General features: G+C 39.9%; 1 pseudogene; it reads left to right on the top strand.

Moving 5' to 3' along the window:
• Positions 1-44518: 44518 nt before the first annotated feature.
• On the top strand, positions 44519-45148 carry LOC114892981 (annotated as a pseudogene).
• Positions 45149-58727: the final 13579 nt, after the last annotated feature.

Raw genomic sequence — 58727 nt, 5'->3', positions numbered from 1 at the left:
TATATATATATATATATATATATATACACACACACACACACACACCACATCTTCTTTGTCCATTCATCTGATGATGGACATTTAGGTTGCTTTTTATACCTTGGCTATTGTAAATAATCCTGCTGTGAACTGCAGTCTTAAAATTAGCTCCATATTCCTTCAATAATAGTTCATTTTTAATGTCTTGTTGCCTCATGATATAGGGCCAAGGTGTCTATATTAGGATAACGATTTAAGAGAACTGAGTTTTAGACCCAGCATTGTCTCCACCCAGCTGTTGGATAAAGCCCCTTAACTTCTGTGGCTCTCAGTGTCCAAACATGCTCTGTCAATTGCCAATCTAAAAACATTCCCACTTTGTCGAGGACGGTTGCTCCTGCCTTAGGACGTGCTCTGTAGGAGCCCACGTGACAGTGGGCTTTCTCTAGTCCCACCCCAATTGGGACCCCTCCCCACCACAGAAGGGGCTTGGCCACCAAAGGAAGAGGAGTGTTTCTGAGCCCATCCCTCAGGTTCACCTGTGCAACTTGGGGTAACATCAAGACGCAAGCTGTCCAACAGACCAGCTACTATCCCCACGTGGCTCTTGAACACTTGAAATGTGTGAATTAAGATGTGTTATTAATATAAAAATGCACACTAGATTTCGAAGACTTCTATGAAAATATAGATGTAAAATATCTCATGACTAATTTTTCACTTTGATTCCATCTTGAAATGATAATATTTTGCGTACATCTGGTTAAATAAAATCTATGATTAAAATTAATTTCCCCTGTCCTTTTTTAGGGATGTGTGCTAATGCGGATACTAGAAAATTTTCTATACGTGACTCACGTTCAGACAAAAAAAGATGCAGAGATTTCTGCTTTTCCTGCCTCACTCCTCCATTGGGCATATCTGACTCACCAAGAAAGGGGGCTGTGATCAATTAGAAAAATCTACTGTGAGTGAAGGGTCAGGAGGAACGTGCAAGGCCTATTCTGAGAGCAACTCAGATGAGCACATTTCTTCACACCAGGGAGAGAGGAGAGGCCCAATACCCCCAAAAAAGAGAAAATGGCTCTCAAAGCCAAGTTACATAACTTCTGATGTTTTTTAATTTCTTTGTTAAAAGTTCGACAAATTCACACTGATTTCAGCACCAAGAAAGCTGTCAGTTTGGCAATCCCATGCTGAATTTTCTCTCTGATCTGAGGTACAAAGTTACTGGACTGTGTAAGTTTTCTTTCCTGCTATAGTACTTCTGACCTGCTTGGAGAGGTTACAGCAAAAATGTAAAACTACAGCAATGAGATTGCATTATGATGTAGGACAAAGTTTGTACAAGTGGAAACAAAACAGCACCCAAACAGCCTGACGCTAATGCAAAGAGAGAGAAGAAAATCAATGCAAAGAGAGAGAAGAAAATCAATTGACTTTCACAACCTTGTTTCTCTCTAAGAGGTCTTTTAAACAACTTGCGAAACTCTACAATCATTTGTGTGCTGTAGGATCCTCTTTACTTTCTACATCTTACACCTGACCAGTTCCTCTCTGGCTACCCTCCCTACTAATCTCCCCAGACACAAGCTATGCTGAGCTTTGCTAAGCCGCTCACAGTTTCTCAAGTTACCCCCAATCCCCTCCCTCCACCTAGGAAAAAAAGGTACATATTCTGAGGCCTCCCTAAACATCAGATCAACACCCTACACAAGCTTCAGGTCCCACACACTTAACACCTGAATTGAACGCTGTGCTTATGTGTTTTCCTCCATCTCCAGTTTGCAAGATGCTTCAAGCTATGGACCAAATACAATTCAGGTTTCTGTCGGCAGTGCCTGCATAGTTTCTGGCCCATTATAGGCAGGTAAAAAGTGCTTGTAGAAAAAATAAGTGAGTGAATGAATGAACAAATGAATAGTGGGTTCTGTTGTTTCAGTATAAAAGACTGGAATTATTTTATTAGGCAAACTAAAATGTTACCTTCTCCAGTGCTAAATTGGATTGCCTTCACTTTTGAACTTTGAAGCCTCTGTTAAAATCCGAAAGACATAGAGAGATGATCTATTTCTCCATGATATAATTTAGGCTGAATTCTGTTTATTAGCAAGTGTTCAGGAGGCATCATGAAGAGGCAGTCTGGGCATTTGAGGATAGATAAGCCATCTGGATGCATTATCAGTCAGACCATACGACACATATTTTGACTTCTGGGTCTAGGTATCAATGTAAGGACAGATTCATCCATCTACATTCTGTTATGCAGGCCCCCTGTGATCAGTAAAATGAATTTTGCAAGAGGTTTGGTAGGTGAGAGATTTATTTCTAATAACCATGGAAAACCCGAGTGAAATCAGCTAGCCCAAACCAAAATGGAGGCCATTCCATCCTTACCAAGGTCCAAAACAAAAATCTTTATTCATTCTCTTATTTATTTTATTTAAGGCAAATCATAATATGTGTCAGTAAAGAAAATTGAAAAAATTATTCTTCTGTTTTTACACCTTCTGTGGTAGACTATAATCTTCATGAGGGCAAGGATCTTCTTTATTTTGTTCACTAAGCAGTGACTACCTCCACAGGGAGCACTCCTTAAATATTGTTGACCAGTTAGATGAAAGAATGATACTTACACGTGACATAGAAAAAGATATGCTATAAAATTTTCTCATAACTGCTTGGTGTTAAGAATGGCACATTTTTGGTAAATATGTTCTCTTCTATGAAAAGAACTATGATGCGATGCTACTGTAAGACTATAGCTTTCTCCCCTCACCACTCTTGAAGGTAAAATTAAGAGAAACATGCTTTAGGTCAAGAGGAAGCCAAAGGAAACGATTTTCATTCCAGAAACATCAATAACCGAGCATGGAAAAACATTTTTCTGCAAAGTGACCACATTGGTGGATTCTTCAAAGAGTCCATTAGTTAGGGAAGGAGATGCTGGTACTGAGAGGAAGATAACAATCCATGGGTGCTTGATGCATGACTGCTTCAGTCTCTCTTCCCATTGAGTCAACATAGGCTGGGAAAAGGTTGCACTAAGTTTCTGGGTTTCTAAGTTATCTGAACCTTTCAAAGAATGTTGAAAACAGAACTTGGGAATAAACTTTTTCACAGAATGGAAGGTTACAACCTTAAGGGGACTTGGTGCCAGAGTTAAGACTGGTTAAAAAATTGGTTTGCAAAAAAAAAAAAAAAAAAAAAAAATCGGTTTGCAAAGAACAGTATTTTTTTTTGTCAAAATTAAGTCTACCATTACTGATATTACTCTAAAGGTGGCCTAGTATGGAAGAAAAATAGCAAGAGAAACACATTTTACTCAAGTATGAGTCCCGAGACTAAATTTTTTTCCAGTTCACTAAAATAGCTTTGAAATTTTGAAAAGATTGTTACAAAAGATAAGAAGGGACACTGCATAATGAATAAAGGATCAATCCAAGAAGAAGATGTAACAATTATAAATGTTTATGCACCCAACATAGGAGCACCTCAGTACATAAGGAAAATGCTAACAACCATGAAAGGAGAAAGCGACAGTAACACAATAATAGTAGGGGACTTTAACACCTCACTTACACCAATGGACAGATCATCCAAACAGAAAATAAATAAGGAAACACAAGCTTTAAATGACACAATAGACCAGATACATCTAATTTATATTTATAGAACATTCCATCCAAAAGTAGCAGAATACACTTTCTTCTCAAGTGCACATGGAACATTCTCCAGGATAGATCACATCTTGGGTCACAAATCAAGCCTTGGAAAGTTTAAGAAAATTGAAATCATATCAAGCATCTTTTCTGACCACAACACTATGAGATTGGAAATCAATTACAGTACAAAAACTGTAAAAAAAACAAATACATGGAGGCTAAACAGTGCGCTACTAAATAATCAAGAGTTCACTGAAGAAATCAAAGAAGAAATAAAAAAAAATACATAAAAACAAATGACAAGGAAAACACGACAACCCAAAACCTATGGGATGCAGGAGAAGCAGTTCTAAGAGGGAAGTTTGTAGCAATTCATTCTCACCTCAAGAAATGAGAAAAGTCTCAAACAATCTAACTCTACACTTAAAACAACTAGTGAAAGAAGAACAAAGAAAACCCAAAGTCAGTAGAAGGAAAGAAATCATAAAGATAGAGCAGAAATAAATGAAATAGAAATGAAGAAAACAGTAGCAGAGATAAATAAAACTAAAAGCTGGTTCTCTGAGAAGATAAACAAAATGGATAAACCCTTAGCCAGACTAATCAAGAAAAAAAGGGAGAGGACACAAATCAATAAAATTAGAAATGAAAAAGGGGAAATCACAACTGACACTGCAGAATAAAAAGGATTATAAAAGACTACTACAAACAAGTATATGCCAGTAAAATGGACAACCACGAGGAAATGGACAGATTCTTGGAAATGTACAATTTTCCAAGACTGAACCAGGAAGAATTAGAAAACATAGACCTATCACAAGTAATGAAATTGAAACCATAATTTAAAATCTTCCAACAAACAAAAGTCCAGGACCAGACGGCTTCACAGGCAAATTCTGTCAAACATTTAGAGAAGAGCTAACACCGATCCTTCTCAAACTCTTCCAAAAAATTGCAGAGGGAGAAACACTCCCAAATTTATTCTATGGAGCAACCATCACGCTGATATCAAAACCAGAAAAAGCTATTACAGAAAAAGAAAATTATAGACCAATATCACTGATGAACATAGATGCAAAAATCCTGAACAAAATATGAGCAAACAGAATCCAACAACACATTAAAAGGATCATACATCATGATCAAGTGGGATTTATCCCAGGGATGCAAGGATTCTTCAATATACACAAATGAATCAATGTCATACACCACATAAACAAATTCATGAATAAATACCGTATGATCATCTCAATAGATGCAGAAAAAGCTTTTGACAAAATTCAACACCCATTTATGATTAAAAAAAACTCTCCAGAAAATGGGCATAGAGGGAACCTACGTCAAAATAATAAACTCATATATGACAAACCCACAGCAAACATCATACTCAATGGTGAAAAACTGAAAGCATTTCCTCTAAGATCAGGAACAAGACGAGGCTGTCCACTTCACCACTCATATTCAACATAGTTTTAGAAGTCCTAGCCATGGCAATCAGAGAAGAAAAAGAAATAAAAGAAATACAAATTGGAAAAGAAGAAGTAAAACTGTCAGTTTGCGGATGACACGATACTATACATAGAAAATCCTAAATATGCCACCAGAAAACTACTAGAACTAATCAATGAATTTGGTAAGCTTGCCAGATACAAAATTAAGGCATAGAAATCTCTGGCATTCCTATACAGCAACAACAAAAAATCAGAAACAGAAATTAAGGAAACAATCCCATTTACCATTGCAACAAAAAGAATAAAATACCTCAGAATAAGCCTGCCTAAGGAGGCAAAAGACTTGTACTCAGAAAACAATAAAACACTGATGAAATAAATCAAAGATGACACAAACAGATGGAGAAATATACCACGTTCTTGGGTTGGGGGAATCAATATTGTGAAAATGACTATACTGTCCAAAGCAATCTGTAGATTCAGTGCAATCCCTATCAAACTACCAATGGCATTCTTCACAGAATTAGCACAAAAAATTTTACAATTTGTATGGAACCATAAAAGGCCCCGAATAGCCAAAGCAATCTTGAGAAAGAAAAACGGAGTTGGAGTAATCAGGCTCCCCAACTTCAGATTATACCACAAAGCTACAGTAATCAAGACAGTATGTACTGGTACAAAAACAGAAATATAGATCAATGGTACAGGATAGAATGCCCAGAGATAAATCCATGCACATATGGTCACCTGATTTATGACAAGGGAGGCAAGAACATACAGTGGAGAAAGGACAGCCTCTTCAATAAGTGGTGCTGGGAAAACTGGACAGCTACATGTAAAAGAATGAAATTAGAACACCACCTAACACCATACACAAAAATAAAGTCAAAATGGATTAAAGACCAGACACCATAAAACTCTTAGAGGAAAACATAGGAAAAACACTCTTTGACATAAACCACTGCAAGATCTTTCTTGACCCACATCCTAGAGTAACAGAAATAAAAACAAAAATAAACAAATGGGACTTAATTAAACTTAAAAGCTTTTGCACAGCAATGGAAACCATAAACAAGACAAAAAGGCAACCCTCAGAATGGGAGAAAATATTTGCAAATGCAGCAACAGACAAATGATGAATCTCCAAAATATACAAACAGCTCATGGAGCTCAATATCAAAAGAACAAACAATCCAATTAAAAAATGGGTGGAAGGGCTTCCCTGGTGGCGCAGTGGTTGAGAGTCCACCTGCCGATGCAGGGGACACGGGTTCATGCCCTGGTCCGGGAAGATCCCACATGCCACGGAGTGGCTAGGCCTGTGAGCCAAGGCCGCTGAGCCTGCATGTCCGGAGCCTGTGCTCTGCAATCGGAGAGGCCAGAGAAGTGAGAGGCCTGCGTACCGCAAAAAAAAAAAAAAAAAAAAAAATGGGTGGAAGACCTAAATAGACATTTCACCAAGGAAGACATACAGATGGCCAAGAGGCACATGAAAAGATGCTCAACATCACTAACTATTAGAGAAATGCAAATCAGAACTACAATGAGGTATCACCTCTAGCGAGTCAGAATGGCTATTATCAAAAAATCTACAGACAATAAATGCTGGAAAGGGTGTGGTGAAAAGGAAACCCTCCTGCACTGTTGGTGGCAATGTAAATTGATACAACCACTAAGGAAAATAGTATGGAGGTTTCTTAGAAAGCTAAAAATAGAACCTACCGTATGACCCAGCAGTCCCACTGCTGGGCATATACTGTGAGAAAACCATAATTCAAAAAGAGACATGTACCACAGTGTTCATTGCAGCACTATTTACAATAGCCAGGACATGGAACCAACCTAAATGTCCATTGACAGATGAATGGATAAAGAAGATGTGGCACATGTATACAATGGAATATTATTCAGCCATAAAAAGAAACAAAATTGAGTTATTTGTAGTGAGGTGGATGGACCTAGAGTCTGTCATACAGAGTGAAGTCAGAAAGAGAAAAACAAATACCGTATGCTAACATATATATATGGAATCTAAAAAACAAATGGCTGATGAACCTAGTTGCAGGGCAGGAATAAAGAGGTAGACATAGAGAATGGACTTGAGGACTTGGGGTGGGAGGGGGAAGCTGAGGCAAAGTGAGAGTAGCATCAACATATATACACTACCAAATGTGAAATAGTTCGCTGGTGGGAAGCAGCAGCACAGCACAGGGAGATCGGCTTGGTGCTTTGCGATGACCTAGAGGTGTGGAATAGGGAGAATGGGAGGGAGGCTCAAGAGGGAAGGGACATGGGGACATATGTTTTCATATGGCTGATTCACTTTGGTGTACAACTGAAACTAACAGTATTGTGAAGCAGTTATACTCCAATAAAGATCTGTTTAAAAAAATTGAAGTTAAAAAAAATCTTGAGACAAATGAAAATGAAATACAACATACCAAAACTTATGGGATATAAAGCAAAACAAAACAAATAAAGCAGTTCTTAGAGGGAAGTTCATAGTGATAAATGCCTACATTAAGGGAAAAAAGTCTCAAGTAAACAACACAACTTTATACCTCAAGGAAGTAGAAAAAGAGCAAACTAAGTTAGTAGAAGGAAGGAAATAAGAAAGATCAGACCACATGCATGCCACAACTAAGAATTCACATGCCACGACTAAGAGTCTGCATGCTGCAACTGAGAAGCCTGCATGCTGCAACGAAGATCCTGTGTGCCACAGCTAAGACCCAGCACAGCCATAATAAATAAATAAATATTTTTTTAAAAAAACAACTTACCAAATCCTGAAAATTCTAAAAAGAAAACAAAACAGAAATAAATGAAATAAAGACTAAGAACACAGTTAAAAAGATCTATGAAGCTAAGAGCTGTTTTTTTAAAGCTAAACAAAATAGACAAACCATTAGCTAGATTTACCAAGAAAAAAAGAGAGAGGACTCAAGTAAACAAAATTAGAATTGAAAGAAAAGACATTACAAGTGATGCCACAGAAATACAAAGGATCATAAGAGACTACTATGAACAATTATATGACAACAAATTGAAGAAATAATTAAGTCCCTGTAAACATACAACCTACCAAGACTAAGTCATAAAGAAAGAAAATTTGAATAGCCCAATAATGATTATAGAGACTGAATCGGTAATCAAAAATCTCTCAGTAAAGAAAAGCCCAGGACTAGATAGCTTCACAGGTGAATTCTACCAAACATTTAAATAATTAATACCAATCCTTTTTAAACTCTTCTAAAAAATTGAAGAAGAGTGACAACTTCCAGAACCAGGTTAGCATTACCCTGGTACCAAAGCCTGACAAGAACACTACAAGAAAAAAAAATTACAGTCTAATATCCATAATGAACATTGATGCTAAAATACTCAACAAAATACTAGCGAACTGATTTCAAGAACACATTAGAAGGATAATACACCATGACCAAGTGAGATTTATCACTGCGATTCCAGGACAGTTCAACACATGCAAGTGAATAAATATGGTACACAACATTAACAGAATGAAAGATGAAAATCATATGATCATCTCAATGATGGAGAAAAAGCATTTGACAGAATTTAACATCCTTCCATGATAAAAACTCAACAAATTAGGTATAGAAGGAATGTACCTCAACGTAATAAAAGTCACATATGACAGGCCCACTGTGAACATCATACTCAGTGGTGAAAGCTGAAAGCTTTTTCTCTAAGATCAGGAACAAGAAAGAATGCCCATTCTCACCACTTCTATTCCACATAGTATTAGAAGCCTTAGCCAGAGCAATTAGGCAGGAAAATAAATAAATAAAAGGCATCCAAACCAGAAAAAACAGTAAATTTGTCCCTGTTTGCAGACGACATGATCTTGTATATAGAAAATCCTGGAGACTCTATCAAAAAACTGTTAGAACTAGTAAATGAATTCAGCAAGTTTTCAGGATGCAAGATCAACATACAAGTCAGTTGCATTGTGTGTGTGTGTGTGTGTGTGTGTGTGTTCCAGTAAAATTTTACTTACAAAAAAAAACACATAGAATTTGGCCCACAGACATGGTTTCTCAACTCCTGGTGGTGAAGCATTAAAAAACACCTGTCTATAAGGTTTGTAAGAAATCAGGCTAAATGTTGCCCATGCTTTGGTTGGAAGATTTGCTTTTATTTGAGAAATGCTTTCCTCTTGCATTATCAAGTACCAAGGGGATATGTGAGTCTCAAAGATGCCTCTTCAGGCATACCTATCATCACACCAGATCAACTTCTTCAATTTAATTTTTTCTTTTTTTTTTAACTGAGACGTAATTGACATAAAATTTTATTAATTTCAGGTGTACAACAGGATGATTTGATATAGGTACATATTACAAAAATGACCACCACAGTTCAGTCTAGTTAACATCTATTACCACACATCATTACATATTTTTTTCTTGTGATGAGAACTTTTAAGATCTACTCTCTTAGCAACTTTTAAATATACAATACAGTATTATTAACTATAATCACCATTGCTATACATTACGTCCCCAGGATTTATTTTATTTTATAACTGGAAGTTTGTACCTTTTGACCACCTTCACCTGTTTCACCCACTCCCTAAGCCCCACCTCTGGCAACCACTAATCTGTTCTCTGTATCTATGAGTTCAGGCTTCAGCCTTTCTTGAGTTCATTGTTGTTTTCGTTTTTGTTTATTCCACATATGAATGAGATCACATGGTATTCGTCTTTCTCTATCTGATTTATTTCACTTAGCGTAATGCCCTCAAGGTCCATTCATGTTGTTGCAAATGGCAAGATTTCCTTCCTTTTATGGCTGGATAATATTCCATTGTGGATATATATATCACATTTTTTATCCATTCATCTATTGATGGACACTTAGGTTGTTTCCATGTCTTGACTATCGTAAATAACTCTGCAATGATCCCTGAGGCACAGATATTTTTTTTGACTTAGTGTTTTTTTCTTCAGATAAATACCCACAAGTGGAATTGCTGGATCATATGGTAGTTCTACTTTTAATCTGTTGAGGATCTGCCATGCTGTTGTCCATAGTGACTATACCAATTTATGTTCCCACCTACAGTGCACAAGCGTTCCTTTTCTCCACATCCTGGACAACACTTGTCATCTCTTGTTTTTTTGATGATAGCTGTTCCAACAGGTGTGAGGTGATATCTCATTGTGGCTTTGATTTGCATTTCCCTGATTATTAGTGATGTTGAGCACATTTTCATGTACCTTTTGGCCATCTGTATGTCTTCTTTGGAAAAATGTCTATTCAGATACTCTGCCCGTTTTTTAATCAGATTGGGGTTTTTTTGCTGTTGAGTTGAATGAGTTCTTTATATTTTTTTTATATTAACCCTTTATCAGATATATGATTTGCAAATATGTTCTCCTATTCAGTACGTGGCCTTTTCATTTTGTTGATGGTTTCCTAGCTTTTTAGTGTGATGTAATCCCACTTATTTTTTTATTCTGTTGCCTTTGCTTTTGCTGTCAAGCCCCAAAAATCATCACCAAGACCAAACAAGGAGCCTTCTGTTTGTTTTCCCCAGGGTGCTACCTAGACATGCCTAAGTGTGTGTGCCTTCTCCCAATACCACAGCCAGCTTTCAGGGTTTGCTTGTGAGCTGTCTGCAAAAACTCGCACTCACCTAGTGGTGGGGGAGCACACAGGAACCAGCTATGGTTGGGGGGAGGCACCAGAAAATCGGGGGTGCCTCTGGGCCATTTGGGGAGTCCACAAGCAAGGCTGACCTCCTGATGGAGTCTGTAAAGCCATTAATAGGACCCACAGCCCTCTTTGTTGAGTTCTGAATCCTGGTGGCCATGAGTCCCCACTTCTCTTCCCTGCTCCCAGTCTCTCCCAACCATTTAGCCATGCTGATCCCCTCAGTATTTTGGGTGAGGGAGAAACAAGTGTGCCTCTTGGTTTACATTCCATACAGCTGGAAAGCTGGGCTCTTACTGGCTACACTCTCACTTGCCCCTGTGGGAGAAATTGGGGCTGAGGAGGTCTTTCTTGGCATCAGGCTGTGCCACCTTGGGAGCGGGGTGATGCAGATAAAGTGAAACTCTTCTTCTTACCCTCTTCATTGTGTGTATTCATGGATTATTTTTTTCTCCAGTCATGTGCTGGATTTTCAGACTCCCACAATGGTACTTTCATCCATGGAAGTTGTCAAAATTGATGTTCTGTAGGTGGGATGACAGCTGAAAATTCTGATTCCACCATGTTGCTGATGTCACTCTTCAGTGAAAGCTTGAGAAGACTTTAAAAATTTTGTGTATAAATTTTTTTCTCTCAACATTGTGGTCATCTTCATATCAGTGTGTACAGCCCTAGCTCCTGTATGAGTCATTGGGATGCTATAGCGTAATGGTCCAAAGTGGGGTCTGTTGTCCTATAGAGTCAAGCTAAGTCTTCCATTTATTAGCAGTTTGACGTCAGGTGGGTTATTGAATAACCTCTCTGAGAATGGGAATAATAATAATGTCTATCCACTTCATAGGGTCGATATGAAGGTTGGATAAAACAATGCGTGTAAAGTGCCTGGCACAAGGCAAGCGCTCAAAATCATTGACTTTTGATTATTATCGTCATCATCACAAAAATTAGTAAAATGTGTGGTCATTTGGGACCAGACTGAAGTGTTTACCTTTAACGGACTCTGAAAAAAATCCATCCTGTTAAGAAAAATCATAAAATAAGCAAGGTTGTGAGAGGCAGAGTATACTTCTATAATTTAAAAAATGTTAAGACATCAGCAACGTTAATTTTTACAAAAAACTATTTCCCAGAAATGGTGCATTCACACTAGTTACAAGTGTGCTCGTCTATAATGCTTAGCTTTGAAAAATCTCATTGTATCAACATTTCTGTCAATGTTTCCAGCTTCATCTGTGTCATGAAATATAGTGGAAAGCTATAAGCTATAATTCTCTTAAAAATATTCTAAAACTCAGGTTTTACCCTATTCTGAATTCAAACAAATGAGTTTTGTGAGTATAGAAGGAGGGGAGGAGGAAAGGGAAAGGAGGAAAGAAAAGTCTTTTATAAATTTACTTGTAAAGAAGATATTTGCTAGAAAACAGGTTTACTGTAAAACCGTCTTTGCTCGTGGAAGATGAGTAAGGCCACATCCCTAAGCAACTTTGGAACAGCTGTAAGGACTGACAGATTTTACCCTGTTAACTCAGTCCTTTGTTCCCAGCAGAATATTTCTCAAAACCACAGCAGAGGATGAGGGAGCTTCGAATAAATCATGACCCTTGAGACTAGATGGACTTCCCAGTTATCAAACTCTGAACTGTCCCTTTCAAATTTGATTTGACCCAGTTTAACCTTGTAAAGAGAATTTTAAGGTTATAATACTGAAGTCTTCAACAGGCTCCTCTGAGGCAGCCTCCCCAGTTAAGCTGATATATTTTACTTCTCCTGTATGTCTACCATGGGAGGAGATGTAGGTTCCAGCAGCAGTTTTTTTAACTGTTCAAATATTACAGATTGGATCGGAGAGGCTGTATTTCACAGACGTTCCAAAAGTATTAGATTGCAGACAGTCTGCTTTGGCTTCACTGGCTTGCTTTCTTCGGGGGAGGGTGTTGAATACAGTTCTCCAGTCCCCATTCCAGACATTCGGAAACCACATTTCTGGAGTGGAGGTTGGGGGAAGGACTCGGTATACTAACAGCTCCCAGGTGATTCTTATGTGTAGTCATGTTTAGGAATAGCTGCTATAGGACTCGGACCAAGAAAACCTTACCTGGATGACCTACAAGGACGCTATGGCCCTGTCTTCCACATATGATGTCATAAATCTTAACTAAACGGAAGAATTCTTAGCGGGAAGTGGGGAGGGCAGAGGTCAGGGGACTTCAGGCACCCTGCAAGGCATCCTCTTCACACCTCTGCCTATTCTTTATTTTCAAATAGTATCTGTGTTTGTAAACACAGTTCATTCAGTGTTTATTGAGCACCTACTAGGTATGCTAGATGAGCAACACAGAGCAGCTGATCAGGCGGATGTTAACTAATTCTAACATATGCTGATGCTATTAACAAGTGCAGCGGGAGAGGGCGTTTCAGAGGAGGAAACTCACAAGGTGCACCCCAGAAGCTACTTCACTGCACAGAAAAGTGAGGCAGAGGTGTTCAAAGGCGGTGAGACTGTAGGACGTTTTTTGGTGTTTTCAAGAAATAATGAAAATGTCCTGGACCCTTACTGTTCTCCAACAGAAAATAGGGGTGATAGCTACCTTAGCTGAGAAGGCCTGGGAGCAACTACCTCCCAATGCCTCGATCTCGGTTTCTAATACCATCCTCCAATGAGGGGAACCAGGGCTGCTTGGAGAAATGACAAACCCTAGAACTGGGGCAGGAAATTTACAAGATGAGCCTGTCAAAGGAGCATAGGAGCCACTGAAAGAGCTCCCAGTGGCCCCAGGTGCCGCAATTTGAGGAAGAAGTAAAGTAGTATTGAATTAGAACCCAAAGTAAAAAATAAATACTCATAAGTCCACACTGATATAAATGACGGATGGAATAAATAAATGGGGGCAAAGAACTAATCTGCCATGCAGAAGAATTCCAAATAACTTAAGTAAATATTCTCAAGAAGGAGGGCATCAGTCCCCACCACCAGGTGGGCTGTGCATAGCGACTTCCCTCCAAACAGTGCAGTGTGGAAAAGGAAGGAAAAAGTGTCACTTCACAGGGGAGAAATCTGACAAACACTGAGTGAGCTAGGTGACCAAAGCTCGCATCAAAAGTGATGTCATCTTTTTGTTTAGTGAAGTATAGTTGATTTACAATGTTGTGTTAATTTCAGGTGTACAGCAAAGTGATTCAGTTTTATATTTTTTTTCAGATTATTTTCCATTATAGGTTATTACAAGGTATTGAATACAGTTCCCTGGGCTATATAGTAAATCCTTGGTGCTTATCTATTTTATATATAGTAGTGTGTATCTGTTAATCCCATACTCCTAATTTATCCCTCATCTCTCCCTTTCCCCTTTCGTAACCACAAGTTTGTTTTCTAATGTGTCTATGAGTCTGTTTCTGTTTTGTAAATAGATTCATCTGGATTAGTTTTTTAGATTGCACATATAAGTGATATCATGGAATATTTATTGTCTTTCTCTGTTAGACTTACGTCACTTGGTATGACAATCTCTAGGTCCATCCATGTTGCTGCAAATGGCAAAATTTCATTCCTTTTTAAAGCTGAGTAATATTCCATTGTATATATGTACCACATCTTGAACGTATGCACCCTTAGTACGATGGGATGAGAAAAGTGCTTCTTCTCTGGGGTCTTCCTCCTAAAAATGCATCACCTCAGAATAATCATGAGAAAAAAATTAGAAAAATCCCAACTGAGGGACATTCTACAAAACACCTGATCCGTACTCCTCAAACTGTAAAGGTCATAAAAAACAAGGAAAGTCAGAAAAACTGTCACAGCCAAGAGAAGCCTAAGACATAAGAACTAAATGTAATGTAGTTTCCTGGATGGGATCCTGGACCACAAGAAGGACAGTGAGGAAAAAGTAAGGAAATTTGGAGAAAGTATGGACTTCAGCTAATAGTAATGGATCAATACTGGTTCATAAATGTGTCAAATGTACCACGTTAATGCAAAATATAAATAATAGTGGAAACTGGTTGTGAGGTATTAGGAAGTTTCTGCACTGTCTTTAAACTTTTCTGTAAATCTAAATCTATTATAAAATGAAAAGTTTATTTTAAAAAATAGGGATGCTCACCTGCCTGCCTGCCTGGTATTGTTGTTATGAATATCAAATGGCTTAATGTATGTGAGTGTACTTTCTAAACTCTGCTGCACACCACAGATATGAAAGGGATTTAAGTATGATTTTATTTCAATAAAATTATTTTTATTTAAAAATTTTTTAATTTAACTTACTTTTAAATATTTAAAATTATCCTTGGTGTGAGGCAGGCTGCGAGAAGACCGTGAAGAGCCCCAGAAGATACGTTAAAGAGTGTGGATTTGATTCTGAAAATAATGGATCATTAAAGGTTTCTTAGCAGAAGAGGAGTGCGATTGGATCTGAATTTCAGGACTGGCAAAGGAAGGAGGCTGGAGTCATGGAAAACACAGAAGTCTGGGCAGAGATGCTCAAAACAGGGCGGAGGTGGTACAGGGAGGAACCAAGTGGCATTGGCATCCCTCTGATGGGCATGATTTCCCCCTCTGTACCCCAAACCAGTAACCCTCCAGCCCAGACTTTCCAAGGACAGTGTTAATTTGATATCATTTTAATATTTTCAATAGAAGTGATTCATTATTGAATAAGTGTATGTGAATTTTTATACATTGGTTAAAATTCTTATAAATACATAAATCACGCAGAGATATTTTGTTGTTCCATGGGTCTGATTGGGGTTTGAGAAGGTTTATCCTAATCGTGGCGGCCTAGCACATGTTAGTGGGTCATTACTCAGCCTCAGTTTCCTTCTCTATAATATGGGCATCATTATAGTACCTGCCTCATAGGTTCTTGTGAGGAATAAACAAGATAACCAGTGTAAAAGCACGTAGTTCATTTCCTGGCACGTAGCAAGCCCATGGCAAATGGTAGCTATTATTAATGGTGGTGGTAGAAGAAGTAATGGGCCTCCTTGACATTGCTCAGGAGAATTAATAAATGTAGTAAAATAAATAAATTCCTGCTGCTACTCATCCTGAAGCACTGTATATACTTGCCCTGGTGAGAGCAACTAGACCATTGCTAATAAGTGTCGACAGTTGCGAGCATCTGCTGTCAGTGACTTTCCTCTTGAGGCTCATATATAAAGCCATTGTCTTGGTACTCTGTCTGCTTCATCTTAACACAGAGTAAGCATTCAACAAACGTTAGTTCTTCTTAATAGTATTATTATGCCACGCCATACTTCTCCCAATTGTTGGTCTCACAGACTTGTTCTGTCCAGTTTCAGGTGCCCTGGAGGATAATTGCCCATCTATTTGAAATGCCCTCCTTGGCATCCAGAGTTAATTCTTGTCTACTCCATAGAGCCTACGTTTTATGTCAAGCTATCCCAAACGTACCCTCCAGGTATCATGAAAGTCTATCCAGCTGTTCCCTGGGATGTGATGACAGGCAAACTGACAAACTTAATTTTATGAGCGTAGTTGTGAAGGTTCTCTGTGCCCCGTGCCCTGCTGTTATCTGTGGCTAAGCTTTCATCAGCAGCTTGAGGGCAGGGTCCTGTACCACCCATCCACACACAGGGCTTAGCCTGCAGTGGGTCTTCATTAAAGCTGGTAATAGACACTGCCGGGAAAAACTTCTAGGAAGCGCCACCTCTCTTCCTAAAAGTTCCTGGACAGAGAGGCACAGCACTACCAAAGCAAACTTCCTGCCGCACACAGTTTTACCTGGGTGAACTCTCCTTGTGAAGTGAAACTCCAGTGCATGAGCCACTTCTAACAGTCCCATTTACTTTTTAAAGAAATGAGGCTATTTTCTTCTCTATTCCACCATTCCAGAAAACTATCTGTAGATTTTTTTTAAGGCAAGAACAATCTAATAATGAGTAATTTCACTGGTCTATATTTAGTAGCAAGGAAGTTTTTGTTTTTTTTTTAGGTCACTGCAGGGAAGTTCTCAGAAACTGTAAGTTGGGAAGGGCTGACAGAAGGTAGATGTCATAGTTTTTTTTTCCTTGTAGAGCAGAGGGATTCGCCATCAGGAACCAGGTCTCAGAGAGTAGGGACTCAGTTTCCTCATCAACAAAATGGGTGTTATAGTACTTACCCTATGGGGCTTTGGTGAGGATTAAACAAGATAGCAACTGTAAAACGCTTAGTTCAGTTCTTGGACATTCTTGGTCCATCTCCACCTGTCCAACTGTCGGCCACCACCTCCATTACCCCCCTTCGCTGGATAGCCTCATGGCTGGTTCCATACTTTAGGCTCCTCCCTCTAATCTCCCAGTTTGCCCTTGTCCTTCCTAAAGCCTAGCTCTGAGGTGCCTCTCTCTGCCTTGCTATCTTTCTAGACTTCCTTAGGCCTTGGGCTGGTATTCTTGGCCTCCATCACTACACTACATCCCGTAGTTCTACACCTGCCTCCCACTACCTGCCTGCACAGTCACTCAGAGTTTCCCAGTCATGCCGTGTGCCGTCCAATAGATAGCTAATACTTTGATTAAATGAGATGATTTATGTAAAGTCATTACACGAATGCCTAGAACATGATAAATAGTATTGTATTGATAACTATTGGCATTGGCATTTTGAAATATTTTGAGCATACAGAAAAGTTTAGCATAGAAAGTAACAAATACTCATGCCCCAGCCACTCAACTTTATCAAATCATAATATTATGCCATATTTTTTCATATCTTTTTTAAGAAGCAAAACATTCCAGGTGTTACTGAGTTGAAGCCCCCTCTGTACTCTTCCCACCTCCCATTCCCATCCCTCCCTTCATAGCAGTGGCTACGGTCCCAAATTTTGTATTAATCATGCTTTTATATTTTTATCTTGTGTTCTAAAATTTTATTTAAGTGGTATAATGTGGTCCATAGCCTTTTTCAAATTACATTTTTGGTCAACATTATGTTTTTAAGATTTATCTGTGTTGGAATATGTAATTTTAGTTAATTCATTTTCATTACTGTGTTGTATTTCATTATAGGAGCATTTTATAATTTATTCCTTCCACTTTTGAGAGACATTTATATTGCTTCCAAAGTAGAGATAGAATAAATATCAGAGATCATTGTGCAGATGAGAAAATGGAGCTAGAGAAGGGAAGTAATTTGGCTAAAGTCGTAGAGAAGCTAGTGGACACAGGACTTTAAAGGAAATTATAGTACCCTGCAGTGGCCAGTTTTTGTTTGCCCAACAGACTTTACCATTTGCTTTCTTCAGATTCCTTAGAAGAACTCATTCCTCATTCCACAAGACCCTGTTGGGAGTATCAGTCATTCCCTGGCCAGTGAGCACAAGAGCCCATGACTCAGTGGTGGTCAATCACAATACCAAGTTCCTTGGTGAACAGTGATGGGGTCAGAATAGGCCATGTGACTTAAGCAGAGCCAATCAAAATCTGTAACTCTGGGGCTTCCCTGGTGGCGCAGTGGTTGAGAGTCCGCCTGCTGATGCAGGGGACACGGGTTCGTGCCCCAGTCCAGGAAGATCCCTCATGCCGCGGAGCGGCTGGGCCCGTGAGCCATGGCCGCTGAGCCTGCGCGTCCGGAGCCTGTGCTCCGCAACGGGAGAGGCCACAACAGTGAGAGCCCCGGGTACCGCAAAAAAAAAAAAAAAAAAAATCTGTAACTCTGACAAGCTGAAAAAATACATGCCCGGGGTTTCCAGAAAATATTTTTCTGCCACGTAGGGAGAGTCTACCTCCAGCCAACAAACAAAGAGAAGCAGAGACAGAGGGGAGAGAGAAAAGAGAGAAAGACACAGAGAGGCTTAATGACATTGTTTGAGCCTTTGGAGAAAGCATTCCTAAACTTCTCATTTATGAAAGCTGATCAATACCTGTCCTTCTCCTTTGTTTTCAGCTTAACCAGTTTGACATGGGTTTCTTTAACTTGCAAAACAAGAGTCCTGACTCTGTTTCCTCCTCTTTCTGTTCTGTCACCACTGCACCCCCTAGATATTCAGTAAGCAGTTAATTGAAAATGATGATCGCGGTGAAGTCATACGAATGCCACTAACCTTGGACTTAGGAAACACAGCAAGACTAACTGTGGTCAAAGTTATAATGAGACATTTCTCTTCTCTTGTATATTTTACTCTGACCTGTCATCAATTCATTCAATACATATTTATCATGTTCCTACTGTGTGACAGATGGAAGATGCAAAACAAGAATAGCACAGAGGACATAGAGGTAATAAAATACTTTTCTAAGTATTTTGTAGGAAGTGGTACAATATTAATTCTAAATAGACTGCCATTAGGAGATAATGCCTATTCAAATACTTAGAGAAAAAACTAAAAAGCCAAGAAAGGAATTAAATGGTATATTTAAAAATACTTGATTAGCGTAACAAGAAATAGGAAAGAACAAATAGAGGAATGAAGAGGAATGGACAGATAGAAGACAAATAATAAGGCAGTAGTCTTAAACCCAACATTATCAATAATTACATTAAGAATAAACAGCTTAAGCCACCAATTAAGAGGCAGAGACTTTTAAACGAGAAACAAAAGCAAGACCTATTTGTTGTCTGTAAGATACACACTTTAAATATCAAGTAAGGCTAAAAGCAAAAAGATGGAAAAATATATCATGCAAACTGTAAGAAAAGCTAATGTGGCTACATAATATCAAACAAAGATGACTTAGGAGTAACATCAGAGAAAAGGACAAACATTTCATGATAGAAGGGTCATTTCATCAGGAAGACATAGCAATTATAAATGTGTATTAACTTAGAAACAGAGGTTCAAAATACATGAAGCAAAAGCTGACAGAACTAAAGGCAGAATTAAGATAAAGTCACAATTATAGTTGGAGATCTTAACCTCCCTCTTTCAGTAATTGGTAAAACAAGTAGACAAGTAGACAGTAACTGATAGAGCGAGTGTTGTATATAGAATATCCAAATGCTATTAATCACCTTGACCTAAATGATATTTATAGACCATATGAAATCACTGCGGAATATACATTATTTCCAAGTGCATGTGGAATACTCACCAGAATACCCCATATCCTCAAATATAAAATAAGTCTCAATAACTTTTAAAAGATTAAGATAAAAGCATATTCTCTGACCACAACGACATTAAGTTAGAACTTAATACCAATAAAATATCTTTAAACTCTCCAAATATTTTAGAACTAAACAATGCATTTTTAAATGACACATGGACCAAAGAAGAAATTAGAAAATATTTCAAAATGAATGCTAAAGACAATACAGCATATCAAAACGTGCGGGATATTGGTTAACCAGCATTTAGAAGGAAATTTGTAAATTTAAATGCTTATTTAGAAAAGAAGAAAAAGGGCAAAAATCAGTGATTTATGTTTACACCTTAAGAAATTAGAAAGAAAAGAGCAAATCAATACCAAAGTAAATAGAAAGAAATAATAAATATAAGAGCAAAATTCAATGAGATGAAATGAAAAACAAACAATAGAAAAATTTAACAAAACAAAAAGTCTATTTTTTGAAAATATTAATAAAATTGATAAACCCGTAGTGAGACTGATTAATGAAGAAAGGATGAGAATACAGATTACAAATGTCAGTAATGAAAGAAGGTGTGTCGTTACATGTCCTACAGACATTAAAGGGTAATAAGAAAATAGTATAAACAGCTTTATACCAATAAAACTTGACAACTTAGATTAATTGGACAAATTCCTTGAAAAATAACTTGTCTTTCCTTGAAAGACATTCAAAGCAATCCCAATAAAAGTCAAGTTGGCTTTTTGAGGAAAGTGATATGATGATTCTAAAAGGTATATGGAAATGAAAAGAACCTGAAACAGCCAAAACAAGTTTGACCCAGAAAAATAAATTTGGAGGGCCTCACACTACCTTATTTTAAGACTTCCTATGAAACTACAGGAATCATGACAGTGTGGCATTGGTATAAGGGTAAACAAATAAATCAATGAATCTGAATACAGAGTCCAGAAGTAGACCTACACGTATTTTTCAATTGATTTTCAACAAAGAACCCATGGCAATTTACGGGAGAAAATAAAATCTTTTCAATGATTTGTCCTGGAAAAATTAGATAAGTATGCAGGAAAGAAGGAAGAGAGGGAGGGAGGGAGGGAGGGAGGGAGGAAGAAAGGAAGGAAGGAAGGAAGGACTTTATACCATATACAGAAATTAATTCTAAATGGATCCTAGAGCTAAACATAAAAGCTTGAACTTTAGACCTAAACATGAAGACTTCTAGGAAAAAACAAAAAAAAAACAAAAAAACTTAGGATAGGGCTTCCCTGGTCGCGCAGCGGTTGAGAGTCCGCCTGCCGATGCAGGGGACATGGGTTCGTGCCCCGGTCTGGGAAGATCCCACATGCTGCGGAGCGGCTAGGCCCGTGAGCAATGGCCGCTGAGCCTGCACGTCCGGAGCCTGTGCTCCGCAACGAGAGAGGCCACAACAGTGAGAGGCCCGCGTACTGCAAAAAAAAAAAATAATAACTAAAAACTTAGGATACTATCTTCATGAGCTTGGGATAAATGAAGATTTCTTAGATGATACAAAAAGCACTAATCATAAATGATAAATTAGACTTCATAAAAATTTAAAACTTCTCATTAAAAGATAGGGATAAAATATTTATAATGTATAGATTATGCACAAAGGGTTTGTATCCAGATATATAAAGAACTATTGCAAATTAATTTAAAAAAAGTAAAGATGGGCAAAAAGACTTGGATACCTCACAAAGAAGATGTATGAGGGGCCAGTAACACATGAAAGTGCTCAATACCTTTAATTAAAACCATGAGATACAATTTCATATCCACTAGAGTAGCTAAAATCAAAAAAGCAATACCAAATTTTGGTAAGCATGTAGAGCAGCTGGCATTCTCAAATGTTTTTGGTGGGATTGCAAAATGGGATAGTCACTTTGTAAATCTGTTTGGCAATTCCTTATAAGGTTGAAGATACTCTTATTCTATAACCCAGCAATTCTACTCTGAGGTGTTTATTGAAGAGAAATAAAAACATATGTCTACACAAACCCTATACAAGAATATCCATACCAACTTTATTTAACATCCAGAACCTGTCAGCAAATGTCCATCAGCAAGAGAATGGATAAACAGACTGTGGTATGTCCATATAATGGAATAGTACTCAGCAATAAAAATGAACACAGTACTGATATGTCCAACAACATAGACAAAACTGTTGTGATAGAAATCAGAGCAATGGTTTTCTGCAGTAGATTAGGATTGATTGGAAGGAGGCACGAGAGAGCTTTCTAAGGTAGTAATAAGGTAATGAAATAATAATGAGGTAATGAAAGCATTCTGTGTCCTGATTGGAGTATTGGTTACAAAAGTCTATATGTTTGTCAAAGCTCACCAAATTGAACAAACATTTGGAATCTTTGCATTTCACCATGTGTAAAATTTACCTCAGTAGGAACAATGATCTCTTTTCTATTAAAGGGGAGACAGGGTGCTACTGAAGGAAGATGTACCTATGAATCCTGGCTTGACTGCTTACTAGCTAAGTGACCTTGAGCAAGTTACTTACCCTTCCATAGCTTACATTCCTCATCTAAAAATGGAGATGATGATAATACCAATCTCATTATGTTTGTTGGGAAGATTTAAGAATGTAGCCCCTGAAACCGGCTTAGCACAATTCCTGACCTGCTCTCCTGCCTTCCCAAGTAGGCTCAGTCTTGAAGACCTAGTTAGTCCTTGTATCTTTCCTATGAACTCACCCTCTTAAACTCTAGCCCTTACCACTTTGTTCTTGATCCTTCTCTCGCTCAGTACTTTGTTTCTTCACCTCACATTTTGATAGAGCCCTCTAGCACTCTCCCCCTTTTCCCTGTGTTTAAATGTGATCCCCACAGTAGACTGCAAGCTCCTTGAGACCAGGACTCTCTCTGCTATCTTCACACCCCGGGAGTACGGGAGGTACCCAGGTGGTATTCCACAGTTGCTTCTCCGTGTTATTATTTAATTTGTGAATAGGTGATACAAAATTTTAAGGCGGAATGTTCAGTGATGAATCTCACATTGTTCAAGAATTTTAAATAATAAAAAATATTCAATGAAGAGTCTCTTTCCAATCCCTCTTCTCTCTGGTTCGCATGCCCCCAATACCACCAAAAAAAAGAAAACTCCTGTTATTCCACATATTTCTCTGTGAAAATATGATACGTATTCTTATTCTTCCCTCTTAGTTACATAAAAGGTAGCTACCATAACACTTGTGCATTTTGTTTTGTTTCAAATGACAATGTATTTTGAACCTCTTTGCAAATCACTCATAGAAATCAATCATAAAATGTCCTATTGATTAATGTGCTATAGGTTATTTCCAATCTTTTGCTGTTACAAAAATGCTATAGGGAAAAACTTTTTATACAGACCTTTCACACATGTACCAGTACAGCCATAGTATAAATTCTTAAAAGTGAAATTTCTGGGGTAAAGAATCTATGCATTATTAATTGATACTGTCAAATTGTCCTCTCTAGGAGCTTACCAATTTATATATCCACAAACGATGACTGACACTGCTTGTTTCCCAAAAGCCTCGCCAATAAATGAGTGATCAAACACTGGGATTTCTACCAAAATCATAAGTAGAAAATGGTGTCTCAATGTAGTTTCTCTCATAGGAACCTGAGACTCTTGTTATATGTTTATATACCATTTGTTTTGTCTTCTTCGTGAATTGTCTATACCTATCCCTTGCCCATTTTTCTTTACAGTTGTTGGCCTTTTTCTTTTCAGTTTCAAGTCATTCCTTATATATCGGAGAGATGAATACTTTTCAGTACGAATTGCAATTTCTCGGTGTGTCCTTTGAATTTATTCTCTGCTCTTGTGGTTTCGAATGCTAGGCCAAGTGGTTTTAATTTTTACATACTTTAATTTATTCTTTTATTTTATGGCTTCTAGATTTTGAGTCATAGTTATTAAGGCCTTCATATATTTTTTTTTGATTTGGCTGTTTCATTGTACAACAGATAACCATCCAAAAAGATGGAAGGTTTCACTGTAAAAATGGAAACCTCAGGAGTATTAAAAGAAAAGACAGATGCTCCTTGACTTGAGCTGAGTCCAATTTAATGGACACATTTTGCACGTTTGGGGACCCACTTAACTCCACATTAGACACAGAGAAGGAATCTTGCTAATCTTGCCTGGGGATATTTTACTTTGTTTATCCCGTTGGCTGAAACATTGATGGCAGCTCTAACTGGGAACTCATGTTTCTCACTCTGGCTGTGGTCCAGACACTTTTTCTAAGTTGCTGCTTTTGTTTCTTTTGTTGCATTTCTTTGTTTTGCTTTGTTTTCTCATGAGCAGGAAAACAAGCAGTTGTCAGCCACAGTGACTCAGAGACCCTTATCATTGCCTTTTTCTGCCTATCACCGTGGGCCAAAACAAGGGAATTAAATCGTTCACGCATTCACTCATCCAACAAATGAATGTATTAAGCATCTATTAAATGTAAGGCAGCCTGTTCAGTGCTAAGCAGACATGATGGAAGAAAGCAGGCAAAGCCACTACCTGCCTGAAGCTTATATTCTAGCATGAAAGGTTGATCTTAAACACGTCATAAGAGCTAAGTGCCAGGAAAAGTTATAGGGTGTTGTCAGAGTTTGTAACAGGAACCCCTGCCCTAGTCTGACAGATCAGGGATGAATTCCCTGAGGAAGTCTCTCTGGAACTGAGTATTGATGGAGTAGGAACTAATCAGGCAAAAGGCAGACAGAGACTTCCAGACAGAGGGGGAAAACCAGAAGAGAAATGGCCCCAAGGTCAGAAGGAGCATGGTGCCATATAGGAAGCAAAGAAGGGTGAGGTGATTGGCTTGGAGAAGGGAAATGGCATACAGGCTACACAGGGGCTGTTGTCAGTTGGGTTCCCTGGCTCTTGGGATCACCAACTAGGAGGAGAAGAGGAAAGAGTAAGATTACGTGGACGGAGAAGTTGGGCTATGGTGCAGTCAAAAGAAGACTTCAGCTGACTCTGCAGGGAGCTCTGAACTGGGATGCCCTTCAGTGTTGGGACAAGGGGGACAGCCTTCCTGTCCCAATGTTGAATAGTCAGTAGGCCTGGGCTGCTCTCTGCCAGCTAGTGCTGATAGGTGAGGACTGTCAGATGGCAGCACTGCCAACAGCTGGGAGGAGAAGTCCTTTGTCCTGGAAGGGAATCTGGGCAGCAAAACACAGTAGGAGCAAATCCCTATGGGCCTTTCAGGTCATGGTAAAGAATTTTAATTTTTTTCCAAGTGAAGGAGGATGCCAAAGGAGAGTTTTACGCAGTAAGAAAAACCATCTGATTGACCTTTAAGAGTAGTCTGGCTGCTTTATGTACATATTTTAAGTGGATGAATGTGGAAGAAGAGAACTCACTTAAGAGGCAATTGCGGGCTTCCCTGGTGGCGCAGTGGTTGGGAGTCCGCCTGCCGATGCAGGGGACACGGGTTCATGCCCCGGTCCGGGAGGATCCCACATGCCGCGGAGCGGCTGGGCCCGTGAGCCGTGGCCGCTGAGCCTGCGCGTCCGGAGCCTGTGCTCCGCAACGGGAGAGGCCACAACACTGAGAGGCCCGCGTACCGCAAAAAAAAAAAAAAAAAAAAAGAGGCAATTGCAGTGGTGGCATGGACTTGAGTGGTAGCGGAGGAGAGAAGTGGGAGGTGGGAAGGAGTTTGACTGGGTTTGGCCACAGTGTCAACAAGATTTACTGATGGATTGAATGTGGGTTGGTGGGGAAAAAATAGAGGAATCATAGATGATGGCTTTGGATTGAGGGTTTGGATTGGGCAGTTCCTAGACGGTGGTGCCACTTAATAAGATGAGGAAGACGGGAAGGAGCCCTGTTCTAGGCCATCTCATCACATATCCTAGGAAATCAACTTTGTAATACAGTTGTCAGCTATTTTCTATCTTTGTGCTATTCCAAACACACAAGGACACATTACCCATTCTTTGGGCCATAGTTTTCACTTGAAACACAGGTCAAAAGCCTCTCATCCTTCAATGTCCAGGTCCAGTGCTACTTCCTCTGTAAAACCTTCCTTTTTCATAAAAACATTGGTGTGTGTATAGATCCTGATATTTTATATTTGGGGAAACTGGAAATAAGGGAAATTAACTGACTTGCCCAAGACTGTACTGGATACCAACAGAGCTGTGACTAGGCATCAAGTCTCCTAATTCAGTTGCTGAAAACTGCATTAAATCAAGGGAGAATGGAAAGTCAACAAGGAGGGGCAGAGTGAAGGCCAGATCAGTTAGGAGTTGATTATGGAGGTCCAGGCAAGAGATGATGGTAGCCTAGCCTAAGGTAAGAGTAGGGAGAAGAAGTGAACATATCTAAGAGGCTTCTAGGAAGTAGAATGGCCAGGACTTGGTGTTGGTTTTGGACAGAGGGAGTGAGGGAGAGGCAGGTGTCAAGAGTAACTCTTTGGATAACCTGTCATTCCCCAAGCTTGGAAGCGCCAAAAGACGACTTGGTTGGTGAGGAAAGATCATGAGTTTGGTTTTAATTTCATTGTTCAGACCTGAACTCATACCTCTGGGGTTAGGGGCTTGGCACTGGGACCTCCCAGTGGGATCATTAGGTGACTAGTACTTGAACCTCTGTGGGAAAACTGCAGGGCTGGTGCTCAGACCTCGAATGGATGTTTGTCACTGGTACTTGGAACACCGAGAAACAATGGACTAGAGCTTCACGCTGCACCCTCTCCCTGCCTGTCTCCTGCCTTCCAAATTTCCATCCCTGCTTCCCACCGGCAGCACCTAACTTGGAAACTCAGGTGTCTGGGAAATGCAGTATCACAGAGCAGAACATGGGGCAGTGAGCTTGGGGCTGAAAGACCTTAGATAATAACCAGAACAACAGGTTTAGGGAATGAGCCCTGGGTTAGGAATCAAAACACTGGGTTTTCTTTCCAGCTCTGCCATCAGCCAGGTGTGACCTTGAACATGTCACTTCCCATCTCTGAGTCTCTTTTCCCTTCTTTCAGATGTGTAAACATCTCTTTGATGTTGCACATACTTAGGTGTCTGTCCTTAAAGAAGCCTTCTCTGACCCCCATCACTTAGGGGGATTTGGTGCCTCCTGTTTCTCATATAAACACGCCTCTCCTAACCTCCTTTTTAAAAGTTTACCTTACTTTTTAACTGAGAAATACGTAACACACAATTAAAAGCACAGATCTTAAATGCTCAGTTGGGTGAGTTTTGACAGTTGTATACACCCATGTAATCACCAGTAAACTTTGCCATTTTCAAAAAATTTTATTTTTTTTTATTGAAGTATAGTTGATTTACAATGTTCTAATTTCTGCTGTACAGCAAAGTGACTCAGTTATACACAAATATATATTTTTTAATATAAAATTTGCCATTTTAACCGTCACTTAGTGTACAGTTCCATGGCATTAATCATATTCACAGTGTGCGCAAGCGCTACTACTACCTGCCTCTTAGTATCACATTGCATTTTACTTGCCTGTTGATAAGTGTGAATCCCCTAATAGAGAGTAAGCCCTCAAGGGCTAGAATCATGTCTTATCCCAGTGATTGGCGTTTAGTAAATACTGGTATTTGTTGGTTGGTTGAACAAGTGAGTGAATGAATGAATGTCTAAAGTCTCACTGAATGTGTCTTTTTATCTAGTAACTATAATAGAGCCATCTAACTTCTCCTTTAATTCTCTTCCCTTTCTCAAATGTTTATTAAGTATCAACAGGTTGTCTGTGCTAAGCTCTAGAAATCAAAAGACAACCTGGGCAGAATTCCTGCCCACAAGTCCACAGCCAGGTGAGGGGGTCCAGACAAGTAAATAAAGTGTAATAAAACAATTAATTCTTAGGAGGAAGATGAACAGGGTGGGAGTTATGGTTGCAGAAATGAGGTTATGCCTTATACTGACTTGGAAAATCAAGGACAGCTTCACAGAGATTAAGAAAACAGGCTTAGTGGTGTTGAGTGGCAGGGTGGGGTGCAGAGTCTAGAGAAACTGCAAGGAATTCTTTAGGGCCAGAGTCAGGGTCCTTTCTCCTCCTGGAGTCCCACTTTCTGCCTCAATGCCTGAGACTGTTTTTGGCAGAGAAGTAAAATAGTGTCATTAATTTTTTTAAGCATAATGGGTTTTGCTTACCCCCTTCCCACCCCACTTCCTCTTCACTAAGGTTCTTCCTTGTTTCTCAATGCTTCCCTGTTTCTCAACGTTTCCCTTGAGTTAGTTTCTCCTCTTTGTGCATGCTTTCTTTAAACGGGTGGCTTTCATTATTTGTGGCTTCTCATATAAGGTCTTTGTTCAAGACCTTGGGGTTTTCCCAGAGAAAGCCATGTAAATCTCTGAAATAGTTTTACATATCTATTGGTCTCATTCAAAAGTAGCTGATAAGGGAATCTGTACGTCCTTGCTACTATGAGTACTCATATTCACACACACACACACACACACACACTCTTATGTCCCCCACTCTACCTCACTCTCCCATTGTATGTATCTTAAGGACCCAAACCACTAAGAAGTAGTTGTCTGTGGTCAAAATGGTGTTATCAGACTTTAAATAACTTAGGGACCAAGATGTTCCCTAAGGGCTGGATGATTAGATGGATGAATGGATGGATGGATGGATGGATGGACGGACGGAAAGGTGAATGACCGAGACAGTCAAGCTTCTGCAATCATGCCGAGGTCACCCTTAGTAACAACCCTTAGTAGGCAACTCAGAGTGGGTGTTGGCAATGATGATGACAATAGTGATAATACTGATGATTGTGTAATGTAAGTGCTACAACAGAAGTATGAGAAAATGTTCTGGGGAAGGATGTCAATGAGATTCCAGAGAGTTAGCCAGGGCTAAGACTTCATGCTCTCCCTCTTTTGTTCATTGAACTGAATATTTATGGGGCAGTCTTCTTAGGTATCACCTTTTGTTCAGCCCCTACTGTGCATTGTCGTGAATACAAAAGAAGTAACAGATGGCATCCTTGTGTGTTTTAGGGTAATTCGTGACCTGACGTAAGAGATTCCCTTCTCCTTGTCAACCCTAAATTAAGTAATTGGGTGAAAGATTGTGAACTCTCAAGCATGGGAATCACCCAAAAGCGTTTTTCAATAAAGACTTTATTTTCTACTCAAGATGATATTAAGTAATAATAAGATATTATCCACACTTTTTCTCAGGTTCTAACTATGAGGCATCTTACTTAAATAGTTTGAGAAATCCAAACACGATCATACCCTATTTTCAGAAGCACAGATAGAGAGGTCCATCTATAGCCAAGCTCAGTGGAGATGTAGGGGGAGGACATGCCTCTGTCTCTTTTGTGCCCAAAATGATTTATTCAGAGAAAGATATAAAGATGTAGAAGAGTATCTCATGCTCTCCTTTCCACCTCTCATTGTCACAAGGGAAATTACACATGACATTGGATTAGCCCAAGTGTCGCATTGCCACGCAGTCCAAAACTCCCTCTTTGCCCATATGAAAGAGGGATTGTCATGTGGCCAGGAAGATTTCCAGAGGATGCAAAGCAAGGTTATCTGAAGACCCTGGCTTCTGCCCAAGAAGAAATTTGACTCCAGTTGCAGACATAGAAATAACTCAGAAGTCCTACAAGCCAAGGGTGAAAAGATGAACCAACCTCACCAGCTCTTCTTATGAAATGAAGGCGGAAGTATTTGATAGTAAGGCTATAAGCAGAAGTAGCAGCAGCTAAAAAGGCAGGAAGACCTGTGTGCAAGGTGAATTTACATTCGAGCCAGAAGTATCAGCAAGCACAAACTGTGAGGGGGCGCGTTGTCTTGGCACACGTTTTCCGCACACAGCTCATTAAGCTGACGGATTCCAGTTTAATTGTCACCTCCCTGAAGAAACCTCCCTAGTCAACCCTATCGTCACCCCCTTACCCCACTCCTACCCCCAGATATGGAGACTTGATCAGGGTCCCCTGTATATGCCCTCATCAAATCCTATGTTATTTAGCCCATCACATTAATCACATTTGTGAATAGTCATTTACGAGATTATCAGTTGCCTCTCTCTCTCCCTGACTGGGCTGTCAGCTCCCTCAAGGCGGGGGTCACGCCCGCCATTTTCTTGCTGTACATACTCAGTGTTCACACAGTGCCTGGTTTGCATCAAAAAATAGTTTCTTGAAATATTTAATGAGAAGAAGCATTTACTCTGCAGAGGACACAGCCTTGAGAAGATTGAAATGAGGAGCCTGGCTTCGGAAGACAGGTTGTTGCACCAATTTACTTTCCCGCCAACAGGGTACGAGGGTTCCCTTTTGTCCACATCCCACCCATCACTTGCTACTTGCGGTCTTTTTGATGATAGCCATTCTGACAGGTGTGAGGTGATATCTCGTGGTTTTGATTTGCATCTCCCTGACGATTAGCCATGTTGACAAACTAGTGATTACCAGTGGAGAGGCGCAAACTAGGCTTATGGGATTAAAAGATACAAACTACTATGTATAAAATAGATAAGCAACAAGAATACTACATTGCAAGGCATAGGGAATGTAGCCATTATTTTGTAATAACTTTAAAGGGAGTATGATCTATTAAAGTATTGAATTACTATGTTGTACCTCTGAAGGTAATATAAGATTATAAAGTATACTTCAATTAAAAAAAAAAAAAAAAAAGAAGAAGAAGAAGAAAACAGGTCGCTGTTGCTGTCCCTGGAGAGATACCACCCAGCCTCTGGGTTTGAAGCCCTGGGCCCCTAGCAACGGCACCTCTGGGGTCCCAGTTCCTGCCGCAGGATGCTTAAGGATGAATACTTGGTTACCCACATATGTCCCCAAAACAAATAGCAGAGGGAACGAAACACAGACTACGTGCCACATAAGCAGAATTATTGCTAAAAATAATGCTTCTCAAAGCCTCAGAAAGGAGCCAGTGAATTAAAGGTTTATATTAACCTCATTTCACTTTTCTTTTCATTTACAGGAAATTGTTTTAATTTTCCATGTGCATCTGTTTGATGTTTACGTCACTGACTGTATTAAAAAAAATAGCTGCAACATTCTGTTTTGTTCTAAGTTATTTAAATAGAAAAAGGACCCCAATCGATATCTTATTAGTTGCTGTATAATAATTTGTTTTCAAAGTACTGGGTTCTTTTAACATTTAGGATACTATACACGTCTTTCCTATTTGGGAGTGAGAGAAATATTTTTTAAGAACATGATGTTCAAATAAATAAGTAAAACATCTCCCTTCTCTTCAGTGGTCCTATGCATTGTATTTTATATGATTAACTTAGATATCCAGGCCGTTGAACTGTCTGGGTTTTCTATACTTTTTGAAAGAATAAGGCTTTTTATGGGATAGGTAGAACATTACTCTGAAGCAGGGTTTTTGGACCTGACAATTCTTTGTTTTGGGGGCTGTTCTGTACATTGTAGGATGTTTAGCCTCTCCTACTCGATTCCAGTGGCATACACCCAGCTAGAGTTATAACAATCAAAAATGTTTCCCGGCATTGCCACATGTTCCAGGGAGCAAAATCACCACTGTTGAGAACCGTTGGTTTAGAGGGTGGGAGAGGCTAGCAGGCAGAGACTGTTTCTTCATCCTTCAAGAAAGGCAGACCTAGATGAGGCAAGACCCATCATTGGCCTTTTTGGTCATATATTTTTCCAATCACCAATTTGGTCTCCTTAAACCACTCTGGACTGGATGCAGAAATGCTTCATAGAGTCCCATCCCTTGGTGAAAACATGGGACAGAAAATGTCTTTTTGAAATGCCTGGAGGCTTCCCTCCCTATACAGTGGAGAGAATACTGTACAGGCATCTAGTCAGACCAGCAGTCTGCTACTTGTTCCCCATGTGACTCTGGGGACTCCCAGGTCCCTCAACTATACAAAGTACTGGTACAATACTTGGTTCCCATATCAAAGAATGGTTGGAAGAATGAAATCAAATGGTACCCAATTTTGTCTTTCACAAGTGACAGAGTCAGACCAAGTAATACCTGTCAATGCCCTTTCCTGAGAAAATTACTTTATCAGCGGGAGGTAGAACCAAGTGTGGTTATGGGTCTGGTCTTTGAAATCTGACCAGCCAGGGATGAAAGCAGCTACCTCATCTTACCAGTTGTGTAGCTGGTATACCGACTAGGACACATAACATCTCTTAGCCTCTCTTTCCTCATCGATAAAATGATCGTAACATCTATTATAAAGGGGAGACTGTGAGAATTATAGAATATATGCAAGGCACATTGTACAAGTGTCCAACATAGGAGAGGCACCCACAAGTCATGTTTGCCATGGCTGTTACCATTGTTAATAAATGCAGAAAATATTATGTGCTGTCTGGCTCATGGGAGAGACATTTGGGAGCAGAGTTTCCCTTAGGATCCCTAAACCAGAGCTTTAACGGGAATGTCCACTTAAATTGCTTTGCTTAAGTCCAACAGCCCAGAAAGTCATGTTGGAAAGATTAGTCCTTTGTCAGGCTTTGATGGCAAGAACTGTGTCTTATTCATATCTATATTCAAAGCACCTAGCACAATGCATGGCCAAAGTAGATGCATTCAGTCCTCTACTTGACAGGTTAAATTTCTAAGCATCTGCTGGGTACCAAAAACAGTTCTAGGGTCTGGAAGAAGGAACAAAGATGAGCAAAAACAGGTGCAGTCATGGCCCTCATGAAGACAAGAGTCCTATTGCAAAGACTGCAAATCAAAAACTCACAGGGAACAGGCAGATGTCAGAAAAGCCACACAATCTTTTTGGTCTCTTTAATTTTCCCACTTATGGTAGACACATAGTTATGGAGAAATCATTCTCAACTTAAAAAAACCCAGCATTATAAAAATGCTAGTAAATGGCAGACACTGTAGTCTCAGTTTTAGAGACAATAGTGCGTGGTAAGAAGTGTGGTTCGCAGGAGAGAAGAATGCTACTACTGAACAGTAAAGGTGGCACAGTCTCCGAATGGTTTTGAGATTTCTGGCTCAGATCAGTCTGAAGAGAACTGATTTTCGATAGTGGGGTGCTTGTAATGGACAGAGGGTGGCAGGCAGTTGCGAGGGCCATGGGTAAGATACAGTATGATCCCCAGAAGACTGGGTTAGGAGCCATATTCCCTGAGTCCCTGAGCCCACAAGGCTGAGCCACGTACCTGACAGTGTAGGCAATGTTGCACAACTAGGACGATAATGACTGGCCTACCTCTTTATAAAGATCTTTTTTAACATTCACCCAAATTACAGAGATGGGGAAGGAAAAAAAAAATACTTTTCATTCAATCCTCTTGAGAAGACTGTCAGAAAATTCCTCTCCAGGTGATGTTAAGTATCTTGTTCCTGTGGGAAGAAGCCAGTAGAATTAAGCATCCCTCTGCTAGATTAAATCTTAGTGCTTTTAGAATGGTTAATGTCTATAGGGCTTGTTAAATGGCTGGGGTTGGTCTTAATCTCCTGGATGCCTATGATTAGAGTCTTGACGGAGTCACATGGGATGCTCCAAGAGAGATTAGGACCACCCAACTTTTTTTTAATTTTTCTTTTTCTTTTTCTAAAATTTTGGTCTTTAGGCTGAAGCATCACAGGACTCTGGATAAGGAACAGGATGAAGGTAGGATTATAGGGAAAGACAAAAGGAGCTAAAGGACATTGAAAGAGGAGATTTCAAAAGAGTTTGGGGTCATCATAGTTTTAAAATAAATGTGAAGCAAAATTCCAAACTGTGCATTATTTACTTCTAAATAGGACATTAGCTGGGTCATTTTTAATTAAGAGGTCTGCAACATTCTACATATAAGAAATTGTGCAGTTTTGTGGTCTTTGTCATACAGGTTTCAGACTCGTCTGGTTTTCTCTTGGCACACTTATAAAAGCAAGTATAAACTGAATGCTATTTTAATAACCTTTATGGTACAGTATTATATATTAGATGCAATTCATTGTTTCTCACCCCATATTTATTTCCCACAGCATACCACTGCTTTTACGTTAGATGTTTACCCTACAGGGAGAAAAATGGGTCTGAAATATAAAGCTAGCCCTTTCTTTTTACAGACATCCTGTAATTAGCCCAAGCTTTCATCTCTTCACAGCAAGATCCCACTGCACAAAAGTTCTCTTTTCTCAACATATTTTTGCCAGATGTTTCCACCAAAAAAGAAGTGTAAGGCAAAGTATTTTGTGTGCATTGGTGCATATGACTTCATCCTTAATAACTGCCCCAAAAATGCTCCACCTCCTTAATTAAGCGAATTAGTTCTCCTTCAGTTCCTGTGTAGAGAACATCTATTGTCTCCATCTTCACAAGCTCTCAGCATTTCAGCCACGTGTGACTGCCCCGTGCGCCCTCAGGAGGGGTCAAACAGCTTCACTCACACTCATCCTATATTTTTAAAACCCAGAGTAAACACTTTAGCTTTTTGACCGATGTGAACTCAGTCACTGCAAATTAACATGTGAAATCGCTATTCTCTCTCCAGTTAACCTTACAGTTTTGTCTGATTAAAGGATGATTCTACACTCTGTGTTGAAATATTATGATAAGTTTGCATCCGTATTAGCAGTCAGGCTCTATTTTGTTTCAGATAGCAAGGTTTTCAGCTTTGCTAGAGAATACTTCTATGTATTCTAAAATATTTTCCAGAAGATCAGTGCCCCTGAGGCCAGGGAGATCAGGAGAGGCAGGAGGGAGGGACTCTCTGGGAAGAGCAGGAGAGGAGCAGAGGGCGATCGCCTGGCCCACTCAGGCAGGGGAGCCTACTGAGCTCCCAAGCTGCTTCCTTCCCTATCTAAAGCCCCACCTAGGCCGCGTGGGTCCTGGGGGCATAGGAAGGAGGCCGGGGAGATCAGGAGTGACAGGCTGGAGGGGCCATCCAGGAGGAGCGGGAGAGGAACGGAGGGCAACTGCCCCACCCACTTGGGCCAGGGGAGCCTGCTGAGCTCCCAGGCCGATCCCCTGCCCTCCAGGCCACATGGGTCCTTGGAGGCATAGGAGGGAGGCTAGGGAGATCAGGGGAGGCAGGTGGGAGGGGCCCTCTCAGACCCCAGACTGGAGGAGCAGAAGACGAGAGGAGGGCGTTTGCCCTGTCCTCTTGAGCCCAGGAAGCCTGCTAGTGCCCAGGTGAGGTCCCCTGCCCTCTGAGACCAGGCTGGGGGGCAGGCCTGGGCCCCTTCTGTTCCTTGAGCCTAAGCCCCATCCCCCACAGCCCCCAGCACCATTTCCAAGTTAGAGAACTTTCCAAGTTAGAGAAGCATTGGACCCGCCCACCACCCAAACCTCACCCTTGCTTAGGCCCCGCCCTCCACAGCCAAGGCCTTCCCCCCACACACTTTTTTGTTTCTTTTCCCTCGTCCTCTTTTTTACTATTGTGGTACTGAGGTACCTTCCAGTTGTTGATTCATTTATATTTTTATTTTTACATTATTTCTAACATATCTGTTAGTTTCCTAGTCTAATTTTATTTTTTACTTTGTTATTCTCTTTTTTTTTTGCCACCCCACATGGCTTGCAAGATCTTGATTTGAAAGCCCAGGGTTGGGGGGAAGCTCCTGTGGTGGGAGCTCCGAGTCCGAACCACTTGACTAACAGAGAAGCTCAGACCCCAGGGAATATTCATCATAGTGAGGTCTCACAGACTGCCTCATCTCAGCACCAAGACCCAACTATTCCCAATAGCCTACAAACCCCAGTGTTGGAAGCCTCAGGCCAAACAACCAGTAAAACAGGAACACAATCCCACTCATAAAAAACAAAAAAAAATGAGACGGCAAAAAAATATGTCACAGATGAAGGAGCCAGGTAAAAACCTACAAGACCAAATAAATGAAGAGGAAATAGGCAACCCACCTGAAAAAGAATTCAGAGAAATGATAGTAAAGATGATTCAAAATCTTGGAAATAGAATGGAAGCACGGATTGAGAAAATACAAGAAATGTTTAACAAACATTTAGAAGAACTAAAGAACAAACAAACAGAGATGAACAACACAATAAGTGAAATGAAAAATACACTAGAAGAGATCGATAACAGAATAACTGAGACAGAAGAACAAATAAGTGAGCTGGAAGACAAAATGGGGGAAATAACTGGCAAGGAACAGAAGAAAGAAAAAGAATGAAAATAATTGAAGACAATCTCAGAGACCTCTGGGACAACACTAAATGCACCAACATTCGAATTATAGGGGTCCTAGAAGAGGAAGCAAAAAAGAAAGGGTCTGAGAAAATATTTGAAGAGATTATAGTGGAAAACTTCCCTAACATGGGAAAGGAAATAGTCACCCAAGTCCAGGAAGCACAGAGACTCCCATCCAGGATAAACCCTAGGAAAAAGACACCAAGACACATATTAATCAAAGTAACAAAAATTAAATTGAAAGAAAAATATTAAAATCAGCAAGGGAAAAACAAAAAATAACATAGAAAGGAATCCCCATAAGGTTACTAGTTGATATTTCAGTGGAAACTCTGCAGGCCAGAAGGGAGTGGCAGCGATGAAAGAGAAAAACCTACAACCAAGATTACTCCATCCAGCAAGGATCTCATTCAGATTTGATGGAAAATTGAAAAGCTTTTCAGACAAGCAAAAGCTAACCGAATTCAGCACCACCAAACCAGCTTTACAACAAATGCTAAAGAAACTTCTCTAAGCAGGAAGCACAAGAGAAGAAAGAGACCCACAAAAATAAACCCAAAACAATTAAGAAAATGGTAATAGGAACATACATGTTGATAATAATGTTGAATTTAAATGGATTAAATGCCCCAACCAAAAAACACAGACTGGCTGAATGGTTACAAAAACAAGACCCATATATATGCTGTCTACAAGAGATCACTTCAGACCTAGGGACAACATACAGACTGAAAGTGATGGGATGGAAAAAGATATTCCATGCAAATGGAAATCAAAAGAAAGCTGGAGTAGCAATACTCGTATATGATAAAATAGACTTTAAAATAAAGACTGTTACAAAAGATAAGGAGGGACACTACGTTATGATCAAAGGATCAATCCAAGAAAAAGATACAACAATTATAAATGTTTATGCACCCAACATAGAAGCACCTCAATACATATGGAAAATGCTAACAACCATGAAAGGAGAAATCGACAGTAACACAATAATAGTAGGGGATTTTAACACCCCACTTACACCAATGGACAGATCATCCAAACAGAAAATAAATAAGGAAACACAAGCTTTTAATGACACAATAGGCCAGATAGATCTAATTGATATTTAGAACATTCCACCCCAAAGTGGCAGAATACACTTTCTTCCCAAGTGCACACAGAACATTCTCCAGGATAGATCACATCTTGGGTCACATCAAGCCTTGGAAAATTTAAGAAAATTGAAAAAAAGCATCTTTTCTGACCACAACACTATGAGATTGGAAATCAATTACAGGGAAAAAACTGTAAAAGACACAAATACACGGAGGCTAAACAGTGCACTACTAAATAACCAAGAATTCACTGAAGAAATCAAAGAAGAAATCAAAAATACATAGAAACAAGTGACAATGAAAACACGAAGACCCAGAACCTATGGGACACAGCAAAAGCAGTTCTAAGAGGAAAGTTTGTAGCAATTCATTCTCACCTCAAGAAACAAGAAAAATCTCAAATAAACAATCTAACCCCTACACTTAAAACAACTAGAGAAAGAAGAACAATGAAAACCCAAAGTCAGTAGAAGGAAAGAAATCATAAAGATCAGAGCAGAAACAAATGAAATAGAAATAAAGAAAACAATAGCAAAGATCAATAAAACTAAAAGCTTGTTCTTTGAGAAGATAAACAAAATGGATAAACCCTTAGCCAGACTAATCAAGAAAAAAAGGGAGAGGATGCAAATCAATAAAATTAGAAATGAAAAAGGAGAAATCACAACTGACACTGCAGAAATACAAAGGATTATAAGAGACTACTACAAACAACGATATGCCAATAAAATGGACAACCATGAAGAAATGGACAAATTCTTGGAAAGATACAATTTTCCAAGACTGAACCAGGAAGAATTAGAAAATATAAACAGACCTATCACAAGTAATGTAATTGAAACCGTAATTAAAAATCTTCCAACAAACAAGAGTCCAGGACCAGATTGCTTCACGGGCAAATTCTATCAAACATTTAGAGAAGAGCTAACACCGATACTTCTCAAACTCTTCCAAAAACTTGTGGAGGGAGAAACACTCCCAAATTCATTCTACGAAGCCACCATCATCCTGATACCAAAACCAGACAAAGATGTCACAAAAAAAGAAAACTACAGGCCAATATCACTGATGAACATAGATGCAAAATTCCTCAACAAAATACTAGCAAACAGAATCCAGCAGCACATTAAAAGCATCATACACCATGATCAAGTGGGGTTTATCCCAGGAATGGAAGGATTCTTCAATATACACAAATCAATGTGATACACCATATTAACAAAGTGAAGGGTAAAAACCATATGATAATCTCAATAGATGCAGAAAAAGCTTTTGACAAAATTCAACACCCCTTTATGATAAAAACTCTCCAGAAAATGGGCATAGAGGGAACCTACCTCACCAAAATAAAGGGCATATATGACAAACCCACAGCAAGCATCATACTCAATGGTGAAAAACTGAAAGGATTTCCTCTAAGATCAGGAACAAGACAAGGATGTCCACTCTCACCGCTCTTATTCAACATAGTTTTGGAAGTCCTAGCCACAGCAATCAGAGAAGAAAAAGAAATAAAAGGAATACAAATTGGAAAAGAAGAAGTAAGACTGTCACTATTTGCTGATGACATGATACTATACATAGAAAATCCTTAATATGCCACCAGAAAACTACTAGAACTAATCAATGAATTTGGTAAGGTTGCAGAATACAAAATTAATGCACAGAAATCTCTGGCATTCCTATAGAGCAACAGTGAAAAATCAGAAAGAGAAATCAAGGAAACAGTCCCATTTACCATTGCAACAAAAAGAATAAAATACCTAGGAATAAACCTGCCTAAGGAGGCAAAAGACTTGTACTCAGAAAACTATAAAACACTGATGAAAGAAATCAAAAATGACATAAACAGATGGAGAAATATACCATGTTCTTGGATTGGAAGAATCAATATTATGAAAATGGCTATACCACCCAAAGCAATCTACAGATTCAGTGCAATCCCTATCAGACTACCAATGGCATTCTTCACAGAATTAGAACAAAATAATCTTTCAGTTCGTATGGAAACATAAAAGACCTCCAATAGCCAAAGCAATCTTGAAAAAGAAAAACGGAGTTGGAGGAATCAGTCTCCCTGACTTCAAACTATACCACAAAGCTCCAGTAATCAAGACAGTATGGTACTGGCACAAAAACAGAAATATAGATCAATGGTACAGGATAGAATGCCCAGAGATAAACGCACACATATATGGGCACCTAATTTACAACAAAGGAGGCAAGATCATACAATGGAGAAAAGACAGCCTCTTCAATAAGTGGTGCTGGGAAAACTGGACAGCTACATGTAAAAGAATGAAATTAGAACACTACCTAACACCATACACAAAAATAAACTCCAAATGGATTAAAGACTTAAATGTAAGACCAGGCACTATAAAACTTTTAGAGGAAAACATAGGAAAAACACTCTTTGACATAAACTACAGCAAGATCTTTTTGGACCCACCTCCTAGAATAACAGAAATAAAAACAAAAATATGCCAACACATTTATATGGAATCTAAAAAAGGCAGGACAGGAATAAAGACGCAGATGTAGAGAATTGGCTTGAGGACACAGGGAGGGGGAAGGGTAAGCTGGGACGAAGTGAGAGAGTGCCATGGACATATATACACTACCAAATGTAAAATAGATAGCTAGTGGGAAGCAGCCACATAGCACAGGGAGATCAGCTCGGTGCTTTGTGACCACCTAGAGGGGTGGGATAGGGAGGGTTGGGAGGGAGACGCAAGAGGGAGGAGATATATGGATATATATATATGTAGAGCTGATTCACTTTGTTATACAGCAGAAACTAATACCATTGTAAAGCAATTATACTCCAATAAAGATGTTAAAAAAAAGTTATTATAAAAAAATTAGAAAAGAAGATGTGACACATATATACAATGGAATATTACTCAGCCATATAAAGAAATGCAATTGAGTTATTTGTAGTGAGGTGGATGGAACTAGAGTTTGTCATACAGAGTGAAGTAAGTCAAAAAGAAACAAATACCATATGCTAACCCATATATATGGGATCTAAAAATAAAGTTGACTGATGAACCTAGTTGCAACGCAGGAATAAAGGGGTAGACATAGAGAATGGACTTGATGACATGGTGTGAGAGAGCAAAGCTGGGGCAAAGTGAGAGTAGCATCAACATATATACACTACCCAATGTAAAGTAGTTGTCTGGTGGGAAGCAGCCGCATAGCACAGGGAGATCTGCTCGGTGCTTTGATGACCTAGAGGGGTGGGATAGGGAGGGTAGGTGGAAGGCTCAAGAGGGAGGGGATACGGGGACGTGTGTATGCATATGGCTGATTCACTTTGTTGTGCAACAGAAACTAACACGGTATTGTGAAGCAATTATACTCCAATAAAGATCTATTTAAAAAATAAAAACTAAAAATAAAAAAATAATAATAAAATATTTTCCACCGTTATGATCGTACCTATCTCTGCCATCGACACTGAATTTTGTAAGGTCAGTAGTGGCGGTGACCTTAGGAAATCTGATTCAGCCCCCTTTTTTTGGTAGCTGGCAAAACAGAGGGAGTTGCCCCAACCATACGTCTAATTGGTAAAGACATCTTGACCCTCATTCTCTATTCCACATGTGCTAATAACAGATGGCACTGAATTTTCATGTAGAAAGAAAACAACAACAACAAAATCCCATCACCTTTTATCAATGACATAGGCTTAGTATCACTGATGATGATGCTACAGATACTTCCTACCAGTGGCATGTCAATATTTCTCTCCAACTATTTATTTCATGGGTTGGGCTGATGTAGCCACGCTCTCATTTAATAAACTTGGAATACAGCACGATTGTAAGCTCCCACAAGGATGGGTTGCATAGGGTTAAAGAGGAGGAAAAAAGTCTTTCTAGTTAGATATGAGCCCAAATCTCAGCTTTACCCTTTATAGAAATGACCTGGGCAAGTTATTCAATTTCTCTAAGCCTCAGTTTTCTCATTTAAAAACTGAATTTTTTAAAATTGGGATATAGTTGATTTATAATGGTGTGTTAGTTTCTGCTATACAACAAAGTGAATCAGCTATACATATCCCCTCCCTCTTGGACCTCCCTCCCATCCCACCCATAGGAACTTCTTCAGAGGGCTGTTGTGAGGAATGAATAAATGCATTGATGAGCATAAGCATGGATAGTGTAATACCTGGCACACAGCAAGCATCTGACATACAGCTTTTGCTGTATTTGGTTAAAATCCCAAAGCTTGGGTGGATAGACCTAGAGTCTGTCATACAGAGTGAAGTGAGTCAGAAAGAGAAAGACAAATACCGTATGCTAACACATATATATGGGATTTAAGAAAAAAAAAATGTCACGAAGAACCTAGGGGTAAGACAGGAATAAAGACACAGACCTACTAGAGAATGGACTTTAGGATAGGGGGAGGGGGAAGGGTAAGCGGTGACAAATTGAGAGAGACGTGGACATATATACACTACCGAATGTATAATGGATAGCTAGTGGGAAGCAGCTGCATAGCACAGGGAGATCAGCTCTGTGCTTTGTGACCACCTAGAGGGGTGGGATAGGGAGGGTGGGAGGGAGGGAGACGCAAGAGGGAGGAGATATGGGGATATACGTATATGTAGAGCTGATCCACTTTGTTATAAAGCAGAAACTAGCACACCATTGTAAAGCAATTATACTCCAATAAAGATGTAAAAAAAAATCCCAAAGCTTGGCAACTGCCTGGATTAGAGAGGCAGGGAGAAAAGGAGCAGAAGGCAGCATCACAGATGAGGGTAAGGTTTCAAGCCCAGGTTACTAGACATTCCTAGTCCTCTCCAGTATCCACCTTCTCTCTCCCTCCCAAACATGAGAGACCCTGCATTTCCCAGCCTCCTATCAGTTAGGTGGGGGCCATGACTGGGACTAAGGTGAGACCGGTAAGTTGCCTAAAGTAAAAAATATAAGGAACCACTGGCTTTTGGGGTCACACCAGTGCCAGGCCTGTGTTTGCATGACCCAGAGAGCCCATGCCTCCTTAGATGTCACACTAAGGGCTTCACTTCTCTCAGCCTCATCCCAACCCTGAGTAAAGCCATGTGACGAGGGCTGGCCAGTGAGCTGCACCTGGAAGTGACCCTCAAGAGCCAGTACTGGACAATCCTCCATGCCCTCTGCCTCTGCCTCTGCAACTGAGGAGGCTGCCGGTTCTAGATGGTGGAGATCAGTGGCTCCATGTCATAGAGTCCCTTGCCAGCCTACATGGACATGTAGCATGATGGAGAGAGGAAATTGTGTTGAGCCACTGAGGTGTGAAGAAGCTTTTTTTTTTTTTTTTTTTTTTTTGCTGCTGTTGCTGCTGCAACAAACTTAGCCTGTTTTTATTCTCATTATTAGCATTATCCCAATCAAAATAAATCACTTCATTTTTGTCACTCTTCTGAGAATCGAGCCCAGGCAGAGTGAAGTTGAAATGTTAGCCTTGGCCCGTTCTAGTTGTATTTTCTCTGAACTTCAGTTACCTTGGTCGATAAAATTGCACTAATAAGCCATGACTTGCAGGGTTCCTGGGTGAGGTTGAAGTGCAGGGTTGCATTCTAGCTGGCTGTAAGTGGGAATGTCCTTCTTGAGAGGCTTCTCGTGGCAAGGGAATGTCTCTATATCCCCAAGACCTAGCACAGTGTCTTGGCATGTTACAAACATTTAATAGATGTTTGTTGATGAAGTAAAAAAAGACTGCTTTACGAGTTATAACAAATTTTCTACAGAGTAAAAGCTATGAGCCATCAGTCAACCAAGAAAATGGCCCAGATTTTCTCCTGGGTCTCCCTGTGAATCTCTTATTCTTTCAGTGCCTGCATCAGCTGAGTTGTCAAGGTTACCTGCATCATCTTTGAAATATTATTAGATGTTGACCCATATTGTGTCAAAATTATACATAGATCTGAATGTGTGTTTGCCTCCCCTACTGTTCTGACTACTCTTATTCTCTTTTCTCATCTGTTTCCCTCATTCTACTGTGTTTAAATTGATGAAAGAGTTTAAAGCCTGGCTCTTTACCAGAATGAGATATTCTGTATTATACTGACTTAGTGAGATTTCAAGGGACTTACATTCAAACCTTGAATAAGTTGCAAAGTTCTTTTCTTAGCATTTAGGTGACATTCCATCTGTTCCTTCTAAATTAAGTAGATACGACCTGGAGTTCCCCTCATAGTTCTGATCAGTTCTCTTACATTCTTAAGCTTTCATCTTTACCACCATCATCCCCACCCCCGTCATCTTAAGCTTTCATCATTATCACCATCATTGTCTCAGCAGTGTATTTATCTGGTCCTCTGTTACTCTGTTTACTCTAAGTGCTCCACATGCCTTGTATCACTTAGAATAGTGAAACACATGCCAGTATTAGTCCTATTCTACAGATGAGAAAGTTGAGGTTCAAGAGAATAAGAAACTTAGATATCAGATATAGGTAACTAAATACCAGAGCAAAGATTAAACTCAGGTTCGGTTTGACTCCAAATCCTGTGACCTTACCTTGCCGTTGTACTGACTAAGCAAGAGATAAACATGAAGGGGATCTCAAAGGTGACCCAATTCCTTCCTGTTTCATTAAGTTTTAAAACATATATTTGAAAAATGGCAGTGATACCTAATATTCTGAGTATTTCAGTAGGGATGGGAAATGGGGAAGAATAATTGGCAGCCCAGTCTGAAGAATTGGGCTTAAGTAAAACATTACTTAGAAAAACATCCCCCATTTCTTTATAACCTACATTTTTAAGAGAACAGGAAGGGGAGACAATTTGGCAAAATTGTTTATTGAGAGACAATTTTTTTTTTTTTTTTTTGCGGTACGCGGACCTCTTACTGTTATGGCCTCTCCCGTTGCGGAGCACAGGCTCCGGACGCGCAGGCTCAGCGGCTATGGCTCACGGGCCTAGCTGCTCCACAGCATGTGGGATCTTCCCGGACCGGGGCACGAACCCGTGTCCCCTGCATCGGCAGGCAGACTCTCAACCACTGCGCCACCAGGGAAGGGAAGCCCCCTGAGAGACAATACTTTTTAAGAATCACATTTAAAGGTGTGCATGGCTAGGGACTTCCCTGGTAGCGCAGTGGTTAAGAATCCGCCTGCCGATGCAGGGCACACGGGTTCGAGCCCTGGTCCGGGAAGATCGCACATGCCGCGGAGCAACTAAGCCCGTGAGCCACAACTACTGAGCCCGTGAGCCACAACTACTGCAGTCCGTGTGCCACAACTACTGAAGCCCACACACCTAGAGCCCGTTCTCCGCAACAAGAAGCCACCGCAGTGAGAAGCGTGCACACCGCAACGAAGAGTAGTCCCCACTCACCGCAACTAAAGAAAGCCTGTGCGCAGCAACGAAGACCCAACGCAACCAAAAATATAAATAAATAAATGTATTAAAAAAAAGGCAAGATTAAAAAAGTTAAGGAAAAATAGCTCTCCAGCCCCCTCCCCCTCAGATGTGGCTGGAGCTTGAGGCGTGCAGGGCCGGAGACGCAGCAGACCCAGGACCCAGAGCTGCTCGGAGGCGGTGAATAATAGCTCTTCAAGTCTGCAATAAAAAATGGCCTCCAATAAAACTACATTGCAAAAAATGGGAAAGAAACAGAATGGGAAGAGTAAAAAAGTCGAAGAGGCAGAACCTGAAGAATTTGTGGTAGAAAAAGTACTGGACCATCATGTAGTGAATGGGAAGGTGGAGTATTTCCTGAAGTGGAAGGGATTTACAGATGCAGACAATACCTGGGAACCCGAAGAAAATTTAGATTGTCCAGAGTTAATTGAAGCATTTCTTAATTCTCAAAAAGCTGGTAAAGAAAAAGATGGAACAAAAAGAAAATCTTTATCCGACAGTGAATCTGATGAATCTAGCAAATCAAAGAAGAAAAGAGATGCTGCTGACAAACCAAGAGGTTTGGCCAGAGGTCTCGACCCAGAGTGAGTAACTGGTGCCACAGACATGAGTGGAGAATTCATGTTTCTCAGGAAGTGGAAAGATTCAGATGAGGCGGACTTGGTGCTGGCAAAAGAGGCAAATATGAAGTGTCCTCAAACTGTAATTGCTTTTTATGAAGAGAGACTAACTTAGCATTCTTGTCCAGAAGATGAAGCTCAATAATTGTTTGCATTGCTTTTTATATATATTTATTTTTGTTTTGATTTATTAGTGTGAAGAAATAACTACATTCTAATGAAAATCAAGTTTGATATGTTTGTTTTGAAGTAGTATTGGGGAAGTTATGGGGTTTTGGGGGGGTTTTGTTTTTGTTTTTTTTGCATCTGTAGTACTGGTTACTTTGAAGAAATAAAAGCTTTCTGTAGTTGCTTCCTTTAGCAGAAAAGAACATTTGATACCACGGTATATTATTTCCTCTGCATTAGAGAACAGCTTTTCTAAATGTTGGGGAAAATCTCCATAGTCATTACTTAATCAGAATTTAGAATTTGCATTTAACTCATATATGCCCGAGGACCATTCTGGGTTTTTTGTATGTGTATACATAAAATACATATGTAAATGGTTTGGGGTTTTTTTGGTTATTGTTTAAATACATTTACCAAAACAAAACCAGCCTTTCACAACCATGGATAAGCCCATGTTTCTGGGATTCTGTCATTTTGAGCAATATAAGAAATCACTTCAACTTAAATTGAAAATTTAAGTCTTAACCTTTCAAATTAAATAATTTTGTAATTAATTAGACAAATTAATGTAAACAATTTAAATTGGATATTTTTTTAAAGCAGCCCTACCAGAATCTGCATCCATATCTACCATCATATAAAGGCAGTTTTATATGTAAAACCCCTGAAAGGAAAATTTTATCTCTGTCAACCCAAATGAAAAAACTAGAAAAACTCTGGTATGTTTTAATTAGCCAAGCAAGACTTAGTTAAATGGACATTTAAAGCTTCCTTTTGGCAAACCATTCTTTTCTAAGAAGTTGAAATCCCCGTGCTGTGTTTACTGAAAGACTGTGATACGTGGAATGTCTCAGCCTTGTTAATGGAAACCTAATCAGATGGTTAGAGATGTTGGCAATTTAGGATCTGCAGGAATAAATGAGTGAACAAACTTTTCTAATCTAAACTTGACCTTCATGTTTTTTCAAACTTTACCCCAACCCATTCCTTACATGTAGGCTCAATCTTCTCAGTATTTTGGGTTACTGGTGCAGCAGAAGCCAGGAAAAACAATAACTTTGTAGTAATCAGAATATTATTCAACTATATATTGTTTACTCTATTGTAAATACTGGTGAACAGTGGTCAGTAAATAGTTTTATATTCCTTTAAAAAAAAAGTTGATAAAATGTATACTAATATTATTCTTCAGGCTAATTTAAAGCATTACACTTTGTTAAAAATAATAAATTTTCTTTCGAGAAAATGACCTTTCAAACTGAATTTCTTTAACTCTTGAGGTTGAGCGTCCTATGTCTGTTGGCCATTTTTATTTCCTTCTGTGTGAATTATCCATAAAATTTGCCATTTTCTATTGAAACATGTGTGTGTATAGATAAATAATTTGCAAGAACATTTTATATATTACGGAAATTAGACCTTTTGACTGTCATTATACTGTATTTCCCAAGTTTGTCATTTATACTTTCTTTGTTTATGGCATTTTCTGTAAAAATTTATTTTTTCACTGTTATGTTTAAAAAGGTAGCTTTGATACTTCTTATAACAGAGAAAGAATTTGGATGTTAAGCCTAGTTTCACAAATCTATTTCGTGCCAATAACAAGAAGGCAGGGAACCACTGTATAATTTGTGAGGCAATTTGCAGAAGACTTCCTGTTAGTCTCTGGCATCATTAAACAATAGCCGTGTGCTGATTTGGCTACTTTCCATGCAAGGCCTGAGCCACCCTATCAGCACTCACATCAGTTTGCAATGCCTGGTTGATCAGAATAGGTGTTAGCACCAGCCCATAAAACTACCGCTAATTTATGGATTTGTTGAAATGTTGAGTGATTTGCTGCTGAGAGAAAGAATTTAAGAAAGAGAAGGATGAAAGAAAGCTGGAAAGGAGGGAGAGGGAAAATAAACAAAGAGAAAAGGAAAGGACAGAATAAAAGAAAAAAGAAATAGGAAAAGAAAAAGACAAAGAAAGAAGTGGAAAAGAAAGTTATTGAAAGAAAATGGAAAGGTAAAAAAGGGAGAAAGAAGAGAAGGAAAGAAAGAAGAGAATCAAAATATAAGTAAAGGTGGAGGATGGATGGATGGATGGATAGATGGGAGGGAAAAGAAGGAAGCAGGGGAGGCAGGGAGGAAAAAGAAATCAAAATATAAAACTTCAGGCTAAATTCATTTCAATTATACAAAGAATCGTAAATCCTAGGGATGAAAGGGAATACAAAGTTCCTTTAAATCTAAAGCTCTCCTTTTGCAGGAAGAAAAACTGAAGCCCAGTAAAGTTGAGTAAATTCCCTCAAGCTCACACAGCATGTTCATAACCGAATGAGAATCAGATTCCAGCCCAGTCTCCTGACTTCCAGTCTAATATACCTTCTCTCACATTTTGTTTCACTGGAAACTTGCTATTGGTTTGAGTTGACTTCCCACAACTTCCAACATAAATACTATTATAGCCCAAAGTGGGCCTTTTGCTAGACCAGAAAATCTTCCCCCATGTGATTTTATTAAATTGTAACACATTGTCATAACAGAATTTAACCTGTGATGTGTAAACACGAAAAAAACAAATGAGCGAGCAGTTCCTTCCTACTTTTAAAAAAAAAAAAAATTAAAAGGGAACGCTGTTTGCAACCTATAATAGAAAAATGTATTTCAAAGGAAATAACTTAGGAAAAGGCCAAAGTCTTCATTACTGTTTGCTAGGATTTTGATTTTGTGCCATAGATACCTGAGAAACGTGGTGCTTTTTTCTGTTGCTGTTTAGGAACAGATAGTTAAAGAGAAAGAGGAGCGGGAGGTGGCTGTAATTGCAGTTGGCTTTTCATTTCAGTGAGTGTGATTTAAGTTCGAGATAGGACTTTCCTAAGAAGGGGAGTGGGTGGTGAATGGTTGAACATCAAAAAGAAAAATTATGAATGACTGGAAAACCATAGTATTTCTCCAAATGCCCTTAAACACAGAAAGGATCCCCTTTCACTTGATGTAAATGTGCCCCTCATTCTTGTTGTCAGGAGGCAGGACTGAGTGAGACCTCAGATTTCTTTCACTCCTGTGATTCTCTATGATCCTCTAACAGTATAAAAAAAAAAGATCCCTTTGCCCTAAATAACCAGTTATTTTTTCTGTAAGCCCATTTTTATTATTTTTTGAATTTTATTTCTTTAATACAGCAGGTTCTTATTAGTTATCTGTTTTATACATATTAGTGTATATGTGTCAATCCCAATCTCCCAATTCATTCCACCACAACTCCGCCTCCTCCTGCCCCCTGCTTTCCCCCCTTGGTGTCCATACATTTGTTCTCTACATCCGTGTCTATTTCTGCCTTGCAAACCGGTTCATCTGTACCATTTTTCTAGATTCCACATATATGCGTTAATATATGATATTTGTTTTTCTCTTTCTGACTTACTTCACTCTGTATGACAGTGTCTAGGTCCATCCATGTCTCTACAAATGACCCAGTTATTGCTTTGACTTTCTATTTTACTTTGGCAATGGGGAACTTGCTTCATTCTATTAATTTATTTTGAATGGCACTCTGCTATATTAGCTGTTTAGAATTGGTGCCAATGCTGTCAGAGTATTTAGTTTCATCCATTCATTCAACAAGTATGTATTGAGCTAAGTACCCACTGGGTACTGTTTTAGGTGTTGGGCATACAGCATAAACATCACAGATTAAAAACTCTGCCCTCACAGAATTGGCATTCGGGTGGGAGGGTGGGCAGAGATAGACCATAAATAAATTGGTATGATCGCATATGGTGTGTTAGGAAGTAATAAGTGCTACTGTGAAAATGAAACAAGGGGCTAGAAAGGGCAGGGGTAGTAAAGGAGCCTTAATTTTCAGTAAGATGATAAGGAACCAAGGCAGATGGACTGTCTGATGAGAAAACACTTGAGCAAAGACCTGAAAGAGATAAGGAGTGAGACACAGGTATATGGTCCCTTGGTTCTAGTATCCCCGAACCAAAATCCATGGATGCCCAAGTCCCTTATGTAAAGCGATCAAATTGCCATCGGCAGTTGGTTGAATCCACAGATGTGGAACCTGCGGGTACTGAGGGCTGACTTTATCTGAGGCATCTTTCAGGAAAAGGGAACAAACCTGAGGAGAGACCTTTGGGCTGAGTTGCGGAGGCACTGTGAGTGAGGGGAAGAGCTCAGAGAGGTTGGTGCCCAGAGCTTGTAGGGCTGAATAGCCATTGGAAGGACTTTGGTTCTAACCGTGAGTGAGATGAAAAGACAAGACACTGGGGATGCTTGAGCAGAGGGCCGTGACCCACATTTTCACACTATCACAGTGGCTGCTGGGTCGAGAACAGCAAGAAGGGCAAGGGCAGGGGCAGACCCACCAAAAGGGACAATGCCAATCTAGGCAGGAGGTGATGATTTGTGTCACGATAGTACTGGGGAAGGAACTATGTGGCAGATTCTGATATACTGAGGCTAGAAATAAGAGAATTTGTTAACGGACTGCATGTGAGGTACGAAAGAAAGGGAGGAGTCAGGATGATTTCAGTACGGTCTCATTACCTTCATTCCATTATATAGTCACATAAATCTTCAAAATCCACCGCAACCCTCTTCTTCTCTACCTCCACCCACCCCAGGTCCAGTTATATTTACAGCCAATATGTTAATACAAGTTGTCTGCCATTAGGCCTTACAGAATCTATTCTGATTTTCCCTTCATATGAGCTTACAGAGTCCAGACTGAGTTTGACTGTCATTGTAACTAGATTTTTGTTATACATGTTTCTTCTTCCTTTCCTATGGTTTCTAGAATTTTATTTATGTTTTCATGGCCTGATTGTATATGAGCTTCTGTTGTTATTTTTAAACCGGGGAAGCATACTTGGGAGGGAGGGAGAGATGAAGGAAAGGAGGGAATGGATGGCTGGATAGATGGATGGATGGATGGATGGATGGATGGATGGATGGGGAAAGAGATAAAGGGATGGTACAGCCACTGTGGAGAAAAGTATGGAGGTTCCTTAAAAAACTAGAAATAGAACTACCATATGACCATAATTTGAAAAGATACATGCACCCCCATGTTCATTGCAGCACTGTTTACAATAGCCAGGACAAGGAAGCAAACTAAATGTCCACCAACAAAGGAATAGATCAAGAAGATGTGGTACATATATACAATGGAATATTACTCAGCCATAAAAAAGAATGAAATAATGCCATTTACAGCAACATGGATGGACCTAGAGATTGTCATACTAAGTGAAGTAAGCCAGACAGAGAAAGACAAATGTCATATGATATTGCTTATGTGTGGAATCTAAAAGAAAAAAAAGATACAAATAAACTTATATACAAAACAGAAATAGACCCACAGACATAGAAAACAAACTTATGATTATGGGGAACGGGGGGAGAGATAAATTAGGAGTTTGGGATTAATATATACACACTACTATATACAAAATAGATAACAAACAAGGACGTATTGTATAGCACAGGGAACTCTACTCAATATTTTGTAATAACCTATAAGTGAAAAGAATCTGAAAAAGAATATATATATAACTGAATCACTTTGGTGTACACACCTGAAACTAAAACAACATTGTAACTCAACTATACTTCATTTTAAAAAAAAGAGAGCTAAAGGGAAAAAGCTAGGCAAAGGTTGGGGTGGGGGGATTGTTGAGAGAGAGAGGGAGAGAGAGAGGGAGAGAGAGAATATGAAATGGCCAAATAATAAATGGATAAGTTGAGTTGGAAAGTAAAGAAGTAAATGCAAGGAGACAGAGAGAGTAAAAGAATGTGATGGCTCAGGATAGATTCATCGCCCCTCTTGGAACAATTAAAAAAAATAAGTGTAGCCGGTGTAGCAGCAGTATGTCCCCAAGCTGATGACTAATAGAACTTAAGGTAATAGTTCACATTAATTTATTTTGAGGCAAAGGATAAAAAAAGAGACAACAAAATTTAAAAGACTAAGAGGAAAACCTAAGTTCAGTATATGCTAATTCAGAAAAATGTTTTTATAACTTCAAGAAGGAGGACAGCATTCTAAATTTATTGTTCTAAAAAGATAGCAAGATAGGATAAATAGTAGCACCAGGATGATGACTGGGATGTGTTAAATTTATCACCTTGAGACCAGATTTATTTATATATTCATGCTCCATATCCTTGTATGATAGCTTTTAAGAATATATGTAATAGAAAAGCAGAAAAGAAACAAGTGAAGGAAACAGAGTGAAGAGAAAATATTGATAAGAAAATAAAGTGAAGGATAAAATTAATACACAACCACTCACCTCCCTCAGAAAAAGAAAGAAAAACAAATGCAAACGTGAAGTTCTGCGGAGTCATTAGAGATAGTCTATAAGTTTGGTTTTGAGCTCCTTACCAAGCAAAGCAAAGAAGAAAATATGATAATGTATAAAAACCTACAGTTTCTATAAGGTTAAAATAAACCAGCACTATTGTGGAAGCTAAGACTAAAATCTAAAGAAGCTATGTTCTGTGGGGCCACATAATATGGATAAAGACCTTGACAATATTCTTTCAGCAAATACAATAACACGTTTCTTAGAACCAGTTTCTTCTCAGGCTCTTAATGAATTGTTCATCTTTTCCCCTCCTTGAGCAAAACATCACCTCTTAATTCTGGTCACTTTTGTTTCATATTAATTGTTTTAGAACAATTACAAATGTACCCTAAAATGATCGTTGCCACCATGGTAACCATTTGACCTGGCTGTTACTTTGTATACGCCAGTTAACGGGATAAAAGGGCAACAGTTTCTAGGTGTAATTTCTGCAGGTATTTTATGTAAAACGATGACATTTTTGCAACTTCTGCCATTTGACCTGTGTCGAGCAAGCTTTCTGGAAACAAATCCATTTGACAGATTCCACTACGATTAGGACTGAATGAAAACCTTCTGATTGGGACTGAAGCCATGATCGTTGGTTGCACTGTGGGTGTTCTTAGGCTGGGACAGTTCTCTGGACGTCACCATCATTAGTATCAATATGGCCACATAATTGGTCCCTCACTTTCGCAACCGTTACAAATGTGCTTGAAATGGAGCTCATTTACAATCTAAATGCGTGTACGGGATGGCAATCAGGGCACTGTGCTAATTTAGGTATTGTGTTTTTAGGGGCAACAAAAGATATGCTAATATTTTCTTCATCTTCAAATTAACTATAAATTGTGCACCCTTGTATACCTCCTCCTCAGGCAAATGAGGAAGTCCCAGTTTTTAAAATGAATGTATAAAAATCAAAATGAAGGTTTTTATCCTGGCACCTGCTGGATGACAGAGAATTATCAACAATGGCAATATTGCCCTGGAACACAGGATTTCATTTCTTTCCACTGGGTAGTCAGAACATGTGTGGGGATTTGCTGTCAGCCCCTCCAAAAGTCCCCTCCTCCTCTTGTCTTGCCCCCTCTCCCCCTCATTCTTGTGCCCTGTGCAGACATCTGAGTCGCCCGCTAATCACTTTCACTTCTGCTGGGGAAACTACAACACGCTTCTTTAGAACGTGGAGAAAAGGAAAAAACTTAGATCTTCTGATACCAAATCACTGGGCTTTGGAAGGTCAGTCATCTGTCAAGACCAACAAAACCATAAAATGCCCACGTGTCTCAGAGGAGCACTGGGGCATAAATGGGGAAGGAATAAAAAAGAGTCAGAAAGGGAAGAGAAGAAGAAAGAAAGGCAAAGAGGTGAAGACAGAAACAGTGTGGTGTGAGTATCCACGCACTCATCTATAAATCCTTGTTGAGCATGGGGAAGTGCCTGGCACCAGACATCACATGTTAGTTTCCACTAGGGTCTGACTCTGGGAATATCTGATGAATCAGTAGCTCTGAGCTGAACAAGGAAATTCACCCAAATTAAGAGAATCATGGTATTAATCAGGGTCACTCCAAAAAAAAAAAGTGATAGCCGAGAGGAAGAATCCTCTGATCTGAATTTTTCTCATCTTGTGAAATTCCCTGCTCCACGTTCAAAGCAAACAACACATCCATGGTCTCACCATTTGTCCATCAAGGGCTGTGCAGTTGGCTTCCTCTGGAAAAAGGAATCTGCGTCACTACTAAGCTAGATTTCGTTCTTCTGCTATTTCTGAGTGTTAGCCCAGAAAGGGGCCAGCTTCTGTGAGCAGGGCTGCAGAAGCAGGTGCAATTTATGTCCCACAGATACTAACTTTGATAGGCACTTAATGGAGGCCTACTTTGTGTAAGAATGGAGAGAAACAAAGTACAGCTCCTACCCTCTTGGGGCTTTTAACTGTAACTTCATGGGGAGAATTTTCTTGTGTGTGGCTCCTTCCCTCAAAGAACAAAGAAGGTGTGTCAGAGGCTGCTTCAGTCAAGTGTCAGGGAAGGGAGGTAGGTGGTATTTTCATTCCCATTCTACAGCTGGGTAAAGTGAGTTCTAACAAAGTCACATTACTTGCTAAAGGCCACCCAGAAGTCAGAGCTTCAGAAAAAAAAAAATTGATCACAGGGCTGATATCGTGTAGCTGGGTAGTTTAAAATGAAAAGGAAGAAAACATTCTTATCTAAAAAGAAATGTGTCGCTCTGAGTTTCTCGGTTTCATTTACTCAGCAAGTAGGTGCCACGCACTATTCTAGCAATGAGGATATAACGAAACTCATATGGTGCTAGATAAGAGAGCCAGACAAGGCATTTTTTAAAATATATATGGTGCACCAGGTGGAAAGTGCTATGAAGAAAAGGAAAACATAGGGGATAAAGCGTGCTGGGAGGGGGCTGTTTTAGATGGAGTGGGTGGGAGGCTTCTCTGAGGAGATGACGTTTGAACAGATGTCTGAATAAAGGCAAGGAGCTCGTTATGTGGTTATCTGGGGGACTCGGGGCAGGGGAACAGCAATTAGAAAGGAAGGTGCTTGGCAAATTTGAGCAACAGCATGGCCGGAGCACACAGAACCTGGGGTGGTGGGGAGACGCGGCCAGCAAGGCCGCCAGGGGCCAGGGGGTCACCTCTGGCTTTGACACTGAGTGAGACAGGGAGCAATAAAGGGTTTTAAGCCAAAGGCTTGCCATGACCTGACAGTTTGAACAAGATCCCTCTGGCTGGTGTGTGCACAGACTGGAGCGAGGCGAGGGGAAGCAGGGAGGCAGTCAGGAAGCCGTTGCTGAAAATTATCCTGTAAATGAGAGATGGTGAATCCTCTGGTGGGGGTGGAACAGAGGGCCTGGTGAAGGTGGTCGTTTCCATGCAGGTTCTCAAGCGTGAACTGCAGGATTGGCTGAAGGATGGGGATGGGGCATGAGAGAAAGAGAGGCTTGCAGATCAGAAAACTTAGCTGTGCTGTCAATCCCTTACAACCTCATATTCCAGGATACCCATCGGGCCAAGGAATACCCACCCTTCTCCTGGACACCCGGCCTTTCAGCCTAACGAGATGACTCTCTGTTTAGTCCTGGTTCCACCCATTGCTAGGTGAGAGACTAGGGCACGTGAGGGGCCCTCTCAGGTCCTCAGTATCTTGGCTGAGAATTAGGGGTGGTCATTTCCTCTCTACTTACTTCAAAAGGAGGTGTTGAACAAAACTCTAGAATTTAGGCAGCTCAGGCTTAGGGACTATGATTATTAGTTAACGTCATAAGCACCTTCAGAGTTAACTTTATGAGTCAGCTGAGTTGACTTTGGGGTATCATTAATAGATTCCAGGAAGCTCCCCTGCCCAAAAGTCTCCCTCTAATGGCCTCTTATGATGAAAGGATTTCACAGTTAGTCTGATTCTTCCCTGTTCAGGCATCGTGGACCCCAGACATACTCCTTTAAAACAGAAACTCTGACTCGAGCTACTGTCGGTCATTTGCCATTTTAGGTGAATTTACATATCAGATTGCCTTTCTGCCATTATAGCTGACTTAAGTTTGAATGGGAGGAAGGAAAGAATAAATATGGGGCAGAGGACGCGACAGCTGGGGAGTTGCTGAGTATGTTGTGGGCAGATTGAGAAGATCCCTTGCAGGGAGAACCTCCAAAAATAAATTCTGTCTATTGTGAAATATTATCCAGATTTGCCTCACGTCATAGTGTCTCTCTCATCTAATAATAATGCAGTCCTAGAAGGGCACCTCCTTGAAATAATTGCAACAAGTAGCTACGGAAACCAAACTGTTTCAGAAAAATGTTGAATTCATGGAGAACAGCATGCCTTAATAGCCCCTTTGGCTTGCTTTGTTTAAACAAACTCCCCCCAAGCATCTCATGCTTCTCTAGTTATGAGTGTCCCTACATTACCTCAGCCTTTTACAGAGTTCTTTTCCCCTAAATATTTCTGGAAATGCCCAGGGATACTGACATGTGATCAGAAATAATTTGGCTGAGTGTCCCCACCATGGCGGGAATCCATGGACTGAGACTCTGACGCTTCCCCAAAGATGCTCCTCGGGGCTAGAAGTCTGTCCCCATCCCCGTGGCTGTTACAGTGACCATCACCTGCAATCCTGGTGAATTTGGAATACCTGCCAGTTCCCTAAACTGGAAGCTCTTATCACGTCCCCGCTCAGCAAAGCAAGAGGAGGACGCTCGGGGTGACATTCAGCCAAAAGTCCCACGGCACATTTGCTCAACCTCAGAGGTCACAGTGGCTCGTGGTAGGGCTTCCCCACAGGAGGTGTGGGAGCCAAGCAGGGCACTGTCAGCCCACACCCTGACAGTTCTCCCCAAGTACTGCATCTCCAAGGTTGAAACTCTGCTGCTGTCACCCTTGCAGCTGCTCTCATCTCCTCGGGGAGAGTCATCTCTGTGCCCAAGCCAGGATAACTGGGATTCAAAGTCAGAGGATGTCGTTGCTGTAGTACACTCAGCTAGGGGGCCCGCTGCAAAGTTGCTTGAGTACCAATGTGTTTCTACCATTATAGGGCTATCATTCTCCCAAGTCACACCCACTGTGCCTTTCTCCAAGGTTGCAAACATGCCCCAGGCTGCCCGGATCTGGAGAGGTTCTGGGATCATTTGAGAGACTACCTGTAATTCCCACTCTCCACTACTGTCAGCCTTTACTCCTGGAATTGCAGTGCCAGTTTCATTCTTCCCTGGAGGCTCCTGTTCCTCTACAATATGTCCTTCACCTGGGAGCACCTCGTTTTGCAGATGTTGGTTTGCAGTGCATTGGTGGGCAGGATTCCAGTCTTTTCTCGGGAGGTTCCAAAGCCCTTCTATTGAAAATCAGTAGAGACAAATGAATGCATTGGGAAAGGGAGTGGACTAGTTCCCTCCTAGAAGCTCCGGACCCACAGTCTATGCCAGGTCCTGGACTCTGTTGTCCTAAACCACGTCTGAACCTTTTCCCTCTTCTCCCCTGAAAGGACAACCAACCGTCCATCCCATGAAGCCACAAAGACTAAAACCTCCTCTCTTCTCCCCACATCTCTGCTCAAGGAACACTGTAGATGATTGAATTCAGGACTTGTTTAGCTGGTACTAATGGTTAACTGTGAGTTCCTAAGTGGAAGTTAGAATTATCTGCAAGTTCAAAATGGGAATGTGTTTTTAGTGTTGGCACGTAAATGCTCAACACTCCCAAACAGAGTGGGAACTGGTTGAGGAAACAGGCTGTGAAATATAGGCTACCAATATCTTTCCTTAAAATAACATGCATTGTTAAACTTTTCTTCTCATAAAAGTAATATATCTTTATTGGAGGAAGTAGAAAATTACAGAAAAATATGGTGAAGGAAATAATAATCAACTGTCATCCACTTCTGAGAGATAACCACGGTTAATATTTTAATGCATTTCCTTTGAAATTATTTAGCATAAATTAATATATTTTAGAAAACATAATCTAATATAAAGGCATGAAATACATTAAGATTTTTAAAAATTCATTTGTTTATTTTTATTTTTGGCTGCATTGGGTCTTCGTTGCTGCACTCGGGCTTTCTCTAGTTGTGGTGAGCAGGGGCTACTCTTCCTTGAGGTGCACAGGCTTCTCATTGTGGTGGCTTCTCTTGTTGCGGAGCATGGACTCTAGGAGCGTGGGCTTCAGTAGTTGTGGCACGTGGGCTCAGTAGTTGTGGCACGCGGGTTCTAGGGCGCGCGGGCTTCGGTAGTTGTGGCTCGCAGGCTCTAGAGCGCAGGCTCAGTAGTTGTGGCGCACAGACTTAGTTGCTCTGCGGCATGTGGGATCTTCCCAGACTGGGGCACGAACCCGTGTCCCCTGCATCGGCAGGCGGACTCTTAACCACTGCACCACCAGGGAAGCCCTGCAGGCAGATTCCTAACCACTGCGCCACCAGGGAAGCCCCAGTAAAGATATATTTTTAAAAGACCGTATTATATGTGTTTTATACACACACAATTTATACATACCGATATATATGTATATATAAATATGTATTACTAGTAAGTATAATACAATAAGTATACCTATACTTATTATTTTATTGTAAGCATTTTCCCAGGTAATTAGGAAATCATGGGATTTTTTTAGAGAGGTTTGTTTATTAAATAACAATAGACCACAATGTTTCAGGTATAGCATATTCTTTGTATTAAATAGATACAGAGTTAACCAAAACCTGCATGTTCACATGCAAAAATCCTCTTTGACCCTTTGTTAGTTCTCGTTACCTGTCCTAGCTTGAGAAGAAAAAATGTCATTTTCCTTTAAGGGGAAATCATGATTTATGATGGCAGCATTCCATCTTATGGATGCAACATAATTTATTTAACCATTCTCCCACTGGTTGAGATTAGGGTGCTTTCTAGTTTTTTATTAGCACACAGTGCCTCTCTTATTCTTAGTGAGGTAGGACATATACTTAGGAGCAGAACTTCTTTCTCAAGGGATAGATATTTGGCATTTGTGGGTATAATGTCATGCGAACAGCCGGTTGTGATGTGGTTCCAGGTTCTAGGTGGGTGACTGGGCTGGAGAACAGGCAGCAGCACGTGGGTCAACTTCAGCTTTTGTTTCTGGTGGGAGGAATCCAGACACCCAGTTCCGAATGTTCTTCTGTCTTAAAGCGGATACATTGCCTTGTCAAATCACTTAACTTACCTGCCTCAGTTTCCTTATCTAGACAACAAGGATAACCTCATCGGTTTTGTAAACGGTAAACTCCTACACAAGATGAGGCATTCGTGTAACCATATAGTGTGCTTATAGAGCTAAGTGAATTCACCAGTGCTCTGCCTCAGACAGCTGATTTTGATTTCTGGATCCATCGTTCATTACTTATTATTATGTAACTTAGGCAAGTTACTTAACTTCTCTCTTCCTCCATTTCCTCATCTATCAAATGGGTAACAAAAGCACCTCATAGGTGAGGATTAGGTAAGATCATGCTTTTAAAGCATGTAGCATGCATTAGTTACTATTATTGTCATTGTAACTTACTATTAAGCAGTGGGTTTAGACTCAGGGTGAAGCTGTTTGGAAGTCACTGGCTTCCCATTGAATGTTCTTAAAGCACTGGTGGTGTGAGTATGTCTATATCACGCAGTTACAAATGTTACCAGAATACCGAGGTAACTTTATTCAAAAGGCCCAAGTAAATTAGTCAAGTCAGTGTTTTT

Source organism: Monodon monoceros, unplaced genomic scaffold, assembly GCF_005190385.1.
Source record: "Monodon monoceros isolate NGI ecotype Baffin Bay Population unplaced genomic scaffold, NGI_Narwhal_1 Super_Scaffold_12, whole genome shotgun sequence".
Classification (NCBI taxonomy): Eukaryota; Metazoa; Chordata; class Mammalia; order Artiodactyla; family Monodontidae; genus Monodon; species Monodon monoceros.
Note: the sequence above shows the minus strand (reverse complement) of the source record. Positions and strands in the feature narration are given on the sequence as shown.